Source organism: Cupressus sempervirens, chromosome 2 (genome assembly GCF_028749045.1).
Source record: "Cupressus sempervirens isolate cs-2001-9-10 chromosome 2, ASM2874904v1, whole genome shotgun sequence".
Classification (NCBI taxonomy): domain Eukaryota; kingdom Viridiplantae; phylum Streptophyta; class Pinopsida; order Cupressales; family Cupressaceae; genus Cupressus; species Cupressus sempervirens.
The window spans coordinates 450,867,901-450,939,989 of record NC_143119.1 but is presented as its reverse complement, the minus strand read 5'-3'; the positions used below and the strand labels follow the sequence as shown (position 1 = coordinate 450,939,989).

The following is a 72,089-nucleotide window of genomic DNA, read 5'->3' as shown; positions in this document are numbered from 1 at the left end:
AAATATTCAACATCTGAAGTATCCATTGTGGAAAGGGAAAGTTTCGTCATCAACTCAAAATTTTCCTAACTAGACATATAAGCTCTTAATCTTATCAAAGCATTATTGCATCCAAATCAGATGGATAATAATTGTAATTTTTGTCACAGGCTATCATTATATTAGCTAACTTTCTCAATAAAGTTATATGCAATGCAAAGTTGTCACAAAAATCTAGATTTGTTATTCTCTAATGTGGGATGTATAAGTGTTTGGAGGATATGAATCCACTAGTCCATGTTTTTTCTACTTTTGTCCCTATGGTGTTATATTTGTAAAGTTATCAATGTCCAATTTTCATATGCTCAATCAAGATGTTAGAATCTTTGTGGACTTCTTTCAGGGCATTAGAACAATCATCAGACATTTTTTGTTTCTAATCATAATGAGATGCCAAAAGTGATCAAGTTATCTCTAACTTGTGTCATGATGCATTAATAAATGTAGCTCAACAAACATCATTGATAGATGACAATTCATTACAACCAAGGTATAATATAGTGGCAAATTTTTCATATTTTGGTGAACTTAAGGTTTTGTTGGTGTTGTTTTTCACGATTTTTGAGCCCTTCCATGGTTTAACTGGTCGCCAAGATTTGTCTGGTTTACCTAGTTGTCAGGTTTATTAATCGCCAAGGCAAACTTTGCATTTGCTTTTTTTCCTAACCATATTTGCCTTTCACGTTGTTGATCAAGTAATGGTAATGGGGGAAATGTTCGCCAAGTTTCAACGCTGAATTTGCATGCAGTATGGGGGAATTTTCCAACACAGTTTCATTTTTCTGTGGAGGAGTTGGCTCGTTTCACCTTAGGGCAAGTGGAGGAGTCAGCTTGTTTCATCTGGTAATTGCTTTGTATAAATCTGAATTCGCCTAAGCTTTGAAACATAATACATTCACTATACTACTAGCACTCCTTCAAATTTCAGGCAGGATAAATCATGGGCATGACTCAGACTCCAAATATAGCTTCCGCAATTGGTGGTATGTGCACCTTCCTGATGATCATTGATCGGTTTGTAAGTTTGTAACTCTTGATCAAGTGGTACTATGCTAAAAACTTGTTACACAATCAAACCTGTAAGAAAGAATATATCCTTTTTGTATTTCAATTGGTGCTAAAAATCTTCTTCCTAAAACATTCTTCATCATTTCCCAGTTCGCAGAATGTCCTAAGTGTTTTGAAACCCTAGGTTCGTTTTGAATCTTTGAAGGAGTTTTCAAAAAAAGTCTTGAGTTCTTTTACCTTTACAGTCTTACAATGTTCTTGCTTCCCGTAAGATCGTGGTAGTTTCTTTTCTTTGTCTTCAGTGTTACATTCCTCTTTTCCTACATTTAGGCGTAGTTGAGAGTTTTGCTTACAAGTTTATGGTTGTGTATCGCGTGACAGCAGAACGGTGAAGTTTTGAGTTTTACGGTCTCACGTTTGACCTTTGAGCATAGACCCATAAGGAGGTTTTCATAATTTTTAGAAGTTTGTTTTATAGTTCTACAATGATGAGCTAGCCCGTATGGATGAAAACCTCTCATTGAAGTATCCCCGGCTATACATTCCTATTATCGGCGTATGAGCATGGGATGTTTATAAGCAGTTCTATTTCATTGCTTTATGGGGGTACGAATACCAAGCAGAAAGGATAGGCGAAAAGGTTGATTGGTTTGACTTGTGTTCTTATGTTTTGTGCTTGTGGCGTAAGAACGAAATGCCCGTGGTGTAAAGAATTTCCTCAAAGAGGTGTTGGATGATGTTTACGATTCTACAGATAAAGGAAGTTCTAGGAGCGTAGCAATGTTTTTCTACATGCTTACACTGATTTGGCCTATTGACAACTATAAGGGATGTCGTAAAGAATTATTTTTTGTGTGGGACCTGCTCGACTACCACTTGGGCCCTAAAAAGAATGAATCAAATTGTGACACGTCAGATGCATCAGGTGGGTCCAACCCACGTGGAAGATTACTTAACTCATTTTGTATGTGCTTAAATCAATGGTGGATATTCTTTCTAAATTATAATATGGATCATTGATCTTTAAAATGAAATTTTCCCTTACGTTCTTATGTTTGTAAGTATATTGTGAGAACGTAAAAGTATTTGATGTTATTCTCTGTGGGTATGTGATGGGTTTTCTCATATGATCGTAATGAAGTTTTAGGAAGATGTAAGGGTGTAAAGGCTCATGATGGCATAAAGAATTTCTTCAAAGAGGTGTTGAATGATGTTTATGATTCTACACATAAAGGAAGCTCGTAGGAGTGTAGCAATGTTTTATCTCTACTACGTGCTTACACTAATTTGGCTTGCAGACAATTGTAAGGGATGTCATAAAGAATTATTTGTCATGTAGGACTTGGTTGGCTACCACTTGGGTCTTGAAAAGAATGAATCAAATTGTGACACGTCAGATATGTCAGGTGGGTCCAACCCGTGTGGAGGATAACTTAAGTGACTCATTTTGCATGTGCTTAAATCAACGGTGGATTTTTTTTCTAAATTATAATTTGGATCGTTGATCTTTTAAAATAAAATTTTCCCTTACATTTGTAAGTATATCGTGAGAACGTAAAAGTATTTGATGTTATTCTCCATGGGTACGTGATGGGTTTGCTTGTATGAGTGTAATGAAGTTTTAGAAAGACTTAAGGTGACACGCTTAAGCATAAGGGCGTAAAGGCCATGAAGGCGTAACAATGAGAAATGAGATCTATGTGTTTACGATGGTGTAAGGCTCATAAAAATGTAAAAGAAGTTATATGTGTTTGCATCGACACAAGGCATAGGGGCATATAAGATAAATTGAAAGGTGTAAAATGGATGCTTTATGTTGATATGAGATGTTGTGAAACACAAATACATAAGGATAAGTTGAGAAGGTTTGAGTTCTTACGATGGGAGAGCCTCGTATGGGCATAGAACAAATTGTGAAGTCATGCTCAAAAGTGGTTAATGCTTCTACGTTTGAAGATTCTTGAAACATTACTAGATAGTTGTAAAGGTCTGATATTTGCTTCTCCAAGGTTACGAAAGTTAGAGGGTTTGGACCCGGTGTAGAAGCGGAAGACTAAAAATTTTTTTTTAAAAAGGCTTAGCTAAGGTGTAATGCCAGTTAGGTTAAAAGGAAAAATTACATGGTTGACATTCTTTTGCTGACATCCTATAGGGACAATATTAAAGGCTCATGTATGTGAAATTTATTGAAGCTGGTAGATCACATAAAGAAAGCATAAAATTATGATTAGAATTTTAAAAAATACTTGTCATTTCCAAGAGCTTGTACCTTTTGTTCTAAAGTTTTCAAGTATCCACAGCTTTTGCAATTTTCTATGCTAGTGTTGCAAAAGTTTGAGGTATAGAATTTCATATGACAATGGCAGACATGGATGTTGAGGAGATCCCTGCTGATGAGAGAGAAGAAGAAGTAGAAGTGAAAGAAAAAGAAGATGTTGTGGAGGTAACTACTGAGGGAAAGAAGAAGGGGAAGGCCAAAGATGAGGAGAAAACCAAGGTCAAGAAACCGAACAAATATGCAAGGGAATGGATTAAAATTCTCCCTGGGTTGTCCAATGCAATTTCTACTAACAACCATATATTCAAGGACCCTTACTTCTTGTGTAAAGATGCAATTTGTCCCAAAACTAATGGGTTTAACGTGTTCATGTACTTCTATCTTAATAGAACCCTAAATGTGCCCATATGTAACCCTTGGAACAGGAATATGAAAAAGTTAATATTCCTTGAAGTATTTATTGATGTAGATTTGGTGAAGGCTCTAATAAATTCGTATAATCCATCCACCAAATCATTTCATAACACAATGGGATTATCTTGTGTACAATTGACAGGACTTCTTTTATAGAAGCTTTTGGTTTGGAGGGGCAAATGGATGTTCCTATAGATATTGAGGACCTATAGGAAAGATTTGGAAGGAACAAAACCTATTACCTCAATAATGTGATGCTACCTCACATTCCTTACAATGTCAAGAAGGTAGGGAAAATACCAAAGAAGGTAGAAAAACATTTTCCACTCAGTAAATTCAAGGGCTATTTCAAGAATATTGTGTACGAATTACACAAAGTCCTGGAGAGTGATGGTGCAGAGGATTGTGTATATGGCTCATTATTTTTTATGGCATGTGATATACAAGACCCCTTTAAATACAAGGAGTATGATTATGTAGGGTACATCATTGATAGCATGCACCATCAAATCATGAATGCTAAGAAAGGAGAGCTAGGCAACTTCAACTTTCATCACTACTCACTACTCATTGTTGGTGTAAATAAGTATTTACTTATTACACCTACTTAAGTTTACTTAGGTTAATGCATTATTTATTTAATTTTTATTATGAGACACTTAGGAGTTTGTGCACTCTTGTGAGATGTCATGATGACATCATAGGGGTCCGCACCTCTTTTAAGCACATGTTGTCGACAACACATGAATCTTCTACACACATATGTCACTTTGTCATTCTTATCCATTCATCTAGAATGTTGGATAAGGTGCTTAGTTGTCTTATCTTCTGGTTGTTTCTAGAGACATTTTAGGTGCTTCTTGAGAAGCCTTTATATACAAGAACTCCTAGTGTGTTTCAATAACACATTCTGAACAGAGCAATGTATTCGGACATACTCTGATTAATTGATCATATCCATTTTAGGTCTACAGTTGTGCTTGTGTTTGAGTTCTTAGTTCCTAGGTGAATCTTTCCCTTAGGAAAATTCTTACATGGTATCAGAGCAACTTGGAGACTTTCTCATCACATAGCCATTTTGAGACCACGCTTGCTTCATCACCGCAGCCTGACTCTGGAGTATCGCAGAAATTAGGAGTGTCCAGCATCAAATCTGACCTCACCATTGCATCCGGAATGCTGATTCGGTGAAAATCAACTACAAAGCTGCCTACCCTAGGCCAAAGTCGATTGTGAGGCAAAAAAAAAATTGCAAATTGGCACCCGAAGGACCGATTTGCAGCATTGGTATGATCATTTCAGATCTGTACATTTAATTTTTAGATCTACATTTTTTTCATCTGCATCTCTACTATTTTTTTCGGATCTGCATCATTTTTCAAAAATTTTTTGGCCATAGGGTCGTAAGAGAGATTTTTTGCAGGTGAAGATTGAAGCTTTACTGGTGCAAATTAGATATTTGCATCACATTCAGAAGGTCCAAAAACCCCTAGATCGGATTTTGTTCCATCCAAATCAGACAACTGAGGCAAAATCTAGAGCCATTTGTTTTTTGGAGGCGCGGTGGTGATTCAGAAAAAATAACAGCAGCAACAATTTTCAAACCGCGATATCTTCCTCATACGGACTCTTTTTTTCAAGCAATTTTTTTTGTTTTGGGGTAGAATTTCATGATCTACACATTGATGCAAGTGGTTTGAGATCTCTATTTTTGAATTTTTCTGCAACTCCAAAATCTCAAATTTTTCCACTTAAAATGCTTGGTACGGGCTCATCTAGACTCCAAATCAAGTTCTATTTTTTTTTAAGTGCATTTTTTTTGTCTACTTTCCAGATCTGCAATCACATTATAGGTTCTATGGACAGAAATACTACTTTCAAAAATAGGCCCTAAATTGGCAAGTGGCTACCAAGTGTTAAATCATACATTAGGGGGGGTTTCTTTGATTTTCTTTGATTCTTGGGGGTTCATTGATTGATCTCATGGAGTCTTGTCAGATTTGTCAGTTTGGTATTAGACCACAATTGACAACAAGGAACTATTACAAATGGAAGACTTTGATAATTAACCATCTAAGAGAACATCCAGGATTGCTTCCTTATCTCTATTCAATGCCACCACATTTTGATTGGACATATATTATCAAGCTTAATCAATTTTTGCATAAAAGTATGAGTAGGGAATCTTTTGGTCCTCTTAGATTGGCACATTTTCCTTGCGATATTTGGTGGTCTATTTGGGAAGCATATGGAGATCCATGTGATCCTCCATCTCCAGTGGACTTTCTACATTCAGTCACTCTGGCTATGGTTTCTTCAACCTCAAATGAGATCACACCTCCAGCTCCTGTTGCTCCTACTGATCCTATTCTAGCCACAAATGCTTCAGATTTAGTGCAACTGGATACTTTATGGGAAGACTTCCTTTCAGACATTGCACAACTATTCATGGAGTCTCACATTGAAGATGTGGGAGACATTATTGATGACATTCGTCTTCTTTTTGAGGTGAATATTCCATCCTTTTCCATAGTGATAGATTCATGTACTTCAGCACTGCAGGGTACTCATGGTCTTCCAGGTGATGATTTCTTGCCAGACATTTCAGCTCTGTTCTTGGAGTCACACACAGCAGATATGGGAGACTTTCATGATGATTTATCGCTTCTCTTTGTTGAGGCAGATTCTTCTACAATTATTGCACATTTCCTACATGATCAATCCTTCCAGGTTGGCGTTATTGTGGATTCTTATGTACAACATCTACAGGAGATCTCTTTCACATTTGAGAAGACTGTTGATTTCCTAAGACAGGTTCTACCTCCTTCCTTGTTCGGTTTGCTCTTCTCTTCACCAGTTTTGGAGGAAGCCATTATCAGTATCGACACAGGGACTTTTGAACAGGTTTTAGAGATACCAGTCATCATCGAGATTCCTTCTCTACACAAGAGACGCATCTCACAGGTATCCTTGTCTTTGTTTCTTCCAAAGGGGAGGAACATTGTCCAAAGGTCATGGATCAGCTTCTACATCAGAGCATTTCTCACTAATCGGCACACTACTTTTAGGAGGAGACTTTTTACTCATAGGAGGTTTTGTCCTTCTCCATTCTTTCTTGTATATACATGGATGTATGTCATAATGGGGAGGTCTTGATTACTCCATCCATCGATGCATCCTTATTTATCTCTCTTTTTGGGAGAGGGTTTTTCCCACGAGGTTTTCCCTCTTTCCCCGCTTTATGGGAGATTGTATCTTCATTATGTACATGGGTACCTAACATGGCCTAGTAGCCAGGACCCATTATGCATCTTCATCCTAGTTCGTAAGCTTAAGGGCATTCCCCTAAGTTGCACTTAAGGGGGCGTGTTGGTGTAAATAAGTATCTACTTATTACACTTACTTAAGTTTACTTAGGTTAATGCATTATTTATTTAATTTTTATTATGAGACTCTAGGAGTTTGTGCACTCTTGTGAGATGTCATGATGACATCATAGGGGTCCGCACCTCTTTTAAGCACATGTTTTCTACAACACATGAATCTTCTACACACATATGACACTTTGTCATTCTTATCCATTCATCTAGAATGTTGGATAAGGTGCTTAGTTATCTTATCTTCTGGTTGTTTCTAGAGACATTCTAGGTGCTTCTTAAGAGGCCTTTATATACAGGCACTCCTAGTGTGTTTCAATAACACATTCTGAACAGAGCAATGTATTCGGACATACTCTGATTAATTGATCATATCCATTTTTTGTCTACAGTTGTGCTTGTGTTTGAGTTCTTAGTTCCTGGGTGAATCTTTCCATTAGGAAAATTCTTACACTCATGCATCTGATCATGTACAAGAACATTGGCTATATCAGTCATGATTTCATTGATCAGACATCTGATGAATTTGGTGAGTTGCCTGTTCAATTATGGACCCGTGTTTGGGATAAAAAAAATTATTATTCAAATGCTATTGTATTCTTCAATCAATTCAGTGTTGTGATTATGAGAATGATAGATCATACCTTTTTTAGGGCTCCCTCCATTTTGAGAACACTACTTAGACCTCCCTATTTAGATGACAAAATAAAACTGGATCATAATTGGGGTGACATATTTTTGTTCAAAGAATATACCCTAATGAGGGTTTATGCACGCCCTCAGCCACCTCATCTACTACCTAAGTATATGCCTCCTAGGTTAGCCATTATTGAATTCTTCTAGCCATTTTTGTTAATGAATAGAGAGATGATTCCTGCTTCCCTACATAAACCTACGTTTGTGTGTAGATGTTTTAAAGTAGGAGTTTTTTTATTGGAAAGAATGCTTTTGAGGAGCTCAGTGAATATCTAGGTTAGTATAAATTTTCTACTGGACCCTACAAGGTATATGACCCAGATAATTATGTGACAAATGAAGTTAAAACTATTAGGGGTTATATTCTACCTCCTAGCAAGCCCATCCCTGTAGAAGACTTAATTGCAAATATAGTAGCAATAGGGGAGTCTGAGGAGTTATTGAGAAAATATTATGAAATCAAAAAGGTAGAGGATGCCTTGAAGAGGACCAGTCCAAATTTCAAGGGTTTTTACACAGAGGTCCCATACCCCAAGAATTTGAGGAAAATGGTAGAAAATTTTGATAATATCATGGCTCAGATGCCAAATGAGCTTGTAGGAGAGGAAGCAACAATGAATCTAGAATTCCCCGAGCCAGATGTTCAACTAGAGGTTGATGTTGAGGAGGAGGAGTAGCCTTCATCATCCACATGGGTAGCCAAGGGAAGTAAAAGGCAGAAAATAATGCACATCCCAGAAAGGGTGGTGAACAAAGCTTTTCGGGTTATATCGGGCAATGACTAGTATTTTGTTGACATTAGGAAAATTTACCTACATGAGAGGGCAATAGAGGCAGGTAGAGCCTCTACTGATTTACAACTTGCAACTTCCAGATTGGATGACAGACTCATTCAATCTGAGAAATTTATGGAAGATGATGATTTTATCAAATCATCAGAATTTAAAAGTTTTCTATATAAGGTTAAACAGAATGAGCTCACATTGAGCCTTATGCCAGGAGAGGATCCTGAGAAAAACAAGGAACTGGTAGACAAACTGCTAGCATATGATCCTGATAGTGAAACAATGACCCCTACAGAAGCCAGGGAGTTGGTAAAGAGGATTGGCATGATTTTAGTGCCGGACTGGGATATTGAGAGAGCTTTTGTGCTTGACCAAATTAGAAGGCAAGACAAGGCAATTAGCTATGAGGCTACCAGTAGTGATGGTTTGAAGAGAGGGTCAGGTTTTAACATAAATACAAAAACCCTAGCCATCTAAAGCATTGCCCCTTATACAAATAAACCAAGAATGATGGATGTGGAAGAAACTACTCAAGGTAATATGATTACCTGGACATCAGACAACACCACAGGCAAGGAAGTCTCTAGCATGGTGAAGCATTTTGCTTATATGAATGAAGCTAAGATGGAGCAAATAGAGGATAGGCTTGCCGCTGCTTACAATGAATGCTTGGACACTAGGGAATTATATGAGGAAGAGCTTAAGACAAGCTATGTGCAGAAACAAAGAATAGAAGAGTTGGAAGGCAAGGTTCAAAGCCTAGAAGAGGAAATTTTATCTCTACAAGACCAACTTAAAACTGCAACAAAGGCAGAACCTGCACAAAGGAATGTGGAAGAAATCAGGTCCACTGCTGAAGAGGAGATTCAAATAGAAGCTATAACCATAGGGGTAATAGTGCAAACACTAGTGATCAATTTGGAGGGTGAAATCTCTAAATCTAATGGTGCACTAAAAAGAGGTGTAATGCAGAGCATGTTGGATCACAGGATAAGCATCGTAAAGAGAACTTCTCAAGATGCATATAATGCATTCGCTAATTTACAAACTACTAAGCAGGTATGCAATGAGGCATTAGCTTGGCTAGACCCAATTTTCTAGCAGTGGGGGCCATATATGCAATTTTTTGACAGATTAATTCCTCTGTTGGCCAAAAAGCAAGACCTTCCTAATAAGGTCATTACAGTTAAAGAGGGTATGGATAGAGTAAAGGATTTGTTACAATTCTTTTCAGGAAAATTAACAAATATTCAAAATAAGATGAAAGTATTGATTAATGGTTTTTATTCTTTAATCCTTTCTATTCTTAATTCTGACAATCAAGTAAAGGATTGGAATAAATGGTCTAGCTCTTTTAACCATATTATAAGTTTGCCACAAGTGGTATCAATTTTTGAAGCTGACACTGATGAGTTTTCTTTTAATGAACTCATTGATACCATGTTTAAAATTGAAAATGAAATGAATAGATTCGTAACACAGGGGAAGGCAATCACAAATGCCAGGTGGCAGAAGTTTGTTTGTGAGTCAGTAACAATTAAAGCATGCAAGTGGCCAACTAAAAGGGAAGTCATTGTTTGGGAAGCAGTCACAGAAATCAAGGCTTTACCAACAGGGGGCATTCAAAGATGAAGAATCAAATTGAAGAAAAGGACAAATTGAAGATTTGATGCTTCTAGTTGTCATTTTTGTAACTATTTTTGTCAAAAGAGCAAAGTTTTTTTGTAAAAGTTTTTTTTTTGCATCTTTGTACTCCATTTTGTTAAGGACACCTGTCAGTCACAAATTGCCCTTTTCTTGTTGCAACTCTTGTCTACATGAATGATTTTTCAAGGCATTGTGATGGTCTAAGAACTGTGTATAATTTTTGCTTCATCTAAAGAAAAGTACAATCGATCCACTTGTGTGTAGTCGTTTTAGAGTTTACTTTTAGGTTTTGTACTCTCTGATGTTAATATATTAATGACAAAATCAGCAAGGTATTCGGAGTTTCATTGAGTTTCTATTGGTTATTGTATTAGTCTTTTAAAATGATAATACAGAAGGGTACTTACACTACATCTATGTTATCAATTTTTATCTCCATTTTATGAGTTTGTCTACTTTGAGATCAGTTAAATGAGGTTTAATTGATTGAATGCAAACTGGATAGGTTGTATATTGGTTCTATTGTTGCTTTTGATTCAAGGAATTAGGGGAGTGCTTCAATATATCATTAGGGTTAAGAGTATGTCGACCTCTTTTTTTCATGACATATACCTCATAACCATAACTCTCATCTCTTACACTTTCTGATTCATCACTTGACTCAGATACCCTTTTTTTATCATCACTTGTATTAATATGGTATGTAATCTCAATCCTCTGATTATAGACAACATGCAACATGGGTAGAATTGTAAATGATTATATGATTTTAATTTAGATTAAGAATTTATCCATCCCTTAGAAATTATCCTAGTAATGGTGGACTAGCTCTTTGTAGGTTTCTAATTTTAGTTGGATTGTATATTTTGGTTTATGCAAAAAAATTGATGTATATTTTGGTTTATGCAAAAAAATTGATGTATATTTTGGCAGACAACAGGTAGGCAAGAGACTAGAGTTACAATCTCGCAACACATTACACAAAAATTAGAATTCCTAAGAAAGTGTAAAGGACCAAGGTAGGCAATAATTTCTTTACACTTCATAGTATTGCTATTATTAATTAATTTCAATTCCTAGTCTGAAACTAATACTGCTTATTGTCAGGGAAGTAAATGCATTGTCAATGGATTGAGATGTCAGGGGAGGGTGAGTCTCTAACTAATATTGCTTAGTCTCAGGGAAGTGAAACTGAAGGGGTTGTCAATGGAAGGCTACATGTTGACAACGGTAAGACCCCCAAGGGCAGTGAAGGGATTAATCTTACATCAAAATGCCCAAAACTTAGAGATACTACCATAAAGGCGTTCTTTGGAATCAACAATGTTTCTGGTCCACCAACTTCTGCAACTACAGGTGCAAAAGGAAATCACAATAGCTCACCACCACTAGAAGATGGGGTTGTTATTCAATTAAATCAAAATGCATCAAACAAGGATAACAATGTTCAAACAATAGAAGATGTTGTAATTGAAGATAATATTGATGTTGGTAGGAAGAAAAGAAAAAGGAATGTAAAAATAGGGCGGGAGTGGGAAATGAAAAGGAATTTCCAGGTTGATTGGGTAGCAAAGTACTAGTTTATTGAATCAGTCACAAACAATGATGAACCACCAATAGAATGCAGGTGTATGATTTGTACCTGAAAAACTAAAAGAGAGAAAAAGTTCCAGCTAAAGCTCGACACTACAGAAAAACATATTGGTAAGGTTTATGAAAAACAAATCATGGATGGAAAAGAAGTAGCAATAGTGAGATGGAAATCAAAGGAAGAATGCCCTCATGTTAAGTATGTCATAGAATATGAAGAGCATTTCAAAAAAATAGCAGTAATTGGTGGTGGCAGTAGTGGCAATCCAATCAAGGATGGGCTTCAACATGCAACCAATGATGCAAACTTGGCAAAGACTATTCAAATGAGTGTTATTTTTCGTATTTTATCTAGAGGGCATCCTATGAGAGACTTTTCAAAATATAGTAATTTATTATCTTTTTTGAGAGTTCCTCATTATCCTATGTTACATTGGTCAATATATGTTGGATGGGAAATGGCAAGCTATCTTGCTGAGGGAGAAAAGAAAAATGTACAAGAGAGATCACTGCGGTAGATAACACTACTTGGGTCCATATGCATGTATATACTGTAAAAGAACGTCTGTCAAGCTCATCTACTTTGTGTTCATAAAATGAGTGCCAATTCAATAGCAGAAAATTTATATTTAGAAGTTAAGAAAGTTTTGAATGAAATTGTTGGTATGGATGACTTGACAATTGCCAAAAAGTTAGTAGTTGATGGAGCTGCAGTAATGCAAGGGCAAAGGACTGGTTTTTGTGCAAGATTACAAACTAGTATTGCACCTTACATGCTTGGCATACACTACATGGCCCACTGAATGAATTTAGCATATAAGATTGTAAGTAGTTTTCCTATAGTGTCAAAAGTTGAAGATCTAATCTATGAGCTCCACTCCTACTTTTGCAAAAGTCCTAAACATTTTGTAGAGTTTAAGATTTTTTCCAAGGGAGTAACAACAGGAAATAAAATTCTCAAGGATGTTGAGACCAAATGGATATCTTTGCATGGACCAACAGAACAAGTTCTAGCAGAATATAAATCCTTGATTGGAGTTATATATGACCAACGCCTTATAGTAGACAAAGCTCCTGATTTGTTAAATAAGTTAAGTGATATAGAGAGCCTGTTAACTTTAGCCAATCTTCTCCCCATGTTGGATTTAATGAACAAACTTGTTAAGAAAGCCCAAGACAGAACTATGTATATTCATGAGTATAGTAATTTACGTAAAATGACATGCATGGCTCTAGATTCTTTGTATTCATATCTCACAAGTCATAGCCCAATTTTTTCAAAGTGGGAGATAATTATAGATTTGAATCATGCTGAGATTTTTTTACGTTCCAATGCAAAAAATGAGCTATGTGTATTTGTGAAAGGATTTCAAATACCAATGCACCAATCTAAGACAACCAAGAGAGGCAGAGTACTACCAGTTAGAAAGGATGATTTTGACAAGATTGTTAAATCTGTTAGTGAAAAATGTGAAGTCTATTTCCTACCAACTTTCAAGTGAGATTCATGAAAGATTCCCTCAAGAAGAAATTCTTAAAGCCATGAGTTGTGTGTTTCCTCAATTTTGGAAACACTTCAGAGATAATCCAAGTGATGCAAAGTTGTTTCATAATAAGCTTGACGAATTGATAACACAGTTTTCAAAGCATACAGATTGCAATGGAAAACCAATACAAGGAATCTTAGATTCAAATAATCTTAAAAGACAATGTAAACATTTTGCATTGTGCATGAAACACCAAATGGAAGACTTTGAGAATCCATTCGATCATGTTGCAATAACAAGGCTCTAGAAATGTATAAATCAGAGTGAAGTATTGTGTACTTCAATATCATAATATTTCAAACTTGTTGATTTATGTCAAACAATGATATTAGGGTCAAAGGAAGATGAGAGAGTTTTTAGTGCATTGGGGTTTTTGAAATTAAAGGTCAGAAACAAACTAGATAAAAATTTGAAAACTTGCTTGAGGTTGTTTGTAACTCAATACAATGTTAGAGATTTTCCTTATGATAGGTCATTGGCCATTTGGAATTCCACACATGAAAGACGAGGCCTTTGCAACACTTCAAAAGATGGTGGTGCTACTATTGATTCCAACATAAATAATGAATTTAGGTCTCAGAGTCGGAATGAAGATGAAGATCTTATGGATTTTGAATACTTGACTCAGAATGAAGAGGAACCTATTAGTACTAGTCAGTTTCGACATCTGGAGTCCTTATGGGATATAGAAGCATCACATTTGAGACTGAGTCAATGAAGCAATTTAGCATTCAATTTTAAGGTATGTATAGCTATACTCTACTTCAGTTTTTCCACATTTAGTCATATTACAATTACAATTTAGAAAAATTGAGTTCAAGATTTTGTTGCAACACTCAAAATTACAGTCTAATGTCCTTTTTCCCGTCATTGTCAATTTTCTAGTTACCGAGCTGGTGAAGGTTTGAACTTAGAGCAAGTGTTTTAATACAACATTTTCTTTGCAAGGGACAAATGCAATCAAGTGGAGGTGTTGCATTTTAAATTTTGTGAATTGAAGTTAAATTTTGAAACCTTGTGAGCATTCGGTATTGCTTATTGAATTATCTCTTTAATCCACAACCTGCCGCAAATGAGATTTTGGTAAACTTTGAAACCCTATGAGCATTTGGTATTGACTATTGAATGGTCTCTTTGATTCACAACCTACTACAAATGATATTCTGCTCTGCCCATGGCTTGTGAAACCCTTTGGCTTTGGTCTCTTTGCTGTCCAATAGACATTTTCTAGTTTACTTATTTTGTAAGAATTTATTTTATTTTATTTTATTGTAATATTATTATAAAATTTAACCATATAATTATAATGTATATATTTTATCTCTACACAATGAATTAATTCGCCCACAAAATTTACATTTAATTTTAAAATTATTATTATTTGCTAATGTATATATTTTCCATCTAATACAATGAAATGATTCACCCAAAAAATTAATATTTTACTATAGATAATTATTTTTTGTTTGCCAATGTACATAATTTTTGTGGTTTTAAAACAACACAATCCACCCAAATTTTACACATTGTTCGAGAGCCTATAATTGATTCGCCAATGGAGATTATAATTTTTTCTTTGTAAATTAAAATTTTTCACCACAAAAATTAAATTTTATTGTCAAGTGTTTTACACCTTTCGCCAAATTTTTACACCATTTCTAAAGGGGGGGGTTTCTTAAAGTATACCTTGATTGCAACATGTGTGAATGTCTATGACCTCTCCCTCCTACCAAATGGAGGTAGACATGAAGCTTAGGGAGTGACAATCAAAGCAAGTGATCAATGGTGTAATATTTATGGGAGTAAAGTGTACTAAAATGGTGTATTTATAACTAATGTTATCTTACAGTAAATATGGTGGTTGACTAGATCTTTTAAGTGTTCTATTTATAGATCTTTTCTTCTATGAGATTGTAAATATATGTTTTGGTACACCAGAAAAACATTCAACCTTTTTAGTAGATAGCTTTCATAACTCTCTTTTTTAATTGTACATTTTTTAATGGACCTATCATCCAAATTTAACATATTTTTAAGACTTTATATTTGATTTGAATTTAACAAGACAAATCTCCTTGATAGAACTCCATAATCAAATTTTTCCATAGATTATTTAATCTCATTAACAATAGGACAATTCTCCTTGATAGAACTTCATAATCAAAATTTTCCACAGATTATTTAATCTCCTTAACAATCAAATTTTAGTTATTAGACTGGATCAATAAAAACTCAATTGATCAAACATAAATTGACATATAATTGATATGCATAAAATAACCTTCAAGTAATAACAACAATAAATTAAAGTAATTCACGCAAATCAAAGATTTATTAGTCTTATTTTCGTCATGGAAAAGTTAATGGTCAACTTACAAGGTAAGCCAACAAATGCAATTTGTGATACCAATGGAATAAAGTAGTTAATTATAAACAATGTTTAGAGTTGTCCTTGGTCATCAGTGGACTAACCATTTTGGTGCAAATGGAAGAGATTAGAAATATATATATACCGGAACGACAAGAATTTTGTGATTATAAATTTCCGGCAGAATGATCAGGATTTTTAGAAGTGATGAGAATGTTTTAATAATTTCATCCAGAATGATAAGAACGCTGTGATTCATCTGATTTGGAATATTGCCCATCATTGTGGTAAATATGTCAAAATTTTACTGGACTTCGTCATCTGAAATCGAAGAGTTGGATGAATGTCACAAAACACTTACAATCTGCTGTATTCTTAAATAAAGGAAATTGAGAATTTAAGGTCTATTCAGCTAAGGCTTCCTTGTGAAATCATTAAAAAGAAAAATGATCTTGAATCCAATCTTTTGCAGCATGCAAATCAGGCAATACTGGTGCCCCACTTTTCCTCCAAGAGAGAGCGTCGGGCGTGTTAAATCTGTCCAAGAGCAAACCATGCATCCCTATGCTTGTGGCTGGTACATAGTCTTTGCGCATGCTATCACCTATATGTAGAACCTGATTGGCGGGAACATTGCCAGCCTTTTCGAGGGCTAGCTCATAGATTCTGGGATTGGGCTTTTCCACACCCTCAAGACCAGAGAACACCCCAAAGTCCCATTCTGAACCCTGCCACCACCACCGTCACATTTATGTCATACCTGGTACTATTACTAGTAGCACTAGCCTTTTATTTTTCAACTCGTTAATTATTTATCACCCTGACCTGATTAATGCCGAGGGCAGGAAGGATGACATCCTTATAACGATATTCTGCATTGCTAACAATCCCCACAAGAAGTCCTTTACCACGAGCCCATCTCAAGAAGGGTCGTGACTCTGGAAAACATGTGTAGGGTGCAGAAGAACCAAAAACAGCATAGATGCGTTTAAACACCTTCTCAAAAGTTTCCTCTTCATACGAATAACCAGCCTGTTTCATGAATAGATTTCTTCACACATTAGCATGAGCAATTATCTTCACATATCCCTAAGAGAATAAATGAAATCATGAAATGCAAAAACCAAAAACTGTGGGCACCTTCTCAAAAGAATCTTTTACACATGTTTTCCACCACGTAATGTTAGGCATCTTTGCAGCATGTCCAAAACATGGATACTGTTTTGCCATATTAGTATAAGCTACTTTGAAACCTGCATGCATACGTTGATAATCGGGGCAAGGCAAGCCCACAGATTTTGCGGCCAAACAATAGTAATCTCCAAGATCCCCCTTATAAGCTATCAATGTGCCAGTGACATCTACGGTGATGCAACGCAACTTTGGTAATAATGCCATCTATGGTTTATAACAGGCTCAATTCTCACTTTCAGTCGTGAAGATGTTGATAAGACTGGTCAAACCCAAAAAAGTGCCCAACACATGAATTCTGATGAATCAATTGTTCAGATTATAGATTTCCTTGTCACTAGCAATCGAAGATAACCAGAACCCGTTATGCCAAATTGTATCAATCTATATAATATTCAGTTGCCTTGCTGAATGTGAACTTCTGAAAACATGCCAAAAAGACCTATGGAATTGTTGTCCTTCCAAATGTACCCTTCAAGAATTCTAGCATATTTAATCTGCAACTAGAACAGCAATATATATTCATAAAAATGATAATATTTGAGCATAAGTTTTCCTTTTGTTCTGAAATTGCAAATTTTGAACTACATATTACCAAACTGGCTTTTAACATAACTAAAAATGGGTCCAACAAAAACAGGGAATTGCAAACAAGCATGTTGAGATACAATTAGCGACTCTACATAAAATCTAGCAGATTCGTTTTTTAAGCTAGATAATGCAATATAATACTCAATAGTTGATATAGAACAGAGCATGATGTTCTTTCATCATATAGAACATACAAATTTTGTACAAGCCCGTTTTTATCAACTCTAACTCTGTAGACCATAAACTTTAAATCTGAAACAGAAAATAGTGACGCCTGAACAGAACTCATTTTCCAACCTGTGCGCACAGTGAAACATGGACTGAAATTATCTCATCCACTGTAAGACAAGTTCCAAAGTATTAGGAGTTGAAGAATTTAAACAAGTGCATTCAAGAATATCATTCTGTTCAGGAATACAAGTTTGGATCAGCCTATCAACTATCAAGTGACAGACTCAGAAATATTCATGTGCCAATGCATTCAACGACATTGACCTACCTATGAACAATCACATGAAAAAAGGAAACAATGCTTCCTTCACTGCCAGAAAGAGAACCAAGTGCAACTGTTGGAACGTCTAATAAGTCCATCAATGAGATTTATTGATGTATCCATGGACAAGGAAACATACAAAAGAGTATGTTAGCGAAAAAATGTCAATCAATTGGTGCTTTTTGCAGAATAAGATATTTTGCAATGCTAGAAAGAGCTTGCCTTATCTTCAGGCCAATCTTATCCATACCATGCATTCTAAATGCATTTAGTGTATTATGTACAGAGATGTTTATTTGAAGGATCAAAAACACACAATCTTCAATTACACATTATGTCTATGATATTGTAATAGTGAAATCTGCATACCCATGCCATCTCCCATTTAATTTTAGGTCCATTTTGAGAAAAACGTCTAGATAGGTTTCTATATTAACAAATGTCAGATCTTGTGTAAAGTTGTGATCATTCCCTTAGCCATATTCGCTCCTATACAGAGTTCTGAATGTTTAGGACCGACCTATTATTATAAGCACATACGCTAATACATTCCTCCTAATCCCAGCAGTTATTACACTTATCCCTGCACCTACCTATATAGCCAGTATCCATCACATTTGCCCAATTTTTGGCCAGCTAGCCCCTTTATTTTACCACAATAAGCCATTTAAGTATACATTTTGAAAATTTTCTGCTATGTGCTAGTATTTGACGGCACTAATTTTACTTCTCTTATCTCCCGGACATCATTTCTTATCTTAGACAATTCATTAATGGAGTGAGCAATAGTGAAAGTATTGGAATTGATGAATTAAAGGGAGTAACAAATCTGCCCACATGTCCTTGCCTCCCGTATTTGAACCTTTGCAAACATTTGTACAAGTTAACCTAGGAAAAAACATCTTGCAACACAACCGCTGCCCTTTGTAGGTATTCTAAATATCATCAACCCTCTATCAGAAAAAGAAGAGAGACAAATATCCATCAAGCAAACGGTGAAGTATAGATACACATTGAGTGGGGTCAAATCCAGGTTTAAAGGATGAATCCACACCTGCGAACTTGACCCAGAACCATGGACTTATCCCAAACAGAGTATATATTTAATGCAAGTTCCAAGGCAATTAACTAACACAGAGATCACATTTTCTGAGCAGGAGAAGTCAAGGTTCAGAATCTTAATGAAAGACATACATTATTTAGTCAATGAGTTAAAAAAATTTAACTTTTATATGTTTTTGCTTAATTTAAATCTTAAAAACAACTAGCCCACAAACAATTGCTTAGGTGTATGCTGTACATTAGATTAGCCCACATTGTTAATGTTTTGTAGCCTCTCACTAAAACTCATTGAAGATATATATATATATATATAAAAGAGTTATTATAACTTCCTTAATCATAATAAACAAATGTTATTTATAATTAACGAGAATTAAAAAGACATGTCTCTATGGAGACATGTCTCTTAAATGACATATACATAACCATTGAGAATGCTATTTGGAACACACAGAAATTACAAACAGTGTTAGTAAATTTACATTCTCCAGGAAACTTAACATGGTACCAGAGCAGCTTTGAATTTCTGTGTAGAATGAATTGATTTTGGTGCTATGATGAGACATACAATCGAATTTAAGCTCTGAGACATACAATCCAATTTAAGATCTGAGACAAAAAATCTATGATGACTGGAAGTGGCATTATAATTGCCGCAAAATGAAGAATGTCCCAAGATGCACTCACCAAACATGACCTCAGTTAGGGAAAATATTGGTCCTAATTGCTCTGGCTTTCCACTGATGTGTACCTGTTGTAGCAGTTTAATGAACAAGCAGCAGAAATACCGTCAACCATGATTCTGGGCACAAACCATATTTTAGCGGGGTCCTATTTGGAACATAGTTAGGCATTGGATGCCTTCTTGATACAAATCATCTATTAGACGGGTGTTGCTTCAGCACATATATGATGACTATCTACGTATATAGGCATTTCTTCTTATAGGAATGATATTAATCATTCGCCCAGTGTACTTCTCAACCACAAGACAATTACATGTTTTGGGCATAAAATTGTGTGCGCTCCTTGCGTGAATCATGAGATTCATTTTCATCATTCGATATCCATATAATTCTCTATTTTGCACCCCTGATTTAGAATCTTCATGAAACAACGAAGTCATTCTATGTGCAAGTACGATGGTGCACTAATATCCAAAGTCTCAAAAATGATTTGGAATCCTACAAGAAGAGCATGTATTATAATATCGCAGTAGATTGGTCTTATTGAAAAAAAATTCAAAATTTGCAATCGATGCATTAATTGAATATGAAGATCCAACTTGCGAGTTTTTTTTCGTTTTGATTTAAACCCATACGAATGAGATTGGATTAAGAACGAGACAAATGCACACGCAAGAACATGTTGCTCATACTTTGAGTTTGCAGGATTTTGGCAGTTATTGGTTTGATATGAACCGATAACCTGAAATCAATTTCCAAGTAGAAAGAGAGGTAAGCAGTGATACATTTTATATGCCACGGAATGTGTGCAAATAGTTTGAGGGAATTCCAAAAGTCATCACATCATGCTTATCAATACCCAGCTCATTCAAAATTGTTTAATATTTCATGGGCATTGCCACATTGCCAGATATTAGTCAAAAATTTAATGGTAGAACAAAAGCTTCTTGTTTATACATATAAACCTTGATGTATTATTGGTGCGATAGAACATTTGGAAGAAAGGGGAGCAATTAATAAGCAAATGAAATACAAAACCTTCGACCTGCAAGAAATTTAGTGAAAGGCCAACTTGACAAGACCTGTAGACAAAGACAAAACCCTAATTTGGAAAAGGGTAGTATAAAAAATAGATGCAACTCACGGTCGGCAAGAGGATTTGGGCCTGAGACCGAGGACCAGTTTGATTCATGCAAAGGAAGAGCAAATGAATAGAGAAGGTGACTGAAAAAAGAGTATAGAAAGTAATATTGAAAGAATATGTTGAGGAATGCTCAAGAAGTGGATAAGGTCATGGGCCTTAATAAGTTCAATAAAATATATTCATTTTATGGGCCTGGAGTCATATTGTAAGGCCTATGAGAATCCTATTCACAGTCCAGAATGATATTATTTGATCTTGGTTAAAAAGAATTGTTAAAAAATAAATAAAAAAGAATAATAGCATCCCAAATAATTGAAATATCCTTTGGAAGGTCTTATATTGACAATATATATATATATATATATATATATATGAAATTGATAAAGGGGAGGAGTCTTTTACTAAAGATAGAAGTAAGAGGAAATCTAATGAACCTAGAGAGATGATCATTTGATTTCATAAGTATTGTATTTCATGGGTATTGTATTGCAAATCTTGGAGGTTCAAGCACAAGAACTAAATGGGCATATTGACCCTTATTGGAGCAATTTGCATCAAGAATATTAAGTGAGATAAGTATTTTCTCATTATTATATCTTGAGAACTACATTTATTTACTTTTGTAGTTAATCTCTTATTTATATCTCTATACTTGTTATAAGAGATACTTGCCTTAATTTTTTCCTTCTAGAACAATTTTGCAAGAAGAGGGAGATTGAGACTTAGAAAGAGCCTAACATTTCATTAGAGGCAACCTTGAAAGAGAGAGCAGATAGAGGATATGGTTCAGTCAACCTTTGGTGATTTCGATCATATTGATTCAAAGGGAGTAAACCATGTTGAGATGGATTCTCCAGTGATCAATAAATTGTAGCAGTCAAGAGGGGACTGTGATTCATGAATATATGTTACATCCCAATTTTTGGCCCAATTTTAAATGCTCCTTTATAATGTTCGTTAAGATTTCAAGTTCATCAAGGACGATGAAACACAAGGGGAAGGATATCTTACATCCCAATTTCTTCGCTCAATTTAAAATTGTTCATATAGTCACTGAGGTTTCTTGTGAACTTAGTTGATAGGTAAAATTTATTACGATCATGTGAAAGGGTAAGATGGTTAATCATTATAATTCCATATGAAGTTGGGATGCTAGTTAGTCGTTATGATGGTTTATGAATAATGATTGGTTATGGGAAATTGTTATTATATTGAGGAATATGATATAATCGTGGAGAATTCCCTTGCAAGAGCACGTCGAAGGGCAGAAGCATTACCAAAAAAAAATTGGGCATAGGGGGTACCATTATCACTGAGCAAATAGGTACGAACCTTGAACTACCATGGCCAAGGGTAAACGACTAGGCAAGCAAGAGTGTACGTTGAATGACCATGAGCTAACCTGTTAAATTACACATCATTTAAAAGTAAAAGAGATCACTAAGCATGAATTGAAAATTGAGCAAGTTTGTACCTTTGTATTTTTGTTGTTGGTTGGAGCCTCTTGGTGTATAAGCATGTTTTATCATATCAACATCATGATACCTAAATATCTATGCATGTACATGCATATATGTGGACACATGTAAACCAATTTTATATATATAAGGACGTATACACATACTTGATATTTGGCGTATACATAAGAAATATATGGTTGGGGTTTACGCATATACACATACATATGTAGGTATTCTATAAATACCATGATACTATATACTAAGACAATATTATTATTTCTTTCACCTTGGCAGTGGCCTAATATTATTTCATGCGTGACCACCTTTCATATTCTATTTTATTTTTCATCGGGCCTTGTAATTTGAGATTGCCATTTGAATATTTGTGCGAATGATTTCTTGTTGGTATTGTAATTCCTGCACCGCCACCTTCTTGTTCTTTCTTCTAACCGAGCATGGATTTTCTTATATGGGATGAGACTTCAGCCATGGGATATACCTCAACTTGCTCCCTATTGCAAATCAATCAAATTGATCCTTGCTTTTGTTATGTGTGAAACCCGATCGCAGTCCTATGATAGCGATTTGTATTTCTCTTTGAATAGAATTGGAGAGTATTGAGGCATATTTGTCTCATACCATGTTTGGACCACTGCCCAAGCACCTATCTCTAAGCCAAGCTTGATCCACGATACTGGTTCAACTCTTGACGACTTCTTTTATGGCTTCCATGGTATAATCATTTATTTGTTTGTTCATGATTCTAACGAGCCTCAATCTCTATCGTTTCTCCATATATTTTTCATCGATCATGTGCTTAGATTGTTGTCTATACGACCATTTGTGGACATATATGGCTGACTTGAATGCTTTTCGCTTCTGTTGGTGGTTATATTACACACAGCATTCATATGTGTTTAGATTGGTATTCATACCTTGAGTTACATATCCTTGTGGTCTGGAGCAGCTTTATTCCTATGTAGATGCTTTCCATGTTGGTAGCCAATAGCTTCTTACTATTTGTCACAGATGTGTATAATATGGTTTTCATCTTCAAAATAGTCCCATTTAATTTCTACATCTATATATAATTTGTTTGTTGTGTATGATCTTCATGATCCCTCTTCAACTGTTCAATATTAGAAAGGATTATAATCTTTCACCTATAATGCCATAGAGCAGTTTTGAGCATTAATGAGATATCAATACTTTATAAACAATAATCAAATTCTATTTATGGAATCACCCAGGAATTCATCCGCGAGGACCAGCATCGTCAAGATGAAGGGTGAGAATGAAAATACTCCTACACGATAAAGTAAACATAAATCAGTAACAAATAATCACATCTAAATAATTGAGTCGGCTCATGATAATCCATTGTTTAGATCTTGTTGTCTCGTCGAGCTGTGGGTTAATACTCTAGTACCAAAATGCTCAGTGGATGGACAAGGTGATCTATGTCTATTTCTAAGTAGGGAGGGCCTTTCTCAATAGAGATTGTGTGGGAATATTCAAGGGCCCCTGGTTAGGAGGTAAAGCCCTTGACAATGCTTCTCTTCTCCACAAGATGCCAAGACATGCACTAGACAAAGATAAGTTATGCATTCAAACATTTGTTGGTAACAGGCATTTTACTTTTATGATATTTTTACAAGTAGATGATATGATGGATTGATTTATATCATTGAATCAGTTTGTTCCTTTAATGAAAGCAACTTTTCTCGTCAATGTAATAGGCAACCAGTTGGATCGGTTGATCTTCCAACTGAACATGGAATATATCTATATGCAAGAGATAGGTTTATCTGATGGATTGTTATTTCAGTCTTCCATTTATGTGAATAGTGAATATGAGCGTACCTTCTAATTGTACGTTATTGACATAGTTAGCAAATGAAAGAGGAATAATACAATGGTATTTGATGACCTAGATGATACAGTGGTGACTGATGCCCTAATTGATACAGTGGTAATTGATGCCCTAAATGGTATAGTGGTATTTGATGCCTTAAATGGTATAGTGGTATTTGACAATATTTGTCATTCCAATAAAGTGGTATATCTCTTTGTTTCCAAGTAGTATGTATAGACTAACTTGAGTTTTGCAGAAGCATCCCTAGACGGATTTCGGTTTTGAATTCTACAGTATGTAGATTTTAAATTCCTTTTTAAATACATTGATGGTGTCTTCAATTGTTAGTTATGAAATTTCCATTTGTAACCATAAATTTCATTCACATGAACATAACTGTATAATTGTCTTCCTATTAATATGAAGTAATAATTGTATTTCTTTGATGTGCTATTTGTTAATTAAGACCTGGAAAAAGTGGTTGTTACAAACAAATTTTCGTAACCAATTTAAAGACACCTAAAGATCTAATATCTTCCAACTTTATAAGTGACCAATTCCATTTCACATGACAATGACTTCTTTTAACAATAACAAATAATAACTGTATTAATATACAGTAAAACGACTATTAACAACTAATCCAACTGTATTTCCATGTTCAGCTGATATAACAAGAAACATATTCATTGTAAACAATTTAACCATTCCTAACTGAAATCATATTCAGCTGAAAAATAAAATAACGACTATCTTCCTTAATTGAAATCATGCTTAACTGGAAGTATACATATTCTTATTCAAATTTAGGTCTAATTGAAATAAAAACACTATCTTATATTTAAGAACGGAGGATCCTTTATCTATTGTGCAAGCTTTGGCATTAGTGAGAGGAGAAGCATTGACATAGGCTTAACCTCTCAACCTCGGACCATACTTATCCCCACACATCCTAACATATTAGAACGGCCCTCCCTACCTCGAGATCGGGCTTGGGATGTTCTTCAGTCCAGCCATCCGAGTTACCGGGTGGTTTGAGTACCCAATCAGTTATACCTATATAACTGACGTCTACGGACATCAAGTGATCATAGAATGGCACATATGCCTATAAACTACCTTGGCCAAGGATTTCCGTTTGGGTTCAACGACCCCATCACCACCATTCGACTTGACAACAGATTCCATTATAGGGATAGCATGAGCTATTAAGTGTTTCATTACTTAGTTATTCATATTTGACTTCATTCTTGGTTCTTGCAGGTTAACTCCACCTCTTCACCATTTCATGGCTTCTTTGCCGGTGAATCCTAGGTGCCTGAAAGATTATGATCATTTTGTTTTATTTACACCTCTTCACCATTTCGTGGCTTCATTGCCAATGAATCCTAGGTGTCTGAAAGATTATAAATATTATGTTTTATTTACACCTCTTCACCATTTTAGAGCTTCATTGCCGGTGAATCCTAGGTGTTAGTTAATTTAAGAGCATTTTGTTCTTTATTTCGGGGATGATAGCATGGTTATTGATAATGGTTCATACAATCATTTAACGTTCCTACAACTACCATTCGATATCATAGTTGATGTTTTCAATCACAATGATAATACTAAGAAGATCTTTAATGAAATTCTATGAAAATGCAAGAAACCAACAGCAAAGTATTATGTAGTAATCTCAGTCCTAACATTGCATAGCCGGCTACAGTCGAACTTATACTCAAAAAAGAAGGAATATGAAATACTAAGGCATGCATTCATGACCTAAGATTGTACATGCTTGAGGTTTCGATTGAATGTAGCTCCTCCCGTCCTCAGCCGGAACTCTTGTTTGGCTTATTTGTTTCGCCTACTTGATTGAGCTCGATTTGTAGATTGCAAACATTGGCGGAACAAGGAAAGGACAGATTTATATTGGTTCATGCAGTTGGAAAGAATGGTTTCGGCTGGGAATGTAAACACTCGGCTTGAATGAAAAACCTAGCAGAGAATGGAAAAAGGGAGATGCCATCTTGGTTGATTCACGGCTTCTCATAAGGACTAGTTGTGGCTCCTCGGCTTCTACCGTTTTCAAGAAGTCCATTCGAATTCCAAACTATGATTCGATTTGAAAAAGAAGAAAATGAAGAGGGAAAAGAAATAAAGAAAAGGACAAGTTGAAGAGATTATAATTTTATTTTATTATTATTATAATACATTCTTATATACGTTCACATAAGTATATCGATGAGGTGACATCTATAGATTATGTTACTATAATTTATTGGTGCCATTTCATTGTTATATTTATGTGTTTTGTATGTAAGTGTATTATAATGATATGATAAAAAATTAATAAACAATCTCTTGAGGTACGAATTATATTTAAATTAGATTATTTTATGTTTTTCCTATATTGTTTCCTTAATAGCTCATACAAGTCCCATAATGTAACCTGTGGACAAGTCATCGTATCCCTTCCAAGGAAGTCTAAGGTCATAGCTGCCAATCCTGATGACTGAACCAAACAAACATCCCATTCCGATGATCCCATTTAGTAATGCTTCCCCTCTCTTCAGTGTTCTCCTGCAATCACCCATGAAAACACTTTTGCCATAATAATAATTTCATAGTAATTCAAGGTAAAACATATTAGTTGCTAATTTAAATCAACAACTGCTATTCAACAATTAGTACAACGTATATAAATAACTAACTCATTTCACATGATCATGAAAAGAAATAATTCGTTACCGACCATATCATCAACAGTTAGTACAAAGTATATAAATAACTAACTCATTTCATGGGATCATGAAAAGAAATAATTCATTAAACCAACATTTACGATCAAAAAAAATTAGGGCAAAATTTGGGATGTAACAGTGACTGTGATTTTAATGGGCCTATCCCCAATGTACATCATGAGGAAGTGACGACTTCCAAATGATGTCATAGTATTTGCAAAAGTTATTGAAAGGTGACGATCTTACAATAACTTAATTTTCTCTTATGATAAATATCTTATGATGTCTATGTAGATCATCATAGATTATACTTTGCATTATGGATGTTTATAAGGTAAGCATTATGAGAATGCATGTGCACATACCTTGTAAACATTGTTTAGTACATGGTGAATGTTTTACATATTGATATTCTGGAAGGACATTACTCACAGAGTACTTGGTGAATATCACACGCCTTGATGTTCTAGAAGGCCATTACTCATAGAGTACTTGGTGAATATCACACAACTTGATGCTCTGGAAGGCCATTGCTCACAGTACTTGATGAATATCTTGCATCTCAACATTTTGGAAGGCCATTACTTAAAGAGTATTTGGTGAATATCATTCATATTCTAAATTTCTAAGAGACCAATACTCATGATATTAGATGTGATATCAAAACTTTTTGAGTACTTGGTGAATATCATATGTTGATATTCTAGAAGACGAATACTCATGATATCAAAATGGTGGATATCTTCTGATCAAATATATTCTTAAAATTTGTCATTACTAAGTTAAAACCAATGGTGTAATATATGTCCTGTGTTTATCCTCCCTAGCTAAGAGGGAGTGTTAATGTTTTGTAGCCTCTATCAGATAAAACTCATTGAATATGTGTGTGTGTGTGTGTGTGTGTTATTATCACTTTCTTAATCATAATAAACAAATGTTATTCATAACTAATGAGAGTTAAAGACACATGTATCTATGGAGACATGACTCTTAAATGACATATACATATGCATTGAGAATGTAATTTGGAACACATAGAAATTACAAACAGTGTTAGTACATTTACATTCTCCAAGAAACTTAACAAATATCACTCTTTTAAGGGAAATTTTATGTTCTTTGCATCTTAATAAACCCAATCAATCCTACATGACCTAGTTTTCTTCTGGAGTTCCTTATATATATCAGGGGCTTTCGAAATCTGCATTTTCTGATTATACAACACTTTTTCAGATTTAAAACTCTGTACATTCCTTTCACTCATTGCTTTCACATTAGAACATAATTTCTATTTAGGGTTTTGGGGTTTATTGTGATAACTTTTTCAGCAACCCTACCCATACTTGACCACATTAAGGTTTCACTCTCGTATCTAATATTCTAATGATAATTGATTTTTTGCGATCTGAGACTGAACTTTTGAGCTTTATTTTAATCTTCTGTTATACCACAAGCTACTCAAGACCCTGAATTCCATGTGAAGGAGTGGTCATCTAAACCCAACATGGCTGCCCAAATCAATGACACAGAAGTCTATTCTGGTGCTCACAATAAGAACAATGAAGTTAGATGACCATGATGCTCATGAGAACATACCAGGACTTTGTAAATAAGCTGGCTAGATTGGCTAATGCAGAAAATACCAAGCAACTAGCAGATATAATTCAGGGAAGTGTTCACTAACCAGCCATTTCGATTGGAGACTTCGCAAGAAGTTTGTGCCAAGCTTTCTTCATCTATTGTGACTAGCGTATTGTGTTGTAAACACACAAGCCCCATTGCAAATGGGGACCCCCCTTTTTTGCTTAGTCATTTAGTGTTTAGCTTAGTTGTTGTAGATGTTTGTTAGTTTGGTCTGTAGTTTAGTAAGTTGAGAAGTCTTGTCAAGCCTGGAGAAGTTTGATCAAATATTTGAAGTGATAATTCAAAGAGTGAAAATTGCAAAAGAATGCCGAAATGTCGTCACATTTGCAAATTCAATTCTTCATGATGAGGTTCGACTTTCCACTATAAGGTGAGATTCACAAAAAATCTAAGTGAACAATGAAAATTCATGGTCAATCACAAACCTCCACCTTACGGAACATCAAGCTTTTAGGGTCATGGTCAATTTTTCACTCGAAGAAAATTTACAATGAAAAATGGAAGGGTTGAATTTCACCAAGAATGGCCAACCTTCCCCCTAAAAGATCAAGCCTTCATGGTCATGGTTGATTTTCCACCTTGAGGAAAATTTACAACAAAAAATTGAATGGTGGAAATTCACCATAAACAAGGAATCTTTTCCCTATGAAAGATCAAGTCTTCATGGTAGGGGTCAATTTTCCACCCTTGGGGAAGATTTACAATACAAAATCAAAGGTGGAGTGGAAATTCACAATAAACCACAAATCTCCATTGTTTACGAAATTAAACCTCCATGGTTAGCTTTGAAATTTCACTCCTTGGTTGAGAAAATATAATGCAAACCAGCCATAGATCTTAGCAAACATCTTGTCAGACACTGCACTATCCTTCCAAATAAAATTACTTAATGACTCGTGACTGAGTTTTAATGAAATAAGAAAATTCACTACCTATAAAGCTTTTTCCGAAAACAAAGAATTTTCTTTTTGTATTATTCTTGATACCAAATTCCTTCAAAAGCTTCTCCCCCTTTATCAACAAACAAATTTTCAAATGTATATTTAAAAATTAAAATCATAAGTGTCTTTAGACCCTCATTATTTCATAGAACACTCCTAAGAAAGACATGGTTTATTATTCCAATTCATATGGACCCAAAAGTAGTGAAGATATTCTATAATCTAGAAAGGAGTTCCTTATGATTAATCAAAAAGTTCGCACTCTCAAGCCCTCAAAATGCTACTAAAGATACTGGAAGTTAACAATAATAATAAAATCCCAAATAGTAAGTCATGAGGATGAAAAATAGACCAATTTCCACCTTTTTTGACCTAGAAAGAGCAATGCATCCCTAACCAAAACTTTCCATTGTCCATTTTGTAAAAAGGCTTTCAAATTACACATCACAACAAGAGAAACCCTCTCAAGTATAAGGTCTTTGAAACCCAAAACCCCTAAGTGCTTTGGAAGACAACACCAAGACCAATTCACAACATGCCTTTTCTTAGATCCTTACCATAAAACCACAAAAATCCCTTAACATTCTTTGAAATGTATTGACGAGGCAAGGTTGAAAAGCAATAAATATCATATGAGGCCACATCTTTTGATACAACTGGACCCTCTGAGCTAAGGAGAGAAAATATGTCTACCAATTAGTATTCTTCTTTTTTTCAATTTTATAATAACATCCACTCCCACATATCCATCAATGAAGCTGTTAACATTTCATTCCCCCTTTACTTCCCTTCAATTATAACTAATCTGAGAAATCTTAATGGTTTGCCCTGTTGGCAAGTGAGTGTTGGATAAGAGCTCAGGTGCTGTCACTTGATGGCAACATATCTCATGGGCATGATCGCTTGGATTGATTATCAATTTTGCTAAGGATAGGAAATGAAAAATGCCCAAGTCCAGAGCAGGGATTCAAGATCCAGTCAGATAATTTTGGTCAATGACAAAGTAGAGTTATCATATGTGGCTACAACTTTGGCAAATGTGATATATACAATGTATATATGCTTCTGGTATGGTTGCTTATGTTTATGTGATGACTGGCATATGTTTTGATAATGAGAAGTATAACTGGTGCAACATAACAGTGTTGCAGGACAGTTTCTATGATTGGGTAAGTTGGCCTGGCAAATTGTATTGTTAACTTTGGACAATTCAATTGCTTGGCAATGCAGGGACAAAATCCAAGATATTAACCCTTAGATAGCACAGTTATATTTTGCTTATTGGAGTTTGCGTCACATGTTTTCTTAAGTGTTTTGTAAGCCGACAAGATAAATTATATTGAAGGGTATAAAGGAAGGATTTGTTTTGTATGCGAGCATGAGATAGCAATGACATAGTGATGGTATTATAATGCCAATATGATATATTTGTGCCTTGATGCTGGATCAGATTAGATTTGAGCTTCATTGAGAACCAATCAGACATTGTGATGACATGCATAGTTCTCTAATTTTGCAATCCTTTAATTGTATTTGGACATTGAGTCCAAAAGGTGGAATTAGCCTTCATTCTAGAGCAAGTGTGCTCTTTTTAGTTCTCAACTCCTAACAGTGTTGAAGGCCCCTAACAAAGTCTAGTCCTTTAACAGGGACATGCGTACTAAAAGCTATGTAATGACTCCTAATGCGGTCGGGCCTCTTAACAGAGATTTTCAAATGAGTGCATTATCCTGTGGGTACCATCCCTACCGAGGTTTTCCCTTGGCCAGGGTTTCCTAAAGAACAAAATCATGGTGTTATGAGTTCTCTTTTGATGCATGGTTTACTTTTATGCATTGTGCTTTGTGAATGTTTATGGTTATGTTATTAAATATTAAATTGGTTTGAAAGTGTTGCAACATTGATTCACACTCCCCCTGGAATACTAATTTGGAAAAATTCCAAAAAACAGAAAGTTTAGGCAGCTTTCTTCCATCAGTCCCATGGGAAATTCGGAAAAAAAAAAATGCTCCATAAGCTTCACAAAACAAATTAAGTTGAGACAAGGTATTGTTACAGATTTCTTAATAATAAGAGTAGTGTCACCTACCAGCTACACATTATTCAAGAATCAAAATTATTAAGGACAAAACCCCTAATAGGATTGAGCAAATCAGTCTCCACGATATAATGAGGTGCATCAACAACAATAGATCTTTGAAGACAAATGGGGCTAGTCAATGAATCATTAATATCAATTTGGGTTGATTTATCACAAAGTCGAACCTTGAGCTACTTACAAATGCCCTCAAGCAATCGAAAAGCTTCCACCACAATTATCACAAAACCCCATTCCACCTTGTCATAAGCCTTTTCAAAGTGCAAAACTAGCAAAACTTCTAGCCAAAAGCTTTAGACCCATAGTTTGCAAACTTGAACTTGGAGAGTACTCAGGAAACCCATAATTTTTGACTCAGTAAAAACTCGGCAAAGACGAGAAAATCTTGGTAAAAACTCAGCAAGTTAGGGAGTACTAAAAACTAAAATCTCTTAAAAAAAATAATGCAAAATTCAATTACAAAATGTCTTTAAAATTAAAAAAACTGACATCTCAAAAGAGAAAATGCATTGTTTTATAACAAAAGCACGTGAAACCAGCATTTTATTGGCATTGGTGATTTTATCTATGTTTTTCTTGTGCCTATAAAAGCACAAGAGTTAAGCGTGTTAAACATGTTTTCCTTTTGGCTCGATGCCGGTTATACTTCAGCAATATATGTAGTGTATATTACTATATGTCTCCAGTCTTCTGCCTGTCCCCTTCTTCTAGTCTACAGCTTATTTCTTCTTTCTCTTAGGTTTCTAACCTTAGTTCTTCCACTTCCTATTTTGTCTATCAACTTTAATGTACTCAATCTTAATTATTAATATATATATATATATAGACTACAGCATTTTGTGTTAAAAAAAAAATTTAAAAATTGCAGAGTAAAAAAAATAGAGAGTTCTTGGCAACTCGGAGAGTAATCGCAAAGTTTGAAAACTATGCTAAATAAAGTTCTTAACAATATACCTCTCTTTAATGAATCCAATCCAATTCATACTACTCAGTGTGTTTATTAACCTAGGGGCCAAAAAGTTTGGCACAACTTTATAATAGAAATTTTAATAGTGACACACCTCTAATTTTTAATCAAAACTTTGTCCCCATCCTTTAAAAATAACTTGATCACTCGCCTACTAATATTATCTCCAAGAAAACATACAGCAAAAAACTTCTTTATATACTTCTAAAAGACCCTCAGCAATCATATCAGTATTATGGTATTACCTCTACAAACCTTAATAGCAAGACCAGCAATAAGAGGAGATTTGCTGCTGTTAAAGGACTTAATAGTTCTAATTCTATCTTCCTTAGCTTTTCACTGATTTCTTTGGACCTTGTTATAGGCCGCTCTATATTCTGTCATATCCCTGTCTAGTAAGCAGAAATTATGAAGCTAATAGCAGCAGAAGGTATTCAAGGATGGTCAGAACTGGTAAAAGTATGAAGCCGATCATAATATAAGAACATCATATTAATTATAATCAGCCACTATTATAGCAGATCCAAACACTAATCTAAAAAGTATCCTTGCATATAAAAAAAATCTTTGAGTTACCCATTGGGAAGTAATAAACAAATACGGTTTTGCTAATGCATTACAATGTTATCAAGGCACATGCAGGCAAGAGCCTACAACACAACGGTAATTTGTTAGCCTCTTATCTGGGAGGTCTTGGGTTTGAGGCTAATCAAGCTTAATAAATAACAATAATAAATCACAACACATGATGATAATAGTAATTAATCTTGGCTTCAGCCTCTTGCCGATGAAACAAAAATGTTATCAAGGCATGTGCAATTATAAAAGGATCCCTTTGTATTTGTTATGAAATGAAGAGATTAAGATAAGACACATCCCTTGTTATCAAAAGGGTGCAACTGTTGATGCCCTCGAGGTATATCGAGGATCAATTCCAGTCCTTCAGGGGCATCAGAGAAAAAACACAGAAAGACAAAGAGGGGCATTACAGTAAAAGACTGCTGCAGCACCAGTGACCGTCATTGTCATGTTATTAATAAAAGTCCCATGGACACATTATTATTTCTTTACATATATCAAATACATGGGCATATGGAATTTGATAGATTGATATATAGTTTTCATTTCTGAATATCATAACTTGTCATGATGGTGAAGTGAGGATTCTCAAATGGGGGAAACAGCAATTAGGTCACTCTCTGAGTACTTCATGCAGTGACTAAGGAGTTCACCATGGGGCCAAAGGGGGAACAAGGCTGACTACCTTTGGGCTTAGAAGGGGAAGACTTTCAGGACACCCAGTCTTGAAGAACCTTCACAATCTGAATGATGGGAAGAAGATATTTCAATCAAGGCAGACAAGTTGAGGATGGCTAGACAGAGGGAACAGAGATATGGCCCCACACTAGGTAGTCTTGTGACCTATTCACACCATCATCCCATTGCAAATGGGGACCCCCTCTTTTTGCTCCTAATTGCTATGTTTTGGCAGTAAAGTGAGCAGTTCAAAGCTTAAAATGGGTTGGGAAGTGGCTAAGCAATACAGTTGTCAAGTTGTGATTTGAAGTGGGAGTATAAAGAATTGAAGTACTTGGTTAGGGTAAAAAGTCTAAGTGAATTAAAATTTAACTTTTAAAATGGGAGGCATCAATTATAGGTGGCAAATCTGATATCACTGATTGAGGAAGCATAATCAGAACCTTTTTTCCAGCCTCCAACAAAAAAATTCATAAGGTAAGAGGACAAAATTTTAAATGATTTGTATTCAGATTTCATCTGAAAATTCTTCCACAGGACTGATTTTTGCAAAATCCATATATTTTCTCATCAATCAAACAAGGATAAATCTCATTACAGGGGCTTTGGAAAAGGGAAAGATTGAAATTTCTGGTCGTTTTAATGACATTAGAGGACTGAAGAGGTGTGTCTTCAGAAAAAGTACGAAGATTTTTTTTCATATGGGGAGATTTTCTTCAAAAATTCATATAAATTTCTTAAATCCCCAATTCTTTCCAAACCTAATTACAGGTTAATTGTAAGGTCAAAATTCAATTTTAGGGATTGATTGGAAACAATGAGAGGCTGAAATTCATGAGTTTTCAGACTAAGTCAAAAAATCCCTCTACAAAGTTTGATTTTAATTTTTTTTTAATGAAATTTATGAGCTTCTCATTGCCCTCAAATTCAATGGATCTTCATTGCAGATTCATTAGACTGATTTGACATTCATTTTGAGGGCATTGAAGAGCTGGAAACACATCTTGCCTTCAGACTATATCTGAAAACACCAAAATATGGATGATTTTGGAAAAAATACCCTTAACTTATTCACTCGCCCAATGATTAAGGGGCTGTTGCTAACTGTCTGGGAGGTACTTTTGTGCAAAGCACAACTAATTTGAAGGTCAAATTTGTCCAGAGAAGATAAGTTGCCGAGTTGTCTTCATAAGATCTGAGTTAGTCATTTCCTATGATGATTGCTTTGCAAATTTGTTCTTAATTCATAATAGAACCATGGATTGCGATTTTGATCATTTTAGTAAAATTTTCAGAATGATTTTAAGTTTTAACTTGTCTTTAGACTTACTACATACTGTCTTCAGAAAATCAGAATTCTTTCTTTGATGTTATGGGTCTGATTTTATCATTCTACTGGCTAAGTCTGGCCATTTTTATTGTCTTTAGACTCTGATCGACCTCCATGTTCCATTTGCAACCTTCTATAGATATCATTGCATTGAATTCAAAGATTAAATCAAGGATCTGAAAGTCTGAAATTTAATATTTTTGTTTAATTCCCTTAAAGGCAATACTAACTTCAAGCTTCAAGCAGAGATATGATGGAATGTAAAGGGATAGCAGCAAGACTGGCACTGATAAGAAAGCTATCCAAAGGATTTTATCCACAGTCCTCGATGGTTTTTAGGTGGAGGAAACTTGCGGATACAACTACGGAGCACATTAATATGAAGAGATTAAAGAGAAGGAAGTTTGGAACTAGAGATGGTCTACCTTCAAATATAGCAGTTAGCACAATGAAAAGTGGTCTCTTTCATGCAACCAGTTTCCCTCAGTTATTCAGTGCAATTAACTCCTAGTGGAGTGTGTAAAGCACTATGATTCACATACCAGGACAATCAAAGTCAAAGGGAAGATATTTGCATTCCTAGGCAAGGAGGCCATAAGAAAGACTTTTGGGATCTCATACTACCCAGGGATGCAGATCAGAACTAAGGAAGAAATCCAGGCATTGTATGAAAAGAGGTCTGACACTTGAATGCATATCATCAATATTAACTGGACCAGTCAACCGAGTAAGCATCATCCTAAGTTACCAAAAAAGCTTTTAAGTGTCAGACTTCAAGGATAAGTGTAGTGATTTGATCTTTATGCTGAACAAGATCTTGGGAGCACCACAAGGAGCTTTCTTCGAGACTTGGATGATTGTTTCATTGAGGAAATAACAGAAAGGAATGTAAAGATGAACTGGGTCAGGATTATTAGTGATAATTTGGATACTCAACCAAAGAAATTAAGAAAAACAAAGCAATTTTATATGAGTTCCTATATGATTTATTTGCTAGCAAGAAATTATTATTATTAAGTATCCAAGCCTCATATGTCAGGGCAATAATGAAAATGGCAAAGGGCAATTCAAGATATATGATTGCTATCCCGGGTTAACTGTATAAGTGAGCAAGTTATAGGAGGATCAATGACATCTTCACCATGGATATCACTCGCAGACTACAGGATGGATTACATAGGAGACTATCAAAGTAGACCATGGTAATGATTGAGAAGTACGGATATGCAATGATTGAAAAGTATGGATATTGGTAAATCCAATTTCCTACTTTTAATTACATCAGGATCTAGGGATTTGTTTTAGAACCTTGCAAACTTCCTGAGTATCCTACAGATAAGATGGTATTGATGGAGGTGGTCACACAACTATCAGAGTTTTATTTTATTCGGAAGGAGAAGCACACACAGGGAATTACTTCCTCTATCACACTGGGGAAGATGCTAGAAACATGTCCTTCATTACAGGCAGCAAAGATAGTCAATGCAGAGTTACAATTCTATTAGCTTGGAGCATACAAGGCAAGAAAGGAGTTTGATCCATTTCAGAAAATCCACACTCATAAGGGAAGGGGATATAGACATAAGATATACATTGAGGACTACTGGGGAAATCCAATGGACAAATATGCTATAAGGAGAAAGATGTGATCTAGGATGACAACTGATTTCATGAGGAGATGTAGTATTTTCCCTATTCCTGATCAGGTTAGAAGCGATGGAAATCTTATTCATCCTCATTATGAACAACCAACCACCCAATTGGTCACAAAAGGAAGAGCTTGCAGAATTGGGCATCTTGATGAGAGAAGTGACGGATAGATCAAGAGTGTGGATTGATAAGCAGGCAGACAAGTTAAGGAAACAAGGTGATACCTTCACTCGTGCAAGGATGCAGAGTGAGAACTCTTCTTCAAAAGGAGATGACAGGACCTCAAGACTTTATGGTAACGCATTGAAGATGAAGGACAAACTTCAAAGAGAGGAGAAAATGTGGCAGAAACGTAACAAGGAACAATTGGTAGAACTATTACTAAGGAATCTAGAAGCAAAAGGCATATCCACACCTACTCCTATTGCCAGTTCTTCCTTAGTAAAGGAAATAGTGGCACAAAATATAAATCATGGTTCAATACAGGATGGAAATACAGAGATCCTACCTCAGGATAGTCAGGGGGAAGCTTCATCCACACAATAGGTGTGGTAGGAAACAGGAATATTACTAGGATCTCCTACTGTTCAGTTAGTAGTTAATTTAAGACATGATATGAGACAACCTAGCCTCAACACTCAAGAGATGGATGTTGAGATCATTCTAGCATTCGAGGGACTTAACAAAGATGAGCATACAGAAGATGGTATGGATTTATCCATGGTTCCTGAGTGGTTGAGGGAGAGTATGAAGAAAAGAAGAGTAGAGGAGGTAATCCCTATGGATGACATTGATACATTCTTGAACAGGATTGGCAGAGCAAAAGAACCTTAACCAGCAAAAGACATTCATAAGATTAATAGAGACGAGCCAGGATATCGCACTTTACATATGGTTGTCCCAATTGATGACAAGACTAGAGATGAGATTACTCCAAATGACTACCACATCTCATGCAACATTGGGCCAACAACTAAGGAGCAAAATTTTCAAGAATTGAGGGGTACTACAAATGCCATTGACGAAAGGATGGATAAGTTGATAATGGCGAAAGATGAGCTAATATTGGAGAATATGATGATGGAGTTCATAAAAGGGCATATGAATCCATTGGGATATGAGATTGCAATACTTATTCCATGCATCCCCATCTCTCAGAATGCTTGTGACGTGATAGGGCAAATGATACCAAGAAACAAGCAAAGGCCTTGCTTACTAGGATGGTTCAAGCATAAGAGGACTAAAGTATTGATAAATAAAGTGCAAGGATTAGAGGAGAGATGGCTGGAATTTCAGCCCATTGAAGACAAGATCTCTAGGCATTGAGTGTCCCTGCATCGGTCCTCACTCAAGGAGGAGTAACTAATAGAGTAAGTACAAATGACTTTGGTCATTGCTATTTTTCATTGTCCATGAGAAGGACTACATATGGACATGTGCAGTCAAATTGTATGAATGTTGAAGGTCCAATCTTGGAGATACCTTTGAAGGTCCTCTTGGCAATCCAAGAATTGCTTGATCTTGACATTGATGTTTCTAGTGAATTAGATTCAGATAAGTCGAAAGAAAAGATGGAACCAATCTACTTCAGAGACATGGACTCTTTTGGGAAGAGTTAATTGAATGGTTTTTTCTCACTTATTATTTCCATTAATGATTTGTAGAGACATACTCGGAATTGGGATAGCACATCAAATACTTGCATAAAGAAGTTAGAGGGCATGGAGTTACAACATAGCAGCCTTCCCATTATTGCTATGGATGAACTTAGTGCAGTTTTGGTTAAGTTTATTGACTTTGCTAGAAGGTAGAAAGAAAAAGAGGTGCATCTCTTGGATGCTGAGTTGCGTAATGACTGGACGGCTTCTTGCTTCTCATTGGTCCTCAAGCCATTGAATTTTCTCATTGCCTCATTTTTTGGTGCTTCACTCTTATTGGCTATTTGTGGTTGCCTTAACTAGGGTTTTCTATGGATAATTTTCAGTAACTTGTAATTAGGGCTCCTATATAAACCCCACCACTCCCATTTGTATTGCAAAGAGAATTGTTAGAAAATTATTGTTAATATACTACCAAATTCACTCTACTATTCATTGTTGTGTATTGCATGCTGAATAATTATGATCTATTAGGGGTATTGCATGTTAATCATCTGATCACACCATAGAAGCTTGAACTAGGTGAGGAGAGTCAATGACAAGACTGCATAAGATAGATTCCAAGTGTATTTACTATTCACTCTTTCTTGCATCCTTAGGTAGAAGTAGAAATAGTCTAGATTTGGAAGTTCAAGTTTAAGTTGTATTTTGTAACTTGGAAGTTAAAGTATATCTTCATTGCAGATTGAGAAGCCATATCATCCAAAGTTAAGTTGACAATCCTATTGAACAATGTGAGCCTCCTCGTGTTACCAGTATATCACATTAATATCACTGAGTATCCACATTAAGAAAGAACCTAGTAGTCACCTTAAAATCTTTCATTGCAATCTTAGCATAGATGGTGTCTTTGTTCAAGAGACAGTTTGATATTTAGCGTTTCATCCCGAGACATTGAGTGTTCTGTCATGTATGTTGTAAGAGAATAAAACTAACATCAACAAGTAGCCCACCTTATATGCATGGCAAGGGCCACAAGAGGCCAAGGGGGAATAATGTATCTACTCTTGGGCCTAGGGTAGGAGGATTCTAGGGCACCTAATTTAACTCCCTCACCTTGTCATCTTTATGTTTGAATTATGTCAAAGTTAATTCAAATAATCTTCGATGTAATTTATATTTCATGATTATTTCTAATCAAATGGAAGTTAACTACGGTATTGTGATTATAAATGGATATTAACAATATTGCAGCCTATACATTGTTAAAACCTAACTCCAATCTTATGTTGTTGCAGTTTAAGGGAAAAGTTCTAGGGAAAATTAGAAAAAGGTACATTACAGGTGGTATGAGAGAACCCTTCATGCCATCTTGTGAGTTAAAGTTGATGCAAACTAGCCAAAGGGCTCAAAGAGCATTAGAAAGAGAGAAAGAATCTCACCACCATGAGTAACCAAACAAGCAATGAATTTGAGTATTTTCATGGAACAAATGGCCTAGTCTACCCAAGCCCTGTTGAATAAAAACAAGAGAAATGAAAGAGCAAATCAACTCCGTCAAGCTATAAAAAGCATGAGTAAAAATGGAAGGGATACTAACTGCAATCATTCCACAAATAGTAATAATGACCCTCCTAGGGTATCAAATCCTAGACCGACAAGACCATCTTTACCATCTATGGAGGAATAAATAGAAGAAGAAGAAGAAACAAATGCCCCTTCAGCGAATAATATTGACAAGATTGTCGAGGCATATTCAAGAACTGATCAAAGTTTAGAAAGAATCTCTTTAAAGGAATATTGTGATGAGAAGATGAAAGTCTCCTCTAATAAGAATAGACAAACACCATGAGATAAAGTCCTGAAAGAGAGAGTGAATAAATGGCCCTTCCCAACATTGAAGGATCACAAAGAGTCACCGCGCATTCATGGGTGCAGAGGTTAGACACTTATCTTGCATTATGCCCCACAACAAAAGACAACGCTATTAAATTTGCATGGCAAAGGCCACAAAAGGTCAAGGGGGAATAATGTAACCGCTCTTGGGCCTAGGGTAGAAGGTTTCTAGGACACCTCATTGAACCCCCTCACTTGATCATCTTTATAATTGAACTATGTCAAAGCTAATACTTGAAATTTCTGATCTAATTTATATTTCATGTTTATTTCTAATTTAAGGAAATTTAACTATGGCATCATTATTATAAATGGATAACTAACAATATTGCAGGTTTCTGATTTAAGAAAACTCTCTACATTGTAAAATCTGACACAGTGCAAATAGGGTAAGGAAAGCAATTTCTGGTCTCCTAACAGCCTGCAAAGAATATACATAGAAGCAAACACATATTCAGCAGCAAGAACCAACTTATACATGAACCAAGTACTGATTGATTAGACAACTTGCATGATAAAATATACTATTAACACATCCAACATGCTCGGCTGTGAGGCCTTCCAGGTTGCGGCCAGTACAATGGATTACAACATCAAAGCTTAAAGCTCGTAATCTTGGGACTTTCTTCTACCTCAGAACTTCCTATTTTCTCTGAACTTGATCATCATACTTTCCTAATTCTAATCCAAGCTCTTATATAGCCAGCAAGACCACAAGTCACCTGTCAAGCATTTTATTACAAAATAGGTCTTGCCTTGGAGGAGAAAACAAAAGAACTATCTAATAATCAAAATAGGATCCGCGCTCTTAAAGATAGGTCCACACATGATCCAAGAGATGTCCTTCAATTGCGCAAGACACCACGCCGTCATGGGAAACTACACAAAAAGAAATTCTATCACATGCAGATGAAACAAGTGAGCAGAGAAAGAGGTACGAAACTCCAAGCACAAGGAACATTAGATTCCGCACACTTAGGGTAAGGATCACCAATGGGTCCACAATAAGATGCAAACTATGCACAAATTGAATCCACGAGCAACAATAACTACTCCTTGATCAACAAACTGGTACAGCAAACAAAGCAATATTTTTGGTTGATGTAAGATTGCTCATTGACTCAAGATGCTCTTGCATGAAAACCCTAACTCTGGTCTTATGATTTGAGGTTTTAGAACAAAGTTCTAGGGTAAATTAGAAAAGGGACATTACAGAGAACCTTTCGAGCGATCATGTGAGTTGTAGTTGATGTGAATTAGCAAAAGGGCTCAAGAGCATTGGAAAGAGAAAAAAAGAAACTCACCACCATGAGCGATCAAACAAGAAATGAATTGAGTGTTTTAATGGAACAAACAACCCAAAATACCCAAGCCGTCATGGAGCAAAATGAGAGAAAATGAAAGAACAAATCAACTCTCCTTCAAGCTATATAAAAGCATAACAATGGAAGGGATACTACCTCCAGTCATTCCACAAATAATAACAATGGCCCTCCCAGGGTACCAAATCCTAGACCAGCAAGACCATTTTCCTACCCAAGGAAGGAACAAATGGAAGAAGCAAATGCTCTTCCAATGAATACTATTGACAAGATTGTAGAGGCACATTCTAGAATTGATCCAGAGCTTAGAAAGGATATCTCTTTTAAGGGTTATTAAGATGCTAAGATCAAAGCTCCTCTAATAAGAAAATAAAGACACCAAAAGATAAAGGCTTGAATGAAACAATGCATTGAATAGCCTTTTGCAACTTTGAAGGATTCGGGAGAGTCATAGTGCATTCATTGGTGCAGAAATTAGACACCTATCTTGCATTAAACCTCACAAGAGAAGAAAATGCTATTAAATTTGCAATGCTTCACTTAATGGGGAGCAATCAATGAATGGTAACATCACAACCTTATCAAACAAGGACACCAACAAATAAACACTAATGATGAGTTCACCCAAAAATGCATAAAGAGATGATCCTACACACCCATAATGGTGCTTCAAACAATTAGCCCAACTTAAGCAAGAGGGGTCATAGTAAGAATTTTCCATTAAATTTGAAAGATTGGCATTATGGTACTAGAGATCTCTCAAGAATGGATCACTTACCTATTCATAGAAGGATTGAAAGAATTGATCAAAATTATGGTAAGTGCCTTGGATCCAACAAATTTGGAGGCGGTAGTCCAAAAGGCACTACACTTCAAGAGAGTTGTCAAAAAGTAATACGAAGAAAGCATGATCAAATGAGTATTTTAATGTCAAGGAGGTGTTCAAAAGGGCCAAGGGACAAAGATTGGCATTACTTGAGGTCAATTCTAACAACTCCTCATTTTTTAGGACAGTTGCTTTTTCTGCTATTTTCTTTTCAAAAGTTTCTATTTTTGGTATTTTGGGACCAATCTAGGAACTTTTTTATTTCTTAGAAATTTTTTTTCCTATTTTTAGAAAGGTCAAAGTTGCGAGCAAGAGTAAAAAATCTATTTTCTACTTCAACTTTGTTAGGATTTCATGAAAATGGATGAAAAGTGGTGAAGGTTCCAAATTTAAAAAAAAGGAAAAGCTTTCAAAATGTGAAAATTCATAGAAAATCCTTGTTTAGTGTCAAATTTATCTTGGAAAAGTCAAAAAAGTAGTGGAAAAGGACATTGATGGAAGAGCATTGATCACTAAAATTGAACAAAATCTAAGAAATTCTAGGATCTTCCAAAATCCAGAAGCTTCATTGTACCTCTTAGAGATCTGAAACCATGATCAAATATCCTCTTAGCTTTTATATAAAATATAACTTAAAAGAACAAGAAAATGTTATATTTTTGCTTTTCAAGCTTGAAAATCCTCATCAAGAGCCCAACTCCACCCAAGAATTCATGGAAAATCCTCAAGTCAATATGGAATAGTCTGACTTCTCCAACAAGAAGAATTTTTTAAGGCGTGAACTCTGAAAATCCTCATTTGCAACTGAACTCCAATCAAGGTGGGCAGGTTTAAATTCGTCTAAGGCATGGACATTTCCAAAATACACAAAGCCTGACTTGGCTAAAATCCTCGTTGCACACAAAGTTTGCTCAAGGAAAATTCTAGAAGAAAGCCAAGAGGTCGCTATGGGAAGTGCTAGTGAAAGGCAAGTAAAAAGTTATCCGAGTATAGCAGATTCCACCCTCCAAGCATGAAAGGAAACGTGATGAAATCCACATTCAATGCCATAGAATTTCAAAGAACAAAGAAAATTTGGCTAAGCATTGGAAATTCCACATGCATAGGATAAATATTATTCAATTCAAATTAATGACTTCTAACTGATTTTTGAAACCAAAGTTTTCATAATCAAAGCAAGTTCATCATCATGAACAAAATTTGTCAACTCATGGAGGCATTTCAAGGTAAGATTTTGAAGACATCTTGCAAATTTCAAAGTTCACACAAAGACATCCAAAATCTTGGATCAAAGAGCATTCAAAAGGAAAATAATCCTAAGTTCAAGGAGGTTTAAAGATGATGCAATTTAGGAAAAAAATTCCAAAATCTCAAATTTCCAAAAATCAAGAGGAATTGTTATATGCTAATTGCATTCAAATGGATAAAAATGTTGAAGTGGCATCCAGCTATCTACATAAATGTCTCCATCAATTAGATAATTTCATGCATGTGGTGTCCAAGTTCATCAAATATGTTGCCAAAGAAAGGATAAGGGACGCTTTCTTCTAGGTGAAAGCTTCACCTGAGTTATTTATTTTTCATTGTTTCTCACTAGATCATCATTGTAAACCCTAAACAACATATACTTGTCTAAATCTTGGTCGTCAACCATAAATTGATCTTGGCCCTTCGTTTGTTTTGAACTCCATATAAACCCATTTCATTTCATTTGTAAAGGGAGATTCAAAGAGATGTTGCATAAACACTTCTGAAGTAAATTTATTGTTCAATTGTTGGCCAATTTACTATCTTCTATAAGTTGCAACATTTCTTGTCTCTCAGTTAAAGTAGATTATATTTTCAAGTTGTTGAAGTGAATGAAGGATTTGGAATGGTCATTTTTGGAGTTAATTTGTTCTTACTTCAATAATTGGATGATGTTTGACTATTGTGCAAAGTTACTATGGACTTGTGATAGAAAAACTTAATTTCCATTATTGTATTCGTTGTTTGAATGTTAGTGAATAGTAGTGATGTGAAAATACGTAGAGTACCTTAGAAGATTGAATCATTTTTGTGAAGTTGTTTGAATTTGGCAAAGCAAGGATAGGTTTCAAATTCCATTTTCTTGCAGTCTTGTTTCTAGGTTTCATAGGTCTAGCTTAGAGTTAGAATAATCTTCCCAACCCTCAATCTTTTCCCTTTTTCCAAAGTCTCAACAAAAGTAGAATCCAGAAGGTCAAAATTATTTGAAGGATAAAATCTTGAATAACCACGTAAGTCCCCTTGGAGATTTTTCGCAAATCATCCTACCAAAAGAGTCTATCCTAAAAATCAAAATCACATTTGGAACCTTTAAGTCATCTTTGTGATCACACAATTCGTTTGTTTAGCACATTGGAGACTTTGTTGAAGAGAGGAAAGAGTACCCCTGTGTTTTTTTTTGTGTTGTTTTTGTCATAAAACATGCACCAACAAGTTGGGATACCACCAAATCAGGTTGAGGGAAGAAGATATTCCTAAGACTGCTTTGAGGTGCCACTATGGCCATTTTGAATTTAGGGTCCTAACATTCAAGCTAACCGATACGCCTGCCACCTTTCAATCCTATATGCATCATATTTTCAAAGGGCATCTAAGAAGGCATTTATTGATTTTCTTTGATGACATCATCTATAGTAAAACCTAAAGAGCATCTAAGACATGTAGACGAAGTACTTGGGAACTTGAGAGAAATTCATTGTATGCTAAAAGTATCCAAATGCAGGTTTGGTATGGAAAAAAGTTGTATTTAGGGCACAAAATCAATGATTGGCAAGTAAAGGTGGATGAAGAGAAGATTGAGGCAACTAAAAGCTAGCCAAAGCCAAAAACTCTCATAGCAAAGGATTCATGGGACTCTCGATTATTACCAAAGGTTTCTAAAGAGATTCTCAAAGCTTATAGCCCCACTCATAGATTTACCAAGAAAGGAGTATTTACTTGAATGAAGACACACAGACAATTTTTGAAGGGCTTAAGGAGATGATGAGCTATTGCCTCATATTAACAATTCCAGACTTCTCCTCACCCTTTAAGCTATATAGTGATGCCTCAAAAGAGGGCATTGGACTTTTACTAATGCATAACAAGCACCATGTAGCTTTTAGAAGTAAGAAGCTCAAGGATATAGAAAGAATTGTTAGAAATAGGGAATATTGATGGGGGGGTAAATCAATATTCTACAAACTTTAGCCCAAAAGAGGATATTATTAATTGCCTTATAACTTGCATATGAAAGCAAACTAATCATACTGAACAGCATACATAACCATGCAATAAGAGATCTCATAACACTGTACTTTGTTAACTAGGGAAACCCTAGCCAAAGGAAAACCTCGGTGGGGATTGTAGCCACAAAATGATACACTAATCAAAAGTAACTGGTTAAAGATATTGACTCTGTTAGGAGTCTACTACATGCATATAGTGTCTCGGTCCTTGTTAAAGGATTTAGGCCTTGTTAGAAGCCTCAACCCTATTAGGAGTTGCTTCAACCCTGTTAGAAGTTGGTATATGTATGTATGTATGTATACACAAAATGTTGTACAAGCTAAACCCACTGCCCAAACATGCAACTTACAATGTAATTCCTTGATACGAAAAGATAGATACAAAAACCTCTTTGCTTGTTGTTGATATCTGATATAGCACTCGTTGTTCTTCACAAAACTCACAATCCTTTGATCCTACATTAGAATTCGCATCACATTAAGTTCACAGTCTTCCTTAGAACCACATTTAACTTCGCATTTACAATCTTTCCTTTATACCTTTGCAATTCTCAAAACATTGTCCAGTCGGCCTTCAAGCTTTCACACGCTTTGCAAAATACAAAATTAACTCTTGCCCTCTTAGGGTTAACATCTAGGAATGTCGTCCCTAATTAGTCAAGTATTTATTTCGTAAACAAAATAATTCCTAAACTCACAATTAACCTTTTTCCGTTATTCTATGTTCTGTCTATATATTGCCACAACTGGTAAAGTTGTCATATCTTCTTCTACACTAACCGTAATGCCTTATGCACTTGAACACATCATCCTAACACTCTGTATTGTTCGTACCCAACTGTGCATGTGCCCATAATGCCTCAACCATCTATACATATCAAAATTGTATCTGCTCTGCTAGTTAACCTAGCTGATACTTAGACAATCTTCTAAGTTTAACTGCAAAATCTTCATTTGTACATTGTACCTTCTTAATACAAGATATATGTTGCCATAAATGAAAACTCCAACTTATCTACTTAGCCAAATTGCCAACAAGAACATACTCAATTTACCATAAAGAAATGCTAACAATTATCCATGCACTTGTGTTACATCCCAAATTTTGCCCTAATTTAAATTTATTTATAGTCATTGAATTGAACGGATTTTCTTTCATAATTGTGTGAAAAAGGTAGTTAAATATATTCGTTGTATTCATTATGTTTGATGATGGTCGTTATCCATTGTTTGTCATAAGATGATTAGCAATTGCTTGGTTTTGGAATTATGGTTAATAATTAAATTCCTTATCTACAATAAATGTTATTATGGATTTATCATGGAACTTGTTATTATCGCAGAAAATGTTGCACGGGTGGTTGCAGAAGAAAATGAAGGGGAGAAGCATTGCTAAACAGGATCAACGAAATGGGCCACTAACTTAGTCCAATTATTGGGTTGACTGGTATGACCTTTAACTATCTTGGTAAGGACCTAGCGACTTGAACATCAGGATACAATCAATGGACACGCATGAGCTAATAAATAAACATTTAAAATATTAGATTTTTTTTAAATTAATTAAAAATAATGCGTACCTCAAATGGCTTTTGATTGACTTTTTCACCACATCATTATAATGTATATTTATGTACGTGCACATAGATATAGAAATCAAGGTGACACCATAATATTATTTTTATACAAGATTCTATCTAATACGTACACTTAAAAACATGTACAAGAAGATAAAATAATCTTCCAAATAAAGCATGTATTTAGATATAAATAATAATAGATACAACCTTGGATAAAATAAATAATATGATGCCATCTCATAAATACATCTACGTGCAAGTAGATAAATATATTGTAAATTATCCTTGATTTATAACCTTCAGATCTTTTTCCATATTTATTCAATTTCTTACTAAAAACCGAAATGCACATTTGGCATTTGATATCGATGAAGCAAGAAGACAAATCTTTAAAAACCATTCGTGAGTTACGGCTTGCTCCTTCGAATGCCTTTATTTATAAAGCTGTGAGAAATCATAGGACACAATGATTTGTATTTCTCCTCCCTCACGATTTTGAACTTTGATATTATGGTCACATTTTTCCCTCTCAATATTCTTGCTTGCTGAAAGTCATGATTGGAAAACACTCTGAGCCTTGGCATTCAGACTTTCTGTCGTAAAGGAACTGGTGATAGCATACAGCCAAGGTTCAGTTATCTTCAAGACTTACCAGGTTATGTGGTCGGCTTCCATATCTCATTGATGCATATTTTTCTACTACTGCATTTGTGTTTACAGCAATAAGATATAATTTAGGATACAATCATCCTTGTTCGATATCATTGAATAGTTTCTTTGTGAGTCTTCCCATGTTGAGTCAAGATCAATTGATCATGATGTGTTGTTACATCTTTTTCTTTTTATTGCTATGTATCAGATTTTCGAATGGTATTTTTTTTTTCTACAAGCCTTAAGATTATTTTTCCTCAAGTCATAAAAGTTGTGATATATTGAAACATGGAATATTATTATACCAGTTGAAGATCAGCAGCATGAGTTTGTTAAACTCTGAGAATTAAACACCTGGGACTCACGCGGTTTAATGGCCATGGAAGAGGTGAAAAGGTGAGAAAGAAATCTGCAATCAACATGGAAGCAAAATCAGATGTGACATGAAAAACACACATATTTTTAAAAAGGGAAAATCATTTAATAGCTCATGCATGTTCATACTTATTGTTCCCCTATTGTCAAGTGAAGCAATGGTGATCGGGTCATTGAACCCATCCGAAAACCTTGGCCAAAGTCATTAAAGGCATGTTTGTCATCTATGATCACTTGATGTCAATAGTGCCAGTTATTCAGACATGTCCGTTCATAACTATGCGGACATTTTAAACACCGGAATGCTCGGCTGGCTAGACTAGAAGTATCCCAAGCCTGATCCCGGGGCAGAAGAGTCTTTCTATTCAATAGATTGTGTGGGATGAATATACAAAGCGCTAGGTCCAACACTAACCCTAGGGCACACTACTTTCTAGTAAACCTGAAAATTCTTAGAATAAATGTACAGGATGCAAGTACGTAAAACACCTCGCAAGAAGGCACAACATCCCATCTTTTTGAACCTGATTAAGAACATGCCAAACTACGATTACACTTGCTGTTCCATGCCTCAAGATAATGAAACTCTAAAACAGGCTTTGCAATGAATGAAGAAGGAAAGAGTCATGTGGACTCCTACTAGTAAAGCAACATATAGAAACAAACTAATTCAAAACTGGAGCACTCACCAGGCCAATTCTCTTATGCACTTCCATAGATCTTGGATGGTGCGGGATATGTACAAATCTGAAACTGAACTGAATGCTGAGAAACAAAAATTTAGATTCCATAATGTAAACATCCTCAGAAGAGGAACTTTTTGTAAATAAAGGCTTCTATAAATGCAACATAGAAGTATTAAAGTTGATTAAATAAATTAGTTTATTCATGTGTTTCGCAAACTCTTTTAATTTGTTGAAGGCATTGTAATGTCCCCTTTCTAGCATTCATAGCATGATGTTGTCGTTAGCCTATTTCCCCACAGTCCCGTAGGCTAACTAGGACATTAAAGGGGCTTAGAGGCCATTTGGCCTAGACAATTTCAGTTGCAGGTCTTTCTGAGGGGTTCTGAGGCAACTTTGGGCATACTTACTATTTATAGTAAGTCATCTTGGACATGGCCGGACATTCAGTCACAGTGGTATGTCGATGGTAATTGTTTAAAATCAACAGGAAGACTTATTTATCATTGATAAGATTTGTTATGCATTGATAAAGCCATTTTATAAAGTTAAATTTAAATATTTAACTTTATTAATGCATAGACTATAGTTTGTGGGAAATATTTAAATTAAAAGAGTTCCCTTTATTTTTATAACACATTGGAGACATAAGGTACATAAAGGGAGTTATGTTTTATCCCACATTGAGAAAACGAAGGATTGAGCTCTTGTGAGAACACTATAAAAGAAATGGAAGAGCTTTTTTTTTTGTATGCTTGGATGAAGATTAATGTTATGTTGCTGGATATCTGATTATCAGGCTTGGAGGACGGAATCCCTCTTTGCTAGCATTCTCTTCGCTGTTGGAAGACACAGTAAGGAGGATCAAGAGGGTTTTCACTTCAGAAAATACACTGGGTTTCATTTGGGGCGTCGCATAAAAAAATTTACAAGGGTTTGAAATGCAGATCTGAAGTTAGTTATTGCTATAGTGCCCCATGAACAGTATTTTGCTACAGTCGGCATGAACAGTATTTTGCTACAGTATGGCGTGAACAGTGTTGGTATCAAGTTTACTTGTTTTTCCGGCTGATTAGAAGTTTGGAGGGCTGCCGACTACATCTGCAAAATACTACGGCAACTAATTCCAGATTTCTTCTGTCAAATTTTGATACTTTGCATAATAATTGTTGAATACAAGTCTGAATAGTTGTTGCAGCCTTTAAGGCAGCTGTAAGTGCACATCTACATTTAAAAATCACTCTTTATCAGCAGATTGAAAGAGTTTCCAGATTTTTCATATATTGTTGAATGTGTGCCAAGTGTTTGTGAAAATGTTATGATGTGTATTATGCATTTTAATGTCACTTCATAGTTGTTCGTAAATCTACTCATTGGAAAGCAATTTATTGAAGAAATCAGCTTTATGAGTTTGCATACAAAGTGTTTGACAATATTCCTTAAGTTAAATTTCTACAAATCAAAGTTCAAATCAGGGGAAGATATTACAGGCATGCTTAAAATATATATATATACAACAAATTGACATAAGAATCTTGCAAATTTCCAAGTTAAACCAATAAACAAACAAAATGAGCAGCGATGAGAACGTTGCAAGTCATGACATGGTCCATGAAAATAACCCCCAATCATCCACTGATTTATTACTTTAGATTTTGCAAGAAATACAACTGAAGTTAGCTAATATGGAAAAAAGAATGAATGAGATGGCAGCCCAGATGGGGCAGAACCAAGAGGAAATGCAATCCTCGCCTCCTCCCAGAACAAAAACAGAAGTCTCTGAACACAACAAGAAAACCTCTCAAGCTTCACTCACCCAAACCAAAAAACAAAAGAAATAAGAAATAGTAAGTGAACTGTCCGCAGATATTAAGAAGAGCAAACCACCCAAATTTGTTGGTTTTGAATCCGGAGAGGATGCAGAGGCCTGGTTAATAGAAATGGAACAGTACTTTGAAATTAGGAATTTTTCGGAAACCTCAAAAGCAGTTTGGGGAATATATCACTTTACTAGAGAAGCTGCTACATGGTGGGAAAACACCAAGGTTGAACCAAATATTAAAACCACTAAGATTATTTGGGAAAAATTTGTAACCATTTTTAGGAACCGTTGGTTACCCCAAACCTTTCATGACCACAAGCTGTTGGATTTCCAAAATATTAAGCAAGGAGATATGACTGTACATAAGTGTTGCGAGAAATTCACTCGATTACTGAAGTATGTACCACCATACCAACAAGATAGGAACCTGAAGGTGAGGAAATTCATCATGGGATTGAACAATAGAATTAAAGGGGCAGTTGATTTTCTCACTCCTCAAACCATGAAAGAAGCCCTAAAAAATGCTATCAAACAGGAATATAAAATCAAGAGAAATGATTCCATTCAGGATAATAAAAGAAAAACAAATTGGAATACAGAAAGTACAGATACTGGATTTCAGAAGAAACTGTTTGAGGATTATAAAGTTAGCAAAACAGAAACAAAAGGGAATGAAATCAAGGATTCTAAAAGTAATTTCAATACAAATAAGAGTAACAAGGGCAGTAAAAAGAAAGGGCCACCTTCAAGATGTTTCACTTGTGGAGGAGATCATTATGCTAATAAATGCCTTGTCAAGATCAAGCCCAGATGGGGCAAAACCAAGAGGAAATGCAATCCTCGCCTCCTCCCAGAACAGAAACAGAAGTCTCTGAACACAACAAGAAAACCTCTCAAGCTTCACTCACCCAAACCAAAAAACAAAAGAAATAAGAAATAGTAAGTGAACTGTCCGCAGATATTAAGAAGAGCAAACCACCCAAATTTGTTGGTTTTGAATCCGGAGAGGATGCAGAGGCCTGGTTAATAGAAATGGAACAGTACTTTGAAATTAGGAATTTTTCGGAAACCTCAAAAGCAGTTTGGGGAATATATCACTTTACTAGAGAAGCTGCTACATGGTGGGAAAACACCAAGGTTGAACCAAATATTAAAACCACTAAGATTATTTGGGAAAAATTTGTAATCATTTTTAGGAACCGTTGGTTACCCCAAACCTTTCATGACCACAAGCTGTTGGATTTCCAAAATATTAAGCAAGGAGATATGACTGTACATAAGTGTTGCGAGAAATTCACTCGATTACTGAAGTATGTACCACCATACCAACAAGAAAGGAACCTGAAGGTGAGGAAATTCATCATGGGATTGAACAATAGAATTAAAGGGGCAGTTGATTTTCTCACTCCTCAAACCATGAAAGAAGCCCTAAAAAACGCTATCAAACAGGAATATAAAATCAAGAGAAATGATTCCATTCAGGATAATAAAAGAAAAACAAATTGAAATACAGAAAGTACAGATACTAGATTTCAGAAGAAACTGTTTAAGGATTATAAAGTTAGCAAAACAGAAACAAAAGGGAATGAAATCAAGGATTCTAAAAGTAATTTCAATACAAATAAGAGTAACAAGGGCAGTCAAAAGAAAGGGCCACCTTCAAGATGTTTCACTTGTGGAGGAGATCATTATGCTAATAAATGCCTTGTCAAGATCAATACCAATCAGCCACACCGACAACCCCTCCCACAACAGCAGCATGTTTATCAGCAAAGAATCCATGCAGTCCTTGACAATCAACAAGCAAAACAACAGATAGGCTTGATCGAAACTCTGAGTAAGATCTACGGGAACCCTGTTTCCATCTTAATTGATATTGGAGCTTCTGAATGTTTTATATCACCTAATTTATTAAGTAGATTTCCAAAGAGATCCAGTTTTATGCCAAAACCATGGACAATCGAGTCTGCAAACCAGTGAAGGGCTAAGGTGGAGTAGTGTCTGTTTGAGGCTTGGGTTGATTTTCCAAATTCTCCATTGAATAGAATTTATATGTAGCAACACTTGGGTCTTACAACATTATTATAGGCATTATTTGACTCAACGAGCATAAGGCCAAAGTTGACCATCTTGCTAAAATTGTAGATTGTTTGGATGACCAAGGAAAACTGGTAAACATAAACGAGGTTATACATGAAATTAAATCAAAACAGATAAAATACAAAGCCTTAAACACTAGGAGAAAAGCACCAACACCTAGCAAGATTAGGTGAATACCTAAAATTTGTGGTCATTTTGTTCCTATCTTTCCATACATAACCAAAAAATGGAAAAGATTCTTCTAAAGTTTTGGATCCAATTAGTGCGTGATAAATACAACCGAAGCCTAAAACTACAGAAGAAATTAAGTGAAGTACCCTGGATACAAAATAGGGAAAAGTGTCCACAATTTCCCCACCAGGACCAAATCCCCATCCTAGAGTAGCTAGATGGGGAAGTAAAATCAATCCTTGTTCATACATTGGGTTTTCTAGTACAAAATGGCCTTCCATCTACTTGATTTTCAAGAAAATTCCTCTCTTTTTCAATTGAATAACCCCCAAGAATATTCCCATATTTTATCATTTTTGAACGAGGGTCATTCAAAAAAGCAAAAATGTTGTTATTTTCATTTTTATAGAAAATAGATTCTATAGGCATTCTAATAATTAAATCAGGACAAGAGGATTCTTCGCTTTCCCGATTGTTTATCACACCAACCATGCTACTTAAGTAATGTGGAAGAAAAGGTTGTGAGATCTTTGCAGTAAGGATTGAAGATTTGAAGGATGCCCCACATGAAATGAAGGAAAATTTGAAGGATACCTTCAAAAAGAAGTACCCTAATCTAAAGAAATATCAGCATGTATTTCCTGTAGAACTTCCTAGGTTACCTCCATCATGGGTTTTTGACTTAACTATAGAATTAACACTAGGAGCAAAACCAATTTCCCGAGCCCCTTACAAGATGACAACCACAGAATTAATGGGGTTGAAATTACAATTGCAGGATATGCTAAATAAGAAACTGATCCAGCCCAGTGTTTCACCATGAGTAACCCCAGTATTCTTTGTTAGGAAGGACGAAACTATGAAATTATGCATAGATTATAGAACGCTCAATTAGATTACTATCAAGCACTGATACCTACTTCCTAGAATTGACGACCTCTTTGATCAAATGAAAGCTGCTATAGTATTTTCAAAAATTGATTTGAGGTCAGGATATCACCAGCTTCGTATCAAGGATGAAGATATTCATAAAATTGCATTCAGAACTAGGTATGGGCATTATGAATTCACAGTGTTACCTTTCGAGTTAACCAATGCATCAGCAGCTTTTATGAATTTGATGAATAGCATATTTTAGGATTGTTTAGATAAATTTGTACTGGTTTTTACAGACGATATCCTAATTTATTTGAAAAATGAGAAGGAACATCAAAAGCATCTAGAAAAGGTTTTGCAAAGACTAAGAGAACATAAATTATACGAAAAATTGTTTAAGTGTGCTTTCTATCAAAAGGAAATCTAGTATTTAGAACATATTATATCAGCTCAGGGAATAGTTGTAGATCCGTCAAAAATCAAGGCAATTAAGGAATGGCCTACACCTAAAAATGTGACAAAAGTTAGAAGTTTCATGGGATTGGCAGGGTTATATAGAAAGTTTGTCAGAAATTTTTCCAAGATAGCTTATCCAATCACATCACTCCAAAAAAAGGGAAGGAAGTTTGTATGCTCTGAAAAATGTCAATCAGCTTTTGAATGTTTGAAAGAAAAGTTAACTACGCCACCCATACTAAGAGTACCTGACCCACAAAAGAAATTCATCGTCATAACTGATGCATTAGGGGAAGGAGTAGGAGTTGTGATAATGCAAGATGAGCAAATGATTGCATATGAGTCAAGGAAATTGAAGAATTACAAACAAAATTATGCCTCTCATGATCTGGAATTAGCAACTATAGTACATGCCCTCCAAATGTGAAGACATTACTTGATTGAGAAACCTTTCAATCTTCGATCTAATCACCATGGTTTAAAGTATATTTTTACCCAACCCAACCTTAATGCTAGACAAAGGAGATGGATGGAATTTCTAGCAGACTACATCAAGGGCAAGGAAAACAAAGTGGCAAATGCCTTAAGTAGAAAGAGACACATTTCCGCAATGGCTATTATAAATTTCAGATTAAAAGATCAGGTTCTACATCTAGAGCATGATGAATTTTATGCAAAGATCAACCAAGCTCTCATCAGAGACCCACAGGATCCCAGGTATTCAGAATTTGGAATAGAAGAGGATGGATTGTTAAGATATCATGACAATATTTATATACCCAACAAAACTGAACTTCGAAGAATGATTCTGGAAAAATCCCATTCAGCTCCATATTCAAGACACCCTAGAGTGACTAAAATGTTGTCAAATATAAAACCTCTATATTTTTTGAAAGGAATGAAAGGGAAATAACAAAATTTATGGCAGGATGCCTGGAATGCCAAAGAGTAAAGGCAGGACATTGTTATCTAGCTGGCCTTTTGCACCCAAATGAGATACCAGATTGGATATGGCAGATAATTTTCATGGATTTTGTACAAGGGTTACCTATGACACAGAATAAACACAAAACCATTCTAGTAGCAGTAGATAGATTGACTAAAGTTGCTCATTTTATACCAAGAAATCTAACCAATGGAGCACCAGAAATCACTCATAAATTCATAAAGGAGATTTTCAGACTACATGGAATTCCAAAGAAAATTATCTGAGATAGGGATGATAGGAATGGCCTACACCTAAAAATGTGACAGAAGTCAAAAGTTTCATTGGATTGGCAAGGTTCTATAGAAAGTATGTCAGAAATTTTTCCAAGATAGCTTATCCGATCACATCAATCCAAAGAAAGGGAAGGAAGTTTGTATGGACTAAAAAATGTCAATCAGCTTTTGAATGTTTGAAAGAAAAGTTAACTACGGCACCCATACTAAGAGCATCTGACCCACAAAAGAAATTTGTCATCATAACTGATGCATCAAGGGAAGGAGTAGGAGTTCGATAATGCAAGATGAGCAAGTGATTGCATATGAGTCAAGGAAATTGAAGAATTACGAACAAAATTACGCCCCTCATGATCTGGAACTAGCAGCTATAGTACATGCCCTCCAAATGTGAAGACATTACTTGACTGAGAAACCTTTCGATCTTTGATCTGATCACCATGGTTTAAAGTATATTTTTACCCAACCTAATCTTAATGCTAGACAAAGGAGATGGATGGAATTTCTAGCATACTACATCAAGGGCCAAGAAAACAAAGTAGCAGATGCCTTAAGCAAAAAGAGACACATTTCCGAAATGGCTATTATAAATTTCAGATTAAAAGATCAGATTCTACATCTAGAGCATGATGAATTTTATGCAAAGATCAGCCAAGCTCTCATCAAAGACCCACAGGATCTCAGGTATTTAGAATTTAGGATAGAAGAGGATGGATTGTTAAGATATCATGACAATATTTATATACCCAACAAAACTGAACTTCGAAAAATGATTCTGGAAGAATCCCATTCAACTCCATATTCAGAACACCCTGGAGTGACTAAAATGTTGTCAGATATAAAACCTCTATATTTTTGAAAAGGAATGAAAGGAAAATAACAGAATTTGTGGCAAGATGTCTGGAATGCCAAAGAGTAAAGGCAGGACATCGTTATCCAACTGGCCTTTTGCACCCAAATGAGATACCAGATTGGAAATGGCAAATAATTTCCATGGATTTTGTACAAGGGTTACCTATGACACAAAATAGACACAAAACCATTCTAGTAGTAGTAGATAGATTGACTAAAGTTGCTCATTTTATACTAGGAAATCTAACCGATGGAGCACCAGAAATCACTCATAAATTCATAAAAGAGATTTTCAAACTACATGAAATTCCAAAGAAAATTATCTGAGATAGGGATGCTAGGATAACTTCCATATTTTGGCAAACATTATTTCCAGCATTAGGGACTAAGCTAAACATCATCTCAGCTTATCATCCCGAGACTGACAGTCAAACAGAAAGAGTAAACCAAGTTTTAGAAGATCTTTTAATTGTTTACTGTATGGATCGGCAATACCAATGGGAAACATATTTACCCTTGGTAGAATTTGTTTATAACAATTCCTATGAGTTGGAATCGATTGGAGGATAGAATTATTGTGGACCCGAAATGCTTAAGGAAATGGAAGAACAGGTAATCCAAATTCGTCAGAGATTGAAAGAAGCCAATAATAGACAAAAAAGTTATGCAGATGCAAAAGGAACACCTAGAGAATTCTCAATGGGAGAAAAGGTGCTATTAAGAGTAAAACCTCAAAAGAGTACCATCAAGTTTGGTAAGAATGCCAAGTTGGCCCCAAGGTATGAGTGACCCTTTGAAATATTGGAAATTATGAACCCAGTAGCCTAAGGAATTGCCCTACCACCAGCTCTTGCAAGGATGCATAACGTCTTCCATGTGTCATACCTTAAGAAATACATCACTCATCATGATCATATAATTGATTGGAACCTATTGCAGGTACGAGACCCAAGGGTGGTGGAAATAGAACCACTCAGAATACTCAAGGTACGTAAGCTACGCTTACGAAATCGAGATGTGACTCAATGCAAGGTCCAGAGGGATCAGTATGTAGAGTATAATGCTATTTGGGAAGATTATCATGAAATTTTTCAAAAATACGCTCATCTTTTCTCCAGGGCTAGAGCCTAAACTTTTACTTTTTAGTTCTTTTCATTAATATAATGGTTTGAATAGATATTAATTTTAAGTTTTGTTGTGACATTCATTGGAGATGAAAAACTAAGGGGGAGGGTATGTTACATCCCAAATTTTGACCTAATTTAAATTTATTTATAGTCATTGAATTGAATGGATTTTTTTTCATAATCATGTGAAAAGGGTAGTTAAAAATATTCGTTGTATTCATTATGTTAATTGTTTAATGATGATGGTCATTATCCATTGTTCATCATATGATGATTAGCAATTGCTTGGTTTCAGAATTATGATTAATAATTAAATTCCTTATCTACATTAAATGTTATTATGGATTTATCATGGAACTTGTTATTATTGTGGAAAATGTTGCACAGGTGGTTGCAGGAGAAGATGAAGGGGAGAAGCATTGCTAAATGGGATCAACAGAATGGGATACTAACTTAGTCCATATCAAGTCGACAAGTACGACCTTTAAGTATCTTGGTAAGGACCTGGCGACTTGAACATCAAGATACAATCGATAGACATGCATGTGCTAATAAATAAACATTTAAAATATTAGATTTTTTTTTAATTAATTTAAAATAATGTGTACCTCAAATGGCTTTTGATTGACTTTTTCACCACATCATTATAATGTATATTTATATACGTGCACATAGATATAGAAATAAAGATGACACCATAATATTATTTTTATACATGATTCTATCTAATACGTACATTTAAATACATGTGCAAAAAAATAAAATACTCTTCCAAATAAAGCATGTATTTAGATATACATAATAATAGATACGACCTTGGATAAAATAAATAATATAACGCCATCTCATAAATACATCTACGTGCAAGTAGATAAATTTATTGTAAATTATCCTTGATTTATAACTTTCAGATCTTTTTCCATATTTATTCAATTTCTTGCTAGAAACTGAAATGCGCATTTGGCATTTGATATCGATGAAGCAAGAAGAGAAATCTTTAAAAACCGTTCATGAGTTACAGCTTGCTCCTTCAAATGCCTTTATTTATGAAGCCGTGAGAAATCATAGGACACAATGATTTGTATTTCTCCTCCCTCACAATTTTGAACTCTAATATTATGGTCACATTTTTCCCTCTCAATATTCTTGCTTGCTGAAAGTCGTGATTGGAAAACACTCTAAGCCTTGGCATTCAAAATTTCTGCTGTAAAGGAACTGATTGATAGTGTCCAACCAAGGTTCCGTTATCTTCAAGAGTTACCAAGTTATGTGGTTGGCTTCCATGTCTGATTGATGCATATTTTTCTACTACTGGATTTGTGCTTGCAACAGTAAAAGAAAGGCATTGTGTAGGGGCAAATTTGGTTAAAAAAATCTATGCCTAGAGGCTTGACCCTAACCAATGAAGTTCATGCTCAACTATGTACAAAATGAATGTAGGTTTTAAGGTATTTCACATACAAAGAGATCAAATTTTCTGAGCAGATGCAGCCATCAAAGACATACCTGCTTTGGTCAACAAGCTGAATACATTTATTTCTTATTATCTTTCCATTAACCTAATACAGGTTAGAATTTAAACATTTCTTTGGATTAACCAAGATCATATCCAAGGAAAAATTATTTTCCTTTTAAAAATGTATTTTTCTCTATAGATATCCTTATGTGATTATTAAGGGCAACTTTATGTCTTATTAATATCAAAACTACCTTAATTCAGTACTTTTGATTATGAAGTTTACTTGAGAATCCACAGGCATAAAAAATGCTAAATATAGCAATATTATGCTACCAAGGTTTAAAATTTTGATTCATTCAGAAGGTCGAATAAAATTAAAAATTCAGAATTTCAAATAAAACATTTGATTTTAACAAGAACTAGTCCAGACCAAATCAGACAAACTCAGCATATCCAGAAAATCCACATCCAGCTGGACTCGGTAACTATACTAGAGGCAGAATGAAGTCAAAGAGACAAGAAACATCAAACCTTAGCTCCTACTGTTCTCCAAATAAACTAAATCAGTCCAAATAAATACACTGCTCCAAAAACCTTTGTAATAGTCTTCTGAAGTTCAATAGGGGGATGAACGATACCTCTCCTTAAAAGTACTGAATTACTTTGTAAGAGTGTTTTCCCCATAAATAGAGTTGGTACCAATGCAGGCATAGATGTGGCACGGTACTGACTGTCAGCAATTGCAGTTTCTCTCTCATGCACACACATAAGTATGTATACTATGCAAAAGCCAAAAAACACGATGTTTTATGTTACATCCCAAATTTTGCTTAATTTCAAAATGTTCTTACAGCCATTGAGATTTCACGTGAAGTTGGTTGACTGATAAATTAGTTGAACACTATGGTTTCATGTGAAATGGAAAAGTCAATTATTTGTTATAATTTCATGGAAAGTGAAATTGTGGTCAATCGTTATGATGTTTTTATGAAAATGATTACTTGCTATAGTAACCTTGATTTTATAATGAGGATTATGCTATTACCATGGTAGTTCTCTTTTTGCAGGAGCATGACGAAGGGGAGGAAGCATTGCTAGAGAGGGAATTGCGTAAGGGACACCAATCCGCCTATGGGTCAGCAAGTATGAATTCTAACCACCAAGGCTACGGGGTAAATGACTAGGCAAGCAAGAGTATACTACGGATTACCGTGACCTAACTTGGTCAATAAATATGTATTATTAAAGAAAAGATCACTGAGCATTAAATTAGAAACTAATGTGTTACCTTATAAACTAGAATGATCTCATAGCTTCCTGTGATATCTGTCATGTCTTAATTTAACAATACTATGCTATCTACATATACTCACATATGTATATACACATATATGTATGTACACATAAATTCGAATGAGACATATGTATACGTCCACTTAACGTATGACGTATACACTAGATACGACGTCAGAGTATATATATATATATATATATATATATAGACATGTGTACCTACATACACAAGTGTAAGTATGTATAGTATGATATTCTTATATCAAGACACTAGTATGAAGTTATTATTTTTCCTTGGCAATAGTTTTATCATTTTATTATGAGCAACCATATTCTATATTCTTCATCGAGCCCTTATATTGTTCAGTGGCCATTTTAATATTATTACCATACATGTTGCCGGTGGATTTTTGGTTGTAACTCCTTACCACCTTCATACTTTCTTGCTCGTAACCAGGCATGCAACCAAATAACAGAAAGATCTTATTTTGTGCAATGGTTCATATTGAGTAGCATTCAAAAACATCTCGGCAGAGTTATCACATCTCCATATTGCCTGCATTTCATTTTTGTATTGTTTTCACAATCTCAAATTGCATGTGAATCCTCATAGTTCCTCACAGTCACATACAATTGTTATTTTCCATTTGCCTTAAATTATTCATTTGCCTTAAATATTGAATTGAGCATCACCATGGTGTGACCAATCCACCAACAAATCTCTTGCACATAGCTGTCATACTGTGTTTCTGCTGCAAGACACAAGCACGAAAGTGTTGTAAGTTGCATTAGAGACATATCAATACTTTCCTACTCTACGTTGCAGCCTTGGTCTTGCTTTCACCAATACTGCTTAGAGACCGATTGAGCATTCAAAGAAGCAACACAACAGTCAAGTCACGAAATCTTCTGCTTAATAAGCTCTTTAAAATTGATATATGAGACTTGTAAATATTAGCCTAGAATTGAGAAGGCAACGTTACCATAGATAGAGCCTTAATCTGATATGAACTATCTGTTTTCATTTATATAAGATTTGTAAATATGCTCCAAATCAAACAAAACTATGGCACCCTGTAATAGCATCTTCTTTTCAAAATTATTACTTAACTTGGAGTAAGATTCAACAATGCACACTTATAGAGAGGTGTCTTCTATATACACTCTAAGATAAGAGATAGCACTCTTATGAAAAGTCAGGAATCAATTAAAAGTATCACGAATCTTTTGTTAAGCCATAAGCCCAGGTCAGGAAGAATGCATGGTGATTATACAATGTGTAGATGTTCACCCCAGAAATTCATCAAGGAAGACCAATGTGGTCGAGATGAAGGGCATGTGTTAAGAACCATTGAACCACGGGTTATCCTTGCATGCTGAGAGAGAAAAATCAATAACAAATAAGCAAGTAATAAAAGTGTTTTAAACTGAGTCAACTCATGGTAGACCACTGTATAGGTCTTGTCAAGTTGAACGGTGGGTGATCGGGTACATAGTGCCCACAAAAATCCTTGCCAAGGTAGGTTAGTGGCATGCTTGCTGTTGCGATCACTAGAGGTCAGGGTTGCTAGCAGTTGGCAGATAAGTGCATGGAAGGTATCCAAAGCCTAGCTAGTTGTATAGCCAAAACACCAAGATGCTCAGTGGTTAGACAATGGTGTTCCAAGCCTTATCCCAAGGTAGGGAGGGCCTTTCTCAATAGAGATTGTGTGGGGATACTTAAGGGTTTGTAGTTGGGAGGTTAAACCCTTGGCAATATCTCCTCTCTTCTAGATGTCAAGGCTTGTTCAACTCAAGGATAAAATCTGCATGCAAGATAGCTACCTTTGAGGCATTTTACTTTTATATTTCTATTTTTTAATCTATGAATTGTTTAGATGGTTATTACAGTTAAGTTAGTTTCTCTTTCATTGGATTAAGAATTCAGTTAAATATGTTGCTCCTCTCACTTGAACATGTAAATTAAGGATGAAAATGTCTTTCATGTGTAAATGATATGATAGTTGTTATAACTGTCTTTCTTGTGTTTCCAGAAAAGAAATGTTATTTTGTTATTTAAATCAACTGAAATAGGAGTAGAAAATTTAGCATGTTACATTTTAAGGTGGCTAGCACACTCAGTGGCTAGATAGTCCCAAGCCTAATCCCAAGGTAGGGAGGGCCTTTCTCAGTAGATATTGTGTTGAGATATTTAAGGGTCCGCAGTTGGGAGGTTAAGACATTGGAAATGCTTCACTTCTCTTCTGGATGTCAAGGCTTGCACAACTCAAGAATAAGATCTGCATGCAAGATAACTACCTTTCGGGTATTTTACTTTTATATTTCCATTTTCTAATCTATTAATTGTTTAGATGGTTACTATAGTAGATATTAAACTGTTGCACAGTTAAATCCAAAAACACACAACATAATGGTTATTATAGTTAAGTTAGTTTCTCTTTCATAGATAGAGACATATCAGTGTTGTAAGTTGCATTAGAGACATATCAATACTTTCCTACTCTACGTTGCAGCCTTGGTCTTGCTTTCACCAATACTGCTTAGAGACCGATTGAGCATTCAAAGAAGCAACACAACAGTCAAGTCACGAAATCTTCTGCTTATTTATGCTCTTTAAAATTGATATATGAGACTTGTAAATATTAGCCTAGAATTGAGAAGGCAACGTTACCATAGATAGAGCCTTAATCTGATATGAACTATCTGTTTTCATTTATATAAGATTTGTAAATATGCTCCAAATCAAACAAAACTATGGCACCCTGTAATAGCATCTTCTTTTCAAAATTATTACTTAACTTGGAGTAAGATTCAACAATGCACACTTATAGAGAGGTGTCTTCTATATACACTCTAAGATAAGAGATAGCACTCTTATGAAAAGTCAGGAATAAATTAAAAGTATCATGAATCTTTTGTTAAGCCATAAGCCCAGGTCAGGAAGAATGCATGGTGATTATACAATGTGTAGATGTTCACCCCAGAAATTCATCAAGGAAGACCAATGTGGTCGAGATGAAGGGCATGTGTTAAGAACCATTGAACCACGGGTTATCCTTGCATGCTGAGAGAGAAAAATCAATAACAAATAAGCAAGTAATAAAAGTGTTTTAAACTGAGTCAACTCATGGTAGACCACTGTATAGGTCTTGTCAAGTCGAACGGTGGGTGATCGGGTACATAGTGCCCACAAAAATCCTTGCCAAGGTAGGTTAGTGGCATGCTTGCTGTTGCGATCACTAGAGGTCAGGGTTGCTAGCAGTTGGCAGATAAGTGCATGGAAGGTATCCAAAGCCTAGCTAGTTGTATAGCCAAAACACCAAGATGCTCAGTGGTTAGACAATGGTGTTGCAAGCCTTATCCCAAGGTAGGGAGGGCCTTTCTCAATAGAGATTGTGTGGGGATACTTAAGGGTTTGTAGTTGGGAGGTTAAACCCTTGGCAATATCTCCTCTCTTCTAGATGTCAAGGCTTGTTCAACTCAAGGATAAAATCTGCATGCAAGATAGCTACCTTTGAGGCATTTTACTTTTATATTTCTATTTTTTAATCTATGAATTGTTTAGATGGTTATTACAGTTAAGTTAGTTTCTCTTTCATTGGATTAAGAATTCAGTTAAATATGTTGCTCCTCTCACTTGAATATGTAAATTAAGGATGAAAATGTCTTTCATGTGTAAATGATATGATAGTTGTTATAACTGTCTTTCTTGTGTTTCCAGAAAAGAAATGTTATTTTGTTATTTAAATCAATTGAAATAGGAGTAGAAAATTTAGCATGTTACATTTTAAGGTGGCTAGCACACTCAGTGGCTAGATAGTCCCAAGCCTAATCCCAAGGTAGGGAGGGCCTTTCTCAATAGATATTGTGTTGAGATATTTAAGGGTCCGCAGTTGGGAGGTTAAGACATTGGAAATGCTTCACTTCTCTTCTGGATGTCAAGGCTTGCACAACTCAAGAATAAGATCTGCATGCAAGATAACTACCTTTCGGGTATTTTACTTTTATATTTCCATTTTCTAATCTATGAATTGTTTAGATGGTTACTATAGTAGATATTAAACTGTTGCACAGTTAAATCCAGAAACACACAACATAATGGTTATTATAGTTAAGTTAGTTTCTCTTTCGTTGCATTAAGACTTCAGTTAAATCTGTTGCTCCAATCACTTGAATATGGAAATTAAGGATGAAACTATATTTCATGTGTAAATGATATGATAGCCGTTATAACTGTCTTTCTTGTGTTTTCGGAAAAGAAAAGTTATTTTGTTATTTAAATCAATTGAAGGAAGAATAGAAAATTTAGCATGTTACATTTTAAGGTGGCTAGCAAATTCTCCTTGAAGACTCTAGAACTAAATGAAGGCTTTAATATTATCTAAAGGAATGTCTAGACTTTATGGCATTTTCAAAAAGAGGCCTGGGAATTGAAACAAAAAATTAATACCATCCATGCAGACAAAGAAAAGAAAACCAAGACAGCAGGATTCCCAACAATACATGGTATTGTCAAGTTGTCAACCAAAGGTGTTCAGCATAAAATGAGTTCAGGACTCAAATTCACAGCTTGCCTACTCATCCTTCCAGTAGATATGATTTCATGAACGAGTAGAGCATATAAATAGATCAAACCTTCCCTATAGAGACCGGTCATTTCCTTCTGGATTGGCAAAAGCGGGTCCATTTTAAGTTTTTCTAATCAAGTTAACTATGTCAATGAGTGAAGAATTCCATGTCCGCTATCAACTTTGGCACTTAGTATACTATTCATTGTTTAAGATACTGAGCTAACAGATTAGGTTGTGGAAGAAGGTAATAATTCCCAACAAAGTGGAACAACTGTTCTCATCATTGTACATGCAGAAAGAATTTTAGAACCTTGCTCGGATACAGTAGCAGAGACTTTTAAGGACATCTAATCTAGCTCCTATACTAAGGATGGAGTTGATCGCTAGCAGAAAAATTGCAATTACGAGTTAGCATATGGCAGTAGCAAAAACAGTTGTTTTAAGTTTCAATCACAATTGACAGGCATTTCTTCTTCGGTCAAGAAGAACCATCAATGTCGGAAAAAAAAAACTCAGTAAACCTAAATAATAGAAATAGTACATATAAAATCTGAAATAACATTAGAATTAATAGAAAGCAACAACAAAATGCAGTATTTTCACTAAGACAGGTCTTTTTAGCTATCAAAACCCAGGGACACTGGAAAAAAAATCACAACTGCAAAAATTCTGCCATTCTCAATTAGAATACTGAAACTGAATCTGTCTTACTTTAACCTTGAATATGGGCTGATGTATCAATAGTAGCATTGAAAATGGCTTTATATAAATTTTTCTGTCCTAAAGTGTTTTTGATACAACAAGAAAAATTTTATTGATCTTTTTCAAATCAAATCATTATTTTAGTTTCAGTTTATTTATATTTTGGCACATCTATTAAATTTTAAAATAAAGAGTTTTAAACTCTTAAGCCTTTTATTAAAGTTTTTTCATTATATGTGTAGCTTCATTGCTCTTTGATAAGTTCTTTTCTTGTACTTTCTGTTATTTTCTTTTCAGAATTTATGTAATGAGGCTTTTTTTAATAATGATATGCATTCATGAACAAAGGAAGCTTGGGATTTTTTAAAACTGAAATCTTCCACAATACCATCCAATTGTTAACACTTGAAATAAAAGTGCGTTACAGACTAACTAATAGCATCGTCTGCATGAGGTGATTCCCAGTTAGTTTTAACTTTAAAGATCTTCTTTAGTTTTAACTTTAAAGATCTTCAGATAAACTTCCAATCAAGAAATGATTAAAATGTTAGCTGAGCACCATGTTTTCATTATAGCCAGACTTACTGTCATAGCCGTCTTTCTTGTCTTAATGAATCACAGACACTCTCAGATTCTAAAAGTTTTTAGCACATTCAATGCAGTTACAAAATGAAATTCGCACTAAGTATAAGTTATTTGGAAATATTAAAGGTTTATTTACAATAAGGCTGTGGTCTCATCAGAGAGGCTTAAAGTTCTATTTTTAAAGAGCTGGAAATCTCGTGATAGATAAAAATTTTGAGCTAAATGATTAATTCGAAATTCTTGTTAGAAAATAGGAGCTTGTACTTTTTAGATATCAGAATTTGAGCAGGTGTAAATAGGGTGCGACTGGAAATTACTCCACCACCTTAGGAGATTTCTCCATCACATGTCAAAATTATGTTTACTTTTCCACCAAAATTAAAATTAATAGGAAAAATGAAAAAAATTTACCATTTTCTATATATTACGATAAAATTTATGAGATTTAACTTACTCAACTTAGAATTTAAACTGTTGAGCTGAAATGTTCTACAAAATTCATAAGACTGCTTGACTTTAAATATTCCTAAAAAATCTGCTACCAAAATTTTATTTTTCAAAAAGCCACCCTCCATAGAACCTCACCCTAAGCGATAACAAAAATCTTAGATCAACAAGGTACACTTGTCCCCCAAGAATTGTGCGACAAACAGAAGACAATCCCATATAGGTGGCAAGACATTCAAGGAGTTCCCAAGATAATTTCTCACCGTAGTCGAAACACGTGCAACTGCAATATAAGGATCCATTTTGACAAAGGCAATGCTCGCATTATCCTCATTAAAGTTCGTTGCATATGACCATTTTAGTCTAGAAACAATTTTAATATACACATCCTCTCAAGCCTATAAGACTTAAGTAGAAAGTATCAGTTATATAAGTACATAAAAAGAGGTTTTTTTCGGGAGGAAGCTCAAAAGGACAGTGAAAATAAAACAAACTGTAAAAAATCATGCAAGGGTCGTGTGAGTTGTGTATATGCCACTTTGTCTTTACGACAAAGTGGCATATACACATAGCCGCTAGGCCATTGCCAGGCGAATTAAGACACCCTGAATGTTTACAAATAGATGTTTCAGCTGGGCAATCCTCCACCATTATTGCACGGATTCAGAGGTGGTCATTAAGATTTTCTCATTCTTTTCGTTTAAACTCCTCGCCTACAAATCTAATAACTAATAATCTAGTCAAATCAGACGCTGAGTTTGGACGCATTAAAAAGGCAAAAGTAAAGAAGAGTCTGATGCCTCAACTCTGCATTCTGCCATACTATAAGATAACGTAGTTTCCCAAATGTTTCAGATTTAAAAAGTGAGAAAAGAGTGAGGGTTTGGATTTGGTGGACAAGCGTACCTGATTTGCATTTCTCTCGAACAGCAAACTTGTCTCATGGCCGATCAAGGACGAAAGATTTAATGTAATGTAGAAATTGCATCCTCTAATCTGTGGATGACTTAAAACTGGGGGAGCTACGCAGTAGTTTGTCCGTAGCACATTAAATCCATGATACCGCCTGGATTAAAACGTTCCTGGGGAACAAGGCATTTGCCTTCAACGTGGTTTTGTCGGTCTTAAGTAGTAGTTAAAATCCTTAGTGGTTATTAATTAATTAATTTAGTTGGAATCTGGCTTTGATCTTTAGATTTTGATTTGATTTTTTATGGGAACAATCTTTACCAATTTCACATTAAGGAGAGATAATTCACTATTAAATCTAAAGCCCAGAAGCTAAGCTTTTATTTCTCTTCTTTATTTGTTTTTTTGAGGAAAACAAATATCCTTACACTTCAATACTAATTTTATAAGGCAGGAGACTTATGTTTTGGGGTCATTATAGATATTAATTTTATGATTTTGAAAAATTGAATCCATAATTATTTATAGTTCATCTTTATATTTTTTATTAAACTAATTTTTTAAAAGATTGAACAATTCTTTGATTGGTTGTTTTAGTTGTTTTAATTTTTTATGAATATTTTGAAGTTCCAAATTTTCAATAGCTATTAATTTTACAATTTTTAAAAGCTTAATACATAACTAATATATATAGTTCATCTTTTTATTTTTTATTAAACTATTTTTTTTAAAGATTTAACCTTTTTTGATTGGTTGTTCTATATTTTCTTGATTGTTTTATTTATTTTTTATGAATATTTAGAAGTTTCAAATTTTCAATTTTATATATAAATGTTTTCTACTTTTAAAATTGGCTCTTTGAAACTTTTATTAATTATAAAAATTTTAATACCTAGTTTAGTTGTCAATATATGTGTTAATTTTACTAATACATAATTCTTTCCTATTTCATTGTACTTTTATATTTTCAATTATATATAATAGTACATATTGTCTTATAAACTATTCTATTTTTTATTTTTTATTTTTTTAATAGTTAATTGCTAAATGTATATTGTGGATAGCATTTATACATATTTTATTCGTAAAACTTAAGTATTAAAGCTAACTATTTTTTAAATTAAAATATATTTAAAAATGTAAAATTTGTTCATATATCATCTAATATTCATTTTGAATTATATATATCAATATTGTAATTGTTATATTGTTTACTAGTTTTAATTATTATGTACCATTTTCCAAATAATTTAAATCAAAATAAATTATTTATAATGGACAAATTTATACAAACTTAAATTTTTGTTAGCTTAAAACCTTTTAAGATTTTTTTTTTTTTTAAACTAATTACTTTACTGGTCGTGTTGTGCCGATATAGTTGTTGATGTGTCCTTGGTAGATTTGGTGTATGTAAATTAGTTCTTATATGTGTAGATGTAGTTTATCATTTTCCGCATATTTATGTCGTGTATGTTTTCATAACTTCTTTGTTAGTTAACTAATAACAATTATATATAGAAAAAACTATTTGAAATCCCACGTGAAGATCTTGATATACATGCGAGGTAATCATATCCATGCGAGGTAATCCACAGTGACATTCTCTTGTTATGGTTTGCCTTTTCAAATTATTTTTTTTTCCAAATATGTTTTAATAGTTTGTCTCTTCAAAAAAATCAAAATAATAACAAGATTTGTTTTATTGTCTCAATTTTTCTTAATTGCAGAGACAATGTCAATCATAAGGTAGCTAAGACTGCAATCTGTGGAATTGTTGCAATGTATAGGCAAGTGTGTCCTCAGTCAATTTCTTTTTCCCATACAAAAATCCTAAACTATTTAAACTCATAAATATTTATATTCTTTTTTGTGTCTTTAATTTTAAATTTTTTTGAGATGTAAATTATCAATAGCGACATAGGCTAAATCTATTTTGGGCATAATGAATTTAGACATAGAGTTTTGGTTTTAGATTTCATTTTCATTACCTATTCTTGTTTCATTAATTTATATTTGCACAAATTGTCTTCTTATTCTATTTTGTTGAACCTGAGTACTAGGCTTGAAAACTTGATTTGTTGATCCATGTGGCTGCAGATATTAGCCAAATCTCTGTACTGACTTTGCAAAACTGTTTCCATTTCCTTAGTCTAATGTCCCTCGTTAGAAAAGTCTTAAACCCTTATTTTTTTCACTTGTACTACCCAATTATTTTTAATTGCATTACGAGGTGGAGGTTATGCCCAATATCCTCCCTTTGAAGTTCCTGTTTATATGGTTTTTGTTTCTTCTTTGCTTTGTAGCCTTTATTCCCTTCTACATATTTGTGACATGCATTACAAGTCTTATACTTATACCTTTTACAATCGGTCGACCACCTTTTAAAAGTTTGGGTGAGCTGCATTGAAAGCTACAAAAAATGCATACCTAGGCAAACAAATGTAACAACCAAAAAAAATGACCACCTCGTATACAAGTTTGATGATTTGACATTATTAGCCATCTTTAAAAAATGACAATTAAATAACAACTTTTAAATTGTTTTGTGAGAGTAGACAATGTAGGGGAAGGGCTTTTAAATTGTTTTGTGAGAGTAGACAATGTAGAGGAAGGGCGGAGAGAGTAGAGAAGGGGGTGTGGATGAGACAATTTTTAAATTTGGTGATGAACAAAATTGTGACTTAGTTATAAGCATCGTGATCTAAAATATTTGAGTGTTATGGAAGAAAATATAAACAAAATTATTAAAAAGATATAGCTTGGATTGTAGTTTCACAAGAGTGTAATTAGGAAAATCTCATTAATTTTAAGTATTGATTTATAGCACTGTTCAGAGGCTTTTTAATAAGCCATGTTAATGTCTTTCTTAGCAAGTAACAAAATTTTTGGCTGACTAGTTGTCTTACTCACTTGCTTGCTTAATTGTTTATTCATGGATTCTCATGTGCATGACGGATCCTCCTCCTCCTCATCCATTAATATTGCTTCTCTTCTTTATATAATCATTGGCATTTCAAGACTCTTGTCAGTTCTATCAAGTCCTCTGCTTTTGTTGGTTTTTTCTTGCATTTATAGCTAAAATGAGTTTTAAGAGCACATTTCGCCCTGAATTATGTATGATTGTTGCAGCAATGCATTTGTTTATTTGTGTAGAATACTTTCGATCTTGGTAAATCGCATATAATGATGAATGTCTTCACTTAATCTATTGAGAATTTCAAATATTTCTTTTGCTTTACGAATCAAATGGTCTCATGCTATTTTTCATGCACAATCTTCTATTTTGAATGGCTCTCTCTACAAAGTTCAAATTGCAGTAGTTACACACACTCATTTAACTGGCTCGTTATTGTCATCCTCCATTAAATTATTGCTTTAGAAAAAAATGAATGAAAAACTTTGGAAAAATTGTGGGTATTTCACAACCATGTAGTCAAGATATGTGTTCTCCTTACCCTCTCAGCAAGCTACCTCCGCCACACAAATTTGTAGTGTCCTACACAGACAATTCTCTATTCTTAGCATGGGTGGGATGATAATTTGCATCTCTAGTCATTATTGAGATATTTATCTTATATTTTCCATCAGTTTTATAAATGTTAGAAATATTTAGAATATTAGTTTATGCCGTTAGAAAATATTTTTATTAAATTCGAGTATTATTCTTTTGTAGGTAATGAGGGACGGTTAGATTATTTATTTTTTGTTAATGAGGAAAAGTAGGCTTTAAGGGGACCTAAAACCTCATTTAGTCTTTACAAAACATATTACAATTAAACCTCAAAATGATTTAGTGGTAGGAAAATTAGTCTAAACATCACACCTAATACAAAAAACAAAAATCAAAAGTCAAAATTCATAAATATATTGTGCACGAAAAATAGCAAAAGGTTTGTTTATCTATTTCCAGCAAAGTGCAAATTCTTTTGCTCTCTCTGAGTGCAAATATTACTCATACCGTGTTTTATTATCTGCCATTTGTTTTCCCTGTACCTAAGGAAACCTTTGCCAAGCAATTGAATTATCCTTTAAAGTTTAGGGTTTTATTCATGGATTTTTTTTGTTTTGATAACTAATGTTTTTTATTTATAGAATGTTAAAGAACATTGAAAATTAATGAATATTAATGAAAATTTCAAATCTTAAAAAATAGTAACTAGTTTTCTCATATTATGTATGAGAGTTTTAGGTTCTATAGTATCTTTATCTTGTACTATTTTGATAGATATGTTTTTAATATTTGATTCATAGAACGTTAAAAACATTAAAAATGAACATATATTAATGAAAAATTGTAATTAATGTTATTCATTATTTTTATTATTATTATTTAAATTTGAAAACTAGTAAACATAAATCAAATACCTCTAAATACAACCCTAATTCTACTCCATTTAGCATATTAATAAGATTAAAAATATCATAGTAAAAAGTTCTAACACAGCAAAATGGACCAACATTAAGCCTTT

General features: G+C 34.7%; 1 protein-coding gene across 2 annotated transcripts; it reads right to left on the bottom strand.

Moving 5' to 3' along the window:
• Nucleotides 1–15,685: 15,685 nt before the first annotated feature.
• On the bottom strand, nt 15,686–67,837 carry LOC149573000 (Haloacid dehalogenase-like hydrolase (HAD) superfamily protein). Of its 2 annotated transcripts, none has more exons than XM_089814142.1 (4): nt 67,618–67,837; nt 16,890–17,437; nt 16,575–16,781; nt 15,686–16,477 (listed from the first exon to the last, which is right to left on the bottom strand). In XM_089814142.1, exons 2-4 carry the CDS (start codon nt 17,145–17,147, stop codon nt 16,184–16,186), a joined length of 759 nt encoding a protein of 252 aa, XP_089670268.1. In that variant the 5' UTR covers nt 17,148–17,437; nt 67,618–67,837; the 3' UTR covers nt 15,686–16,183. The 2 variants fall into 2 exon arrangements, with proteins under 2 accessions (XP_089670268.1, XP_089670269.1); XM_089814143.1 differs by having other exon boundaries at nt 16,890–17,443; nt 67,618–67,817.
• Between the last annotated feature and the right edge of the window lie 4,252 nt (nt 67,838–72,089).

Bases quoted from the DNA above. Each gene is read 5' to 3' on its own strand.
- LOC149573000 (XM_089814142.1), bottom strand. From the start codon at position 17,147: ATGGCATTATTACCAAAGTTGCGTTGCATCACCGTAGATGTCACTGGC. The intron at 16,782-16,889 runs GTGCCCACAGTT...TTCATGAAACAG, and splicing joins TAAAAGATTCTTTTGAGAAG to GCTGGTTATTCGTATGAAGA. The intron at 16,478-16,574 runs GTCAGGGTGATA...TGGTGGTGGCAG, and splicing joins CTGCCCTCGGCATTAATCAG to GGTTCAGAATGGGACTTTGG.